This window comes from Meriones unguiculatus, chromosome 3 (genome assembly GCF_030254825.1).
Source record: "Meriones unguiculatus strain TT.TT164.6M chromosome 3, Bangor_MerUng_6.1, whole genome shotgun sequence".
NCBI lineage: Eukaryota > Metazoa > Chordata > Mammalia > Rodentia > Muridae > Meriones > Meriones unguiculatus.
The window spans coordinates 127617442-127689530 of NC_083351.1; the positions used below are offsets into that span (position 1 = coordinate 127617442).

The 72089-nt window shown below is 39.4% G+C and overlaps 1 pseudogene; it reads right to left on the minus strand.

The window, feature by feature from the left end:
• Positions 1-30020: 30020 nt before the first annotated feature.
• On the minus strand, positions 30021-30317 carry LOC110540722 (cystatin-B-like; annotated as a pseudogene).
• Positions 30318-72089: the final 41772 nt, after the last annotated feature.

Below are 72089 nucleotides of genomic sequence, written 5' to 3' on the forward strand. Positions count from 1 at the left end.
GTCACAGTAAATTCTACCGGAGTGGACGCAGGACTAGCCACAGGATTATCAACATGGATTGCTGCAGCCATGAATCATCTGAAGAAATGGGCGGGCATGGGAGTGTTAGCAGGCCTTCTGGTGTTGGTCTCCTTGGTTTGCCTGTGGTATATATGCAAGATTAGAGTCTCACAACAGTGTGATGCAGCCATGATCATTCAGGCCTTTACAGCCATTGAAGCAGGACATTCTCCCCAAGCATGGTTGGATACCATAAAAAGCTAAAATGATACGCTCAGGATGCGAGGCTAAGCACTGCAACTCAGGGTCAGCCGCTTTGGACCCAGAGAAGAGCATGTCTGATTGCATGCGGGTTGATGCCCCAGGTCCCGCCTCTGAGAAAAAGGTATCGGACGGGTCTGATGCTCTTTGGGTGGATGACAACTAAATGAACATTTGTACAAAGCCCCAATTTATTTCTAATATCAGAGATCAGACCTCTACTCTTGCCTGATGCATCTAAAACAAAAAGGGGGAACTGTAGAGAGCTGCGGAATGCTATGCCTTAAAGATGGAGCTGGTTTCCGCCTTCCACCTTCCCGATGGTGAGTGCTCTCTGTCACGAACAACTCCACATTTGGCTAAGGCCGAGGATCTGGCTTGCTTCCATGTATGTGGACCTATCTGCATTGCCCCCGTGGCACGCCTGGGTTGGCTACCCAGAGGCTATTTAAGCTGTGGGCTGGCTTTCCCCAGGGTCCGAGGATTGTTCAATGTTCCTGAATAAACTGCATTGAAAAAAAAAAAAAAAAAAAAGAAAAAAGAAGCCAGCCCAGTTCTAGCCAGCCAATCTGATCGGACATTTTCTTGGTTGAGATTCTCTCTTCCCATGTGACTAGCTTGTATGAAGTTGACATAAAACTAGCCAGCACAGTAACTTGATACATATTTTATTCCTCCAAATTCTGCTGTTAAAAATTTAAAAAAGAACAAGGGAATATCATTTGGGGCATTATTACCTCATGTTGCCTAAGGGAGTTTGGCAAGGCCGTGAAGCATCTTCCAGAAATTTCTGAAAACAGAGCTTTTTGATGTTTACCAGGAATTTTCTATGCCTGAACTTTAGACAGTATAAATCCTATAAATAGCTAACTGCTTTCAACATCAAATTGCAACTAGAAAACAATGTTATCCGTATAGCAAAATATTATTTTTAATGGATTTTTCTTATTTTTATTTTCTTAGATTTTTTTTCACTTTATATCCTGATTGTAGTCCCCCCCCCCATTCTTGCCTCCTGGTCCCGCCCTCCCAATCTCTTCCTCCTTTCAACCTCTCCCCTTTTCCTTAGAAAAGGAAACCCCCCACACCAACCCATCCTGGCATATCAAGTCACATTAGGACTAAACACATCCTCCTCCACTGAGGCCAAACAAGGCAACCCAGCTAGGTGATCCAAAGCAGGCAACAAGAGTCCATGTCAGAGACAGCCCCTGCTGCACTTGCTCGGAGACCCACATGAAGACTAAGCTACCCATCAGTTACATACGGGTTGGGGGCCTAGGTCCAGTTCATGAATGCTCTTTGGTTAGTGTTTCAGTCTCTGTAAACCTGAATAAGCCTAGGTTAGTTGACTCTGTTGGTCTTATTGTGGAGTCCTTGTCCCCTCTGGGTCTTTCTATTCTTCCCCGTACTCTTCCATTAATATTTGAACAAATATTTAATATTTGAACAAGAGGCCTGGGAAAGAAAAGAGAAACCGGGTGGGAGGCACGGGGCGGGCATCTCTGGGACAAGATGCAGACCTGCAGACCTGACACTGGGTAGGCTCCTAGGAGGATATGGGGTGATTCTAGCTGAAACTCCTAGCAATGGGAAACATGGAGATACAATTAATCACCTTCTACCAGCAGTAAAGAAGGAGCAGAGACTGACAGAATGGTCAACCAATGACTGGGCCAAACTGAGAGCCACACTATGGGAGAGAGCCAACCCCTGTCACTATTAATGATACTCTGCTGTGCTTACAGAGAAGAGCCTATCATAACTGTGCTCTGAGAGGCTCTACCCAGCATCACATTGAAATAGTAAAATAATATTATTAGAAAGGATATTTTGTCATTTCTTAAATTCAACATGACCACTAGCATGAGTGCACCATGTCAACAACATAGACACATGTGTGTCCTTACAGTCAAGAATTATTAAATAACAGTAGATTAAACAAGATGTATTGACCTTGTTCACAAAATTTACCAGTCAAAACAAAATTTCCCTTAAAGTGTATGTGTGTGTGCTTGTGTGTGTGCATGAGTGTGTGTGTGTGTGTGTGTGTGTGTGTGTGTGTGTAGCAGAATGAATACAGGGGAGTTAAAGATGCCATAGCAGTGTTTAAAGAGCCCAAAGAAGCCTCCCTAGAAACAGAAGCATAGAGTCATAGCAATGATTAGATAAGATATGGACAAAAGCTAGAAGGCTGTTAGGAAACAAAGCATAACTGCAAGGTATCCAAAGCTAAACTGCTCCTGAGAGTTGCATCAAGGTGCAGGACCATATTTCGATGAACTTAGAGATATAGCAAAGTGTAATTTGAGTGGACCATGTCTGCAGTAAATGTCAAATTGAACTGGGTACCTTGGGACATTCGGGAGCTCTTTGGTAGTCAGTCTTTTGAGGCACATATTGGGTGGTCAGTTGGTAGGGTGATAAGGGCCATTGCCATCACAGTGTTCATGTCCTTCTCCATATGGTATTTAGGTGAGTCTGTTTCATGCTTTTTAGTTTTGATATGCTCAATAAGTCCTCAGGTTTGTTTTTCTCATACAGTTTTAACATGCTCATGTAGTCCTCTTCCAATCTACTTTCAAAGTTTTTAGGTAGTATCTTTTTTACTTTCAAGAATGAGATTCTCTAGCACATGCTCACAGGTAGTGCTGAGCCAATGGTGGTGTCCTTGTGTGTAACAAGGTGCAGAGTCATAGTCCTTCTGCATTGCCACTCAGTGGGGAGCCAACTGCTGCTTGTAAAATGGAGTCAACTCAAACAGCCAACACAGCCTGAAACCCATCATTTTATACAGGATAGAGCCACTTACTGCAGGGCACAGCCTCATTCCAATACCCACCAAAAAGTAACATCTTACTACAAATTCTACTAAATCCAAGCACTGCTTTTTTTTCCTTTCAGTTTAGCTCATTCCCTCACCCCCACCTTGCTTTACAGAGAAAAAAACAAAAACTAAAACTAAAAAACACCCTTATAGAGGTGAAGACTTTGGCAAAAATACCTACAGTTAGAAGGAGTCATAGACAAGTTTCACATCCAACTCACTGAACAACAAACCTCCCTTTTTGGCTGTGCCTCTCCCCTTAGACGCCCACTGCAGTAATATTTTTCCCCTCTACCATAGTAACACTTTGAATTGCACATCATTTTCTGGTGCTGCTGATCCAGGTCCTATATGATCTGTTTATCTTTCTTGATTAACATTTTCTTTTTGGTTCTTTGACATGGATTTTAATTTTAAATATCTATGAAACCACAGACTGTATGACATGAAGCTTGAGGATTTGGCTTCCTTCCTCTTCTGAGTTTGTAACAAAAATCTTTAAACCTTTGCCTAGTTTATTCTCCAACAACAATAGAGTAACAATAATAGTAAAGACAATCACAATTCCTGGGAGTAAGGTGAAGCCTGAGGAAAAGGATCACTGTCCCCTTGAAGTGAGATGTACAGACCATATCATCTTCTGGGATTCTTCAGAGGAACCTCCATATTCTTCCAGCATCAGTGCACACTTTGAAAGTTTGTGGATGCAGTTTGGGTGCATCAACAAGCCATGTCTCAGCCTCCTCCACTATCCATAGCATCCAGAAAGAACCCTGAGGCTCAAGTCATCTAGATAAATTGCCCTCGCCAATGTCTCAGAGCATTTCCAAGTGTTGTGTGCACCTGGTTGCAGTTCTTAGCTATTACCCTGTAAATTATTCCTCTGTTAAGTGGTTAATAGCTTGTATTGGCATGACTTCTTTTTTCTTCCAAGAGGAAAAATGCCTTTGACATGAAACTCACAAAAAACAACAATCTGTTACTTCAGTGCTAAGAGTAGCCTTAAGGAGAGGATCTCAACAAGGATAGCAACAGACCCAAAAAATCTGGGCTCAGGGGTCTCTTCTGAGACTGATACTCCAACCAAGGACCATGCATGTAGATAACCTAGAACCCCTGCACAGATGTAGCCTATGGAAGCTCAGTTTCCAAGTGGTTTTCCTAGTAAGGGGAACAGGGGCTGTCTCTGCTGTCTCTGACATGAACTCAGTGGCTGTCTCTTTGATCATCTCCCCCTGAGGAGGGAGGACCCTTACCAGGCCACAGAGGAAGACATTGCAGCCAGTCCTGATGAGACCTGATAGGCCACGGTCAAATGGAAGGGGAGGAGGGCCTCTCTTATCAGTGGACTTGGGGAGGAGCATGGGAAGAGATGAGGGAAAGAGGGTGGGATTGGGAGAGGATGGGCTGCAGCTGGGATACAAAGTGAATAAATTGTAATAAATGAAAAAAATTTTAAAAAAAATTTAATCACAAAGACTGAAGAAATGTACTTCAAATGAGCTGGGATTCAGTCTAGCTGTCCTATTCAATGACTTTTAATGGACACATGCAATTTTGTTAAATCTCCCCACATTATGCCAAATTAATAGGTGTTTATTCCTACCTTCACTCTGACAGTTTCAATAATTACTCAAATAGCAGGAAAATAGCACTTTCCATCATTGTCATCATTGTTATTTTTGTAATAATAATAAGCAACAAACGGGCCAATAAAACAATATTCTTCACTACAGCACAGCAAATGAATCAATTTCCACATTTGATATTAAATCCTGGGGCTGGAGTGATGGCTTAGTATGTAAGAGTACTTACTGCTCTTGCACAAGACTGGTCGGTTTCCAGGACAATTATGGTGGCTCACAATCACCTGTAACTCCAGTTCCACGAGATCTGATGTCCTCTTCTGACCTCCTCTGGCTCCTGCATTTAGTACATGTGGTACACATGCATACACTCAGATGCACACACACACATGCAAACACACACACATACAGAGAGAGGGGGCACAAACACAGAGAGAGAGACAGAAACCAAAAATATTCAAAGCCTATATAATTCTGTCTTCATCTTTCTTTCTGTTAAGATGGAAGGTTTGATGAATCTACATTAAGGCCAATTAACCCAGTAAAGTCTTCGTGAACCCAGAACATAAAGCTGCTTGTTCATTCTCTATTAATGCATCCCTATTCACCCGTGCTTTTAATCTTTCATCACATAGCTAGGAAAATGCTGAGTGAGAAATATGCTCTCTCTGCATTAGGCTTCTTGTTACACAATTTTCAAATGTACCTTCAAAGTTTCACCAAAGTGGTGACTACAACAAAGAAGAAAAGAAAAGGAAACTGAGATGGAAAGAAAAAAAAATCAATAAGATTCATAGAGTCTGAACTGAGGGCTGGAAAGGAGAGGTATAGAAATAAATATGAATGAAGAATCAGCAACTAGGAGGGAAAAAAAACACAAGGAGATGATGTAGACATCTGAGATTTTGTTGTTTATGTGACTAGTAAGGAAGCCTGATGGTACTCTTAAAAGTACCATCATAATTGACCGGCTGAGGGGGTGTGGGAGGGAAGTTTGGCACATGCAGCTGATTCTTGTCAGACTAGAAGAAACTTGCAGACTAATGTCTCCAATATTCTTATCTCCAACTCCTCCTTAGTTCAGTGTTAGATCAGAAGGTCTCGTCCAGCTGACACTGTCTCCCCTTTTTATCAGACTCACCAGAAAAGAGTTGGCTATTGAAGCCAGCCTAATCTCTGTGTACTGTCTGGAGAGTAGTGTCTAGCACTGGGTCAAGGAAAAAGGAGTGCTCTACTTTCATAATTTCTCCTGTATTCTTCCCTCTGTCCCCTGAAGCAATTGCTCAATCATTGAACTCATGGGTACTTATCAACTTGGGGAAGATTACGTTGTTCCCAGGAAAGCTCACTGAATAATCAACCACACTAAACTCCCCATAACTGGTGTTTCTTATCCTGATTTTCTCTTTATACAAGGTAAAAGAAAAGTGAGATTTAAAAGTTCTTGGATAAATCACTAAGGTTGACATTGCATTTGTCATATAATTTATTACAGTTATATTAATGCAAGTATGCACTGTGGGGATAAAACAAATAGTTATCATAAATTCATACAAGACATGAAAAGGTTACTGATAAAAATGTCATTGGTTTTGTTCCGAAGTGTGGACTAGATAAATAATCCAGTTCCTTATGCAGCTATTCCCAAAAAATTTGGAAAATAGAACTTTTGAGGAAAGCATCTCAGAATTCTGGAGACTTTCTGAGATTTTTCTCAATATCTCTTCCCACTTCTACTGTTATTTAAATAAGCTGCATGTGCTCAGAACCATTATGTGAAATGAATGATTTCAAAAATTGTGCTACCAGTGTGTGCTTGGATTTCAAACATATTGGACTCTAAGGAGAAAAGAGAAATTGACAATCATATATCCCTTTAAAATCTAATGATGCAGTTTCTGTATAAAAACAGAGTGAAAAAGGAGAGTAGCCAAAAGCTTGGAGATTGGAAAATATCCTTAAACCTCTAATGATGAATGAGTCTGATATTTACAGGACAATTCATTCAGTCCAACTCTTCACCTTGTTAATTATCCTGGAGTCAAATCAAAGGATGCTGACAAGAAAATATTATCTCTTTTTATAAATATAAATGTAAACTTATCTGTAGAACTATTTTACTAATTTAAAATAACAAATACCAAAATATAATGGTCTTTACTTTGTAATTTTAATGACTAAAAGCATATGACAACATATAATAATACCAAATTCAAATGAAGCAAATGCTATGTGCGCTCACAAAATTAATCTTGTGAAAACAGATTTAAGATCATACAAAAGACTAAAGAAATGTGGAAACAGGCGCCAAAAGCTACCCTTAAGACAAATCTATATATTAAAAATTAACAATTATTAAATTTGTTAACAATTTTTAATATGGTGATATCTCCAGAAACCTTCAAAAATCAAAATTTTCCCCTGAAAAGAAAAGAAAATGTACCCGTAGGAAGGTGTAGGGGTATCAAGTAACTAACTTATGAAAACTGTGCTGTGAACCCTCCACCCCTGAAAAAGTCCTGGCAGACAACAATGGCTAAGTAAGCACCCAGCTGTTTCATAAGTACTTTGGCCAAAGGTGAACTTTATCTATCAGTCCTCAAAGTATGGATGGCTCCTCTTATATGCTATGAACTACGGGACCTCTAGAAGATCATGCCTCAGTGGTTCTTACAAGACTGCAGTGGCTGGAAGGGCCCCCCAAAATTGGATTTTCTTCGGGTGCCTACGAAACTGACATTTGAAAGTTTCAGGCTGGTACTGAAGATTGTCCACTAAGCAGTGATCAGTCACCCTCTGTGTTCCAACCTCATCTAGGTATGTCAAAATGTAGATGTCCTGTGTGAGATTATGAAGCTTGCATAAATACTTTGAAGATGAACACAGGAGTAAAACCACACAGTGGGATAGAGAAAGTCTTCAAGAATACAGTCTTCACTCTAAGTATTTTATATCAATTATTGGAATAACATCTGAATTTTGCAGTAAGTGGGTGATAGATGAGAGAATTCGACTCTTCATCAGATGAGAAGAGATGCGACCTCAGATTCACGTGAGCAAGAAGCAGAAGTCATCAATGGAATTTCCTAGAGTGGGTCTCTTCAAAGCAGAGACATCCTTCAGTGAGACAAGAAGGATGGTTTATAGCAGAGCTAGAGCTTCAGGGACAGAGAAGGTACACAGCATCTCCTGAAGGAAGAGATAGAGAACAACATAGATAAAATACACAGGGAATACTGAATGGTTATCATAACAAAATACCACAGACTGGGTGAATTGGAGAGAAAAAATTAATTTTCTCTCATTTCTGGAACTTAGACTCCAAGTTCAGGGTACTATAGTTTTAGTTTCCCCCCGAAGCCTCTCTTCTTGGTGTTCAAATTTCAACCTTGTTTCTTTATTTGAGCACAATCTCCCTTAATGTCTCTATACATTCAAGTCCCCACTTATAAAGACGATAATACTAAGATTAAATTAAAGTCCGTCATATTGACCTCACATTAATTTTCTTGTCTATTTTCATGGCCCTACTCCAAATACACTCACATTGTTCAAAACTGGGGTTAGAACTGTAATGATGAATTGAGCAAGGAAATAAACTTTGGCCCAAACTAGGGGAAATACAACTTTTCCTACAACTGAGCACCACGTGTTACTCATGTCGCCCCTCCCCGATTTTCCCATTGGAGAACAGATTCTAAGGTTCCAAGCTGTTGGGTAAAATGAGCAATGAACACACACACACACACACACACACACACACACACACACACACACACTTACAGCTGTCCTTCCAAGACACCCTACCTGTTAAAAGAATATCATGACACAGATGTGACCATAGTCAACCATGGGAACAAAATGTAGGTACATCTCGAAGCAAGAAGCCCTCTGCACAGGCATCAAGTGCTTTCTGGAGTCTTTAGAACCACAGAGAAAAACAAATGGAAAGAAACTTAACCAGTATGAAGGTAAGATAAAGGAACCCTCCAGGACTCTTGTGGTGGCTCTCTAAAGCACAATAGAAAACAAGGTAATCCACCACAATGGTACTGGGAGATAGAATGATGTCATCAAACATAAAATGAAGAGGTGAGCAACAAACCTTTAAAAAAAAGTAAATGTCCTTCTGGGTTCGTATAGAACATTTGTTTTTATTATGCTTATCTAAATTACATTTATGGGAAATCCCCTGATTAGTTGTCTGTTCCTAGAACTTTCTATTTTTAGTCACATTAGCTCTGTATACAGTAGGTCAGAGTCACGAGGTTTGCTCATGACCTACCACACCGATCTGCCTTGTGGCTGATGAAGTCACTTCAGCCGCATGAATTTTTTTGCTTCATCATCAGAAGTTGTGGGATTGCATGCACCAGACAGTGCTACAACTTTCATCTGTTACGCAGGAAACACCAACCCAAATCAAGCAATAAACAGTCTCAATTCTGGGAAAACAATCCTTGAAATCCCACCCCATTCCCACACAGGAAGTCACAACATAGAATTCAGTAGTTCCCACCACTACTGGTGCTGCCATCACATAAGTAATTTTTCAGTGAAAATGTTTGCCACGGGGCATTATGTACAGCCGTTCATGCATTCGTTTTAAGACTTGTTCACTTCGTTTTATGAGATATAAGTCACACCGTTAGTATTTCTGACAGAGTACAAGAAGAAATCTGATCTTTTATTGCTGACCAGGCACTATATGGTTGTCGACACAATCTGAAGAACTTATAAATGCTTCTTCCTTCACTATCTCCTTTCAGAGTGTACAAGGTCTGTTTACTACAGTAGTTATAATAGTAGTAATTGTTAGTGTTAGCATGTAGGCAGCCTACGTCTAAGTTAGCAACTGTGACATCATCATTGGTCAGGCAGCCAGAGGCCCAGGATAAAAGGACCCTCATCTTTTTGGCTCTGTTGGTCTCCTTTTGGAGCTCCTGTCCCTTCCAGGTCTTTCTGTCTCCTTTCTTTCCTAAAATTACCTGCATTTTGCCTAAAGTTTGGCTATGAGTCTCAGCCTCTGCTTCCATACCTTGATCAGTAGAGCAGAGGCCTTCTCTGGTAGGCTCCTGTCATGTTCCCTGTCTTCTCCTGCTTCCAATGTCTATCGCATTTGTCCTTCTGAATGAGGATTGAGCATCTTTCCTAGGGTCTTCCTTGTTGTTTAGCTTCTTTATGAGTATGAATTTTACTATTTTTATCCTATATTATATGGCTAATATCCACTGATAAGTGAGTATATGCTCCAACCAAGGACAATACATGGAGAAGACCTAAAATCCCAGGCTCAGATGTAGCCCGTAGACTCAGTCTCCAAGTGAGGTCTCTAGTAAGGGGAGCAGGAGCTTTCCCTGGCATGAACTTAGTGACAGGCTCTCTGATCACCTCCCCCTTAGGGGTGCAGCCTTGCCAGGCCACAGAGGAAGACAATGCAACCAGTCCTGATGAGACCTGATAGGCTAGGGACAAATAAAAGGAGAGGAATATCTCGCCTATCACTGGACTAGAGGAGAGGTACAGGGGAAGAAAAAGGGGAAGGGGTGATTGGGAGGAGATGAGAGAGGGGGACACAGGATACAAATTGAATAAATTGTAATAAATGATAATGATATAAAAATAATAAAAGGACCCTCATCCTTCACTTCTCTCTTTCTCCTTCTCTCTGTACCTTGATTTCTTTCTACTTCCCTGCTCTCTGTCTTTCTTGGAGGGTCACCATTCTACCTTTTTTCTTCTCCCCTTGTACCGCTCTATGTCTCTGTCTGTCTCTCTCTCTCCCCACACTCACACAATAAATCTCTTAATTTCAGATCTGTTGTGTGTGGCATTTTAAGATATATTATTACAGTAAGAATAATCATAATAAACTTAGGGTGCATTATTGGTTTTATTTTTCCTTTATTTATTGAATAAATGCTTGTGCAATTTATTCTGATTATGATTTCTCCTCTCCCAACTTCTAGATCTTACCCATTTCCCTTCCCGCCCAATTTTATGTTCTCTCTCTTTCTCTCTCACCCCTAATAAAAAAAAACAAGAAACACAAAGAATACACAAAAATTTTAAAATGCGATAAAACAAAAATTGCCAAAATAAAAAAAGTGAAACAAAAAGCCCAAGATAATATTGACTTCATTTTTGTTAGCCTTTTGCTCCTGAGCATGAGGCTTGCCCTGGTGTGTGGTTGATGACACTCCATTGGATAAAACCAATTTTCCCTTTGCCACCAGGTACCAAATTCAGATAGCTTCTTAGCAGTGGGACCTTGTATCCAATTCCCTCCCTCAGTATTAGGACCCCTGTCTATCTTGTTCAGGTCTTGTGCATGTTGCCACAGTTGTAGGTTCACGTGTATACCAGTTCTTTCGTGCCTGAAAGACAGCTTTCTTATCTAACTCCTCTAGCTTTTACAATCTTTCCGCTTCCTCTTCACCATAGATTTCTGGGGCTTGAGGGGAGGGCTTTAATGAAGAAATCCCATTTAGAATTGAGTACTCCAAAAGCTCTCGCTCTCTGCAAGTTATCCGGTTGTGGGTCACTATGTTAATTCTCATTTAGTGCAAGAAGAAGCCTCTCTAGTGAAAACTGAGCAATGCTCTGCTCTGTGTATATAGCAGTATGTCGTTAGGAATTATATTATTGATATGCTTCTTTAACAGAATAATAGTACTGAGTTTTCCCCTAGACACATGACGTACCCAGTCTCATGTTTTTGGCCATTTTGTCAGTCACATGAACCCTGAACCAACCAGAAAGTGGTTGGTGGCTCTTATAACATTTGTGTCACTATTGCACTCATGTGTCTTGCAGGCAAGTAACTATTGTGAGTTGTAGGTTTATGTCTTGGTGATATTGATGATTACCTTTCTCCTCTGCTATCCTATGAGCACCTTCAAGTACTGCAACACTAGTCAGTGGGGGTGAAGCTACTAGTTAGGCAGCAGCTCAGCTATAAGAAATTTTTTTTAAAAAATATATACTTGATACATTTTCACTTTCATTCATGGTTGAATGCAGACTAAAACTAGAAACCACTACTCTGATTTGGGGAATTGAAAAAGACCCACAGATGTCATCACAGTGATGAAAATAGACTTTTATCTTCTAAAAGTGGAACATTCACAGTGAATTACTAGAGTTCATAGTGTGACAAGTTAAAAGATAAACTCTAAGTTCCTCTGTGGGTGGACTAGGGGAGGGGTGTAGGGAGAGGAGGGTGAGATTGGAAGGAGACAAGGTAGGGGGCCACAACCAGGATATAAACTGTAATAAATGATAATAATATTTTTAAATATAAAAAGATAAATTATAAAAGGAATAAATGGTGAAAATCAGAAATAAAATTGCAAAAATATACAGATAACATGATTTTACCTGTAGAAAATCCAAAAATGTAGTAATATACAGATTAAATTTAATTATAAAAAACTTCAAGGATGAAGAGATACAGAGTAAACCAGTAGGGTTTATTTTGTTTTGCTTTGTTTTTAATATTCTAATAACAGTTAGAAAACAAAAATCTAACTATTGTATTTAAAAGTCCCTAAAATAGGGCTGAGGCTTTAGCTCGCTTAGATAAGGGTTTACCTAGCATGCCAAATGTCCATGTTTTGATTCTCAGTACCACCTCAATAAGATATGGTGGCACACAGCTGCAATGCAACTACCTAGGAAATGGAGACCAAAAAAATTAGCTTATGCTCACCTTCAGGTGCATAGAGACTTTAAGTCTATCCTGGGTTATGTGAAACCCAGCCTCAAAAATAAAATTTAACCAACCATCTTGAAAACTTCCTATAAGGAAAAGAACTAGCGAAATGTATCAAATCTTGCCTTAATATAAAATATTTTCAAATCAATCTCATTGTTAAAACCTATAAATTCTTACCTCCTGATGAGTCTTACTGGTATAGAAATGTCACGAGATAACCAAATGTCACCAGCAACGCAAAAAGCGTAGAGACATCTCATGTGGCCACCTAAGCTCTTCCTTCCTGCATGAGACAGGACTCTTCTGTTCCTGGTAATAGATGGAGTCTAATGAGATTTGTTCATACAGTGGGGAAATTCCAAGTCATAAAACATCTAATTTTATAATACAGAGTGTTTTATTGCTTATGTGACATTCTCTAAGGAGCCGTGTCTCATAAATCAATACATTTTAGGTTTATGTACAGTGGACAATAGTAAACTTGGAACATCCTGCTCAAATCATCCCATAGATAATGACTCCTCTCCTAGCAACTATCATTAGCCTGTTTGTCTGGAGGTCCAAAAGTTAGAGTTATAAGAAAAACAGGCTGGCAATCAAAGGGAAATAAGTGGATCACAGATCAGATGCTGTAAGTTCTACTTCCTCCAATTTTTTAAACAGAAAACTACAAAAATCACAAGACAAATAAGCACTAAACCAAGAGATATATGCTATTTTAAAGTAAAATTCCCCAATAGTCAAAGACATAAGTTCCTTTAATTAAACAAATAAGCCCGTTACAATGTCAGCTAAACTCTAGCAGCTCTTTTTTTTTTTTTTCCTGCAAAATTTGACAAGGTACTACTAAAATTTATATGGAAAATTCAGTAGACAAAAGCTGTCCAGAAAGCCCAGTCAAATATCTGTGGGTCATTTTTAAAACAGCAAGTGGGATTAGAGGGTGCTTCAGTGGATTCATTGCTGGTCTCACAGGCTTAAGGACTTGTTGAGGTCCCCATCATCCGTGTAAAAACCTAGCATGTAGCTGTCATGCATCTGTGACCTCAGCATTAGAGGCCCATTTTCTAGGCAGGCTAGATGAAACAGTGAGGTCTAGGCTTAGTGAGAGACACTTTCACAAAAAACCCAAAAAAGTCAAATTAGTAAAGAAATGGTTGTAGGTTCTCCTCCAAGATCCATGAATCTACTGGCCCTGGGTAATAGGCAAGGTTTCCAGTACCAGGAATGAGTTCCCTCTTGTTGAGTGGGTATTAAGTCCAATTACATAGCTGTTGGTTACCACCGAAGTATGCATTCCACTAAGATAGCCTTAGGGTTATTGTGCAGACAGGTCATAGTTGTGGTATGTAGGCACTGTAGCTGGGTAGAACTGTTGCTTGCTTCTCTTCTTTGGAAACTCGCCTGATGTCTTCTGATATGAAAGCTAGCACTCAGGAGGAGGATTTCAGGCCAGTTTCAGCTCAGGTGGCTCCGAGCCCTGTGTCTGAAGTGCATGGTGTCTTCAACAATAAGAACAAACATGCCTGGTGTAGGAAATTTTGTCAGATGTTCTTTGGCTCTTGGAGGAACATTCTCATCCAGATAAGGAAATTTTATTTAAACTTTATATGTGTATTTGTAGGCAGACATGCATATTATGATCGCAAAAATAAAAGAAATGCTTTTTTGAAAGAAGTGGAACATGATAAAACTCCAAAATCAACCTGTGATCTTGACACATGAACACACAGATGAGCACATCTGTATACACAAACACACATACACATAAACACACACATGCACCACAGACACACATTCAATATCCACAAAAAAATAGCTTTCAAAATATTGGATAAAAACTATGATTATAATAAATACTAAAGCAGTGAAATGTTGAAAAAACAAAAACATTTCTAAGAAGATTTGGAAAGTATCGTTCAGTTTTCAGTCTTTCTTTTTGTATGTATTCATTTCTTTTTTATTAATTACACTTTATTCACTTTGTATTCCCCCCTGTAGCTCCCTCCCTCCTCCTTTTCCAATTCCTTCCTTCCCCCTCCCCCATGCTCCACACATACCCCTGCCCAAGTCCACTGATAGGGGAGGTCTTCTTTTCCTTCCTTCTGATCCGAGTCTATCAGGTCTCATCAGGAGTGGCTGCATTGACTTCCTCTGTGGCCTCGTAAGGCTGCTCCCCCCTCAGGGGGAGGTGATCAAAGAGCAGAGAGAACAATTCTGCAACGATCAGGATTCTGAAGGTAGGTCTTCATTTGCCCTACAAGTGCAATCTTGGATTAGTTAGATGGCCCGGGGGCACTTAAGTAAGTAAGAAAGGTGTTACAAAAACAATATCAGGGAACAGTTGAGCAGCCAGCACACAAGATTACCATGTGTGTATGGCTAATCCAGTAGTGGTTTTGTTCCGTTCTGTGGTGTTCCGCTGTCCTACAGGCAGGAAAGCAAGACTTAGACAGACCGTACGTTTCCAGGAAGACGGGCACTGACACCACTCAGACTCAAGATGAACAGGAAACTGTTCCAATAAATATTAGAAAGAGATGGAGAGGTGGCTTAGTGCTTCAGAACATTGGTGGCTTTTCCAGGGGACCCAGATTCTATTCCCAGACCCCAAGTGGTCCCACAGGATCTGATGTCCTCTTCCGGCCTCCACAGGCACTGCATGCATGTAGTTCACAGATACACATGCAGGTATACATGAAAAAAAATCATAAATTGCATTCAGCTTCATGGAACCTTTATACTATTTAAACTGTGACATATAAAGAGTCCCCAGCATTTGGCAAAATGATTGGAGCATGGAGAAATCTGTGATGTGTTTGTCAGCGTAGGACTGTGATTGCAGCTGCGTAAGTGATAGTGCTGCCATGGTCGAGTCTTCCTCTGCTGACATTCTCCTACTTTCACCGAAGGGCTTGGCATCTCTGGAGCTCTGTAGTATGATATTGAGGGAAATGACTTTAATCTGCATTGACATCTGTTTGGGTTTCCTGTTATTTAAAACTTAATTGGTCTGCCCATGGTCAGATAAACTCTACTGACTTTTGGCAGCTGAAATTACAGAGTATGAAGTAAGTTCTTAGAAATGACATTGAGGTTTGATACACTTCATACCTGGGAGAGCCAGGGTAGTTTTTTTTTCTTTTTTTAATTTTAATTTTTTATATTAATTGCAGTTCATTTATTCTGTATCCAAGCTGTAGCCCCTTCCCTCATTCCTTCCCAACCCCATCCTCCCTTTCTCATCTCCTCCCATGTCCCTCCCCCAGTCCACTGATAGGGGAGGTCCTCCTTCCCTTCCCTCTGACCCTAGCCTAACAGGTCTCATCAGGGGTGGCTGCATTGTCTTCCTCTGTGGCCTGGTAAGGCTGCCCCCACCTCAGGGGGGCAGTGATCAAAGAGCCAGCCACTGAGTTCATGTCAGAGACAGACCCTGTTCCCCTTACTAGGGTATCCACATGGAATCTGAGCTGCCATGGGTTACATCTGAGCAGGGGTTCTAGGTTATTTCCATGAATGGTCCTTGGTTGAAGTATCAGTCTCAGAAAAGACCCCTGTGCCCATATTTTTTTGGTTCTGTTGCTCTCCTTGTGGAGCTCCTGTCCCCTCCTGGTCTTTTCTAGCAGCCCTCTGAACTCCAGTGACTCCAGAAATTTATCTTATTCCATCCTATATCTTCAAAGGGGAAACAACATCAATAACATGCCTTAACCCCCTTCTTTGCAGCCTTCTAAAAGCTTGGTAGAAATTTTTCATCTGCAAGTATGGTGATGGGAAAAGGTTTTCTGGTCAGAGGAACAAATTTTAAATCACAGCGACAGGTATCAAAAATATAACCTCACATAGATGTTGGCTTTGCGGTTCTTCTAATTGATTAAATATAAAATAAAAAAAAATAATTCTATGATTACAGAAAACTATAAAGATTAAATATTTATATTCATGTATTTAAATGATAAAGGTCACCTGAAATTGCTGTAGACATGTTATTATACTCATAGTTTCTATCATATAAGCATACATTATCTGTGAGATTATGGGTATGTATAAAATTCCCAACACAGAATCTTAAATCACTTAACTTCAAATTTAAATTTCTTCCTCATGGTTGACTCAATGGTTTTCATATTTTCATTTAATAAATAAAAATGGATGTCAGTATTTTCTTAGTCTGCTTTCTCTGTCTTTGATAGATTGTTATTTTCACTTGCAGTTCATCCTTGGTTTATTCATCCATAATTTAAAAGTGAATGAAACTCATTAATGAAATTTTAAGACCCCTTGGGGAATAGGCTTTCCTTATTAATTGAATTTTCTAGTTACTAAGAGAGTAAATCAGGAATTCTTGCTTCATCCTTTACATGCATATTGTTATCTATCATAAATATAATTAAATCAGAATTCATTGAAGAGGTTAGCTCAGGGCTACCATTTTAAATTTAAGTTCATTTCTTCTAAGAGTCAGAGCAATTGTAGAATTTGAGTGTGTGTGTGTGATTGTTTGTGTTTGTGTATCTCTATGTCTGTGTGTCTGTGTGTGAGTATGTTTCTGTGACTGTGTGTGAGTGTTTGTGAGTGTGTTTATGAGTGTGTCTGTGTGTGTGTTTGTTTAGGTGTGTGTCTCTGTTTGTGAGAGTGTGTTTATGAGTGTGTGTCTCTGTTTGTGAGAGTGTGTTTATGAGTGTGTGTCTCTGTTTGTGAGAGTGTGTTTATGAGTGTGTGTCTCTGTTTGTGAGAGTGTGTTTATGAGTGTGTGTGTCTGTGTGTGAGTGTGTGCCTGTGTATTGTGATGAGGTGTGTTTTGCTGGAGGGTGAACTGAAGGCCTTCAGCATGGGAGACAGGTGCTCTCCCGCAGTACCACAGTCTCAGCCCCTTTCAGAGAGAGACTATAATCAACCACTGACTATGAAGACATAAGTTCTCATGTGATGTTTCACTCATTGAATGCTAACCTACAGATTAAGTAAAGTTTCCTATATTTTCTTTGAATTTGTTTCTTTATAGCTTGGTATAACTTGATTTTATTTTCTTCTACTTTCTGAATGTGACATGTCAAAAACTCTCTGGTAATTTAGGTTAGATTCTCCTTCTGTCTTAGATCCAGTCACAAAAAGAATTCATCAAACATTATTCCCTGCCTACAGAAAACAAGGTAATTAACATGAGAGTCTAATTCCATATTAATTGACCTGACAAAGTATTTTGTGAACTTTAGGCACTGCTCTCTTTTCATCACCTTTAGCCTTTCTTAAAACTATAGGACTCTAATGAAGACAGAGAGTATTAGAAACAAAAACACTCCACTTAATTGCTTCTCCAATGGGAAGCTCCATGGCTTCCATTCTGAATGGCTGCTGTCACTATATAGAAGTTAGCTGAGTTGTTTAGTCTTTGAGCCTGGTTAATTTCATTGTGCAATTTTTTTTCAACTTTTTCAAAATAACATTTAAAAATAAAAGATAACAAGTTTAAAAAAAAAAAAAACTATAGGATTCAGTTAGCAAAAGTACCATTGCTATGAAATAATAGCACTGCTTTAAAAGAAGAAAACAGCTGATTCTGAGCCATTCATGAGTGATCACAGCTCAGGAACAGGATTCAAGTTACCCTAAATGATATGTTCCACCAACGAAGAGATGACGTCAACATTTATAGCCACAGAACACAAGGAAGTCACAAATCAATATATTTTCCAATTATATCAGCATTATCTACAGAACATCAGGAAAGCATTGCTGTAGAGTTGAAATGTTCTCTTGTGGCATTCTTGGCTTAAGGATCATTAGAGATTAGACACCTGCTTAGCAATACATCATAGTTACAAGCACATTAAGCCAGATACTGAAAAGGTAAATGGATATGAAAATGCCTAAAATATCCCAGTTAATGTGAATCCCTGTCTTAGGCCATCACATCTCTCTGCAATCACAATGCTCTAGCTAGTCAGACAAAACAGTATCTTTAATACTGTTCTGCTTCTTTGGAGAAGGTCAGCTCACCATAGCCAAAATAAATATGCTCATTTACTATAAATAATAAATAGACAAAGAAAACTGGAAATGTGGGAAGTATAAATTTTTAACTCTACATCCAGAGCCAGCTACATGCCACAGCATTTCAGGATAGGCACTGATGAGTCCCAACATATTGGTAGATGACAAATACTGGTCAATGTCAAAAGTTTGAATACCTTGGTCCAAATTCACTAACCAAAGCATCCAAAAGGCAATGCCAGGTAGAATATGACTAGCGGGAACCACTTACAACACTGTGGCCATCGCCAACAGCAAACTGCAACAAAGCTGAAGGAATTTCTCACTTTCGCACCTGTCTAGAGTATCTTGATTGGCAAGAAAACCCACTCTAACCTTTGCCCTCCATGTGTTTGGTGTAATTAGAGATATTTATTACTTTTCTGTCCCTGTGATAAAACACCATGACCAAGGCAACTTTTAGAGAAAAGATTTTATTTAGGTTTAGGGATTCAGAGTTTAGGTTTAGAGTCCATGATGGGAGAGAAATCATGGCAGTAGGCATAGTTCATGGAGCAAGCTGAGAGCTAGTTTCATCAAACCAAAACATACAATAGAAAAAATTGGAAACAGCATGCATCTTTAAACTCTAAAAACCCACCTCCAGTTACATTCTAAACATTCCCAAACTAAGAACCAACTAAAAACCAAGTGTTCAAACACTTCATACTTGAAGAACATTTATTATTCCATCCTTCACAGGCAAATCCCCAGCTTTAATAAAGTACAAAGGCACAGTGCCTGTTCTCTCTGTTCTTCATACTTTCTAGTCTTCCTCAAGGGCACTCTTAGAAGCTCTGATGCCGTTTAGTATTGGTCTCCTAACACTAAAGTGCTTTTTTTTTAATTTCTATATTGTGATAAATATGACACATGCCCAGGATCTTCATCTTCCAGGGAGCAGAAACCCAGTCTGCCTCAGTTAGCTCTCTTCATCAGATAACTGGAATTTCCATACCTGGTGGTTGAGCTTGAATATGGGGTTGATTCATTTTTGTTAATATTGCTTCGTAGCAGATTCTGTTTTGAGTAGTGAGATTCATTTAGAGCCAGATAAGTTTAGGGGATTCTGTTAAGCATCGTAACAGATGTTACTAAGGACCCACTCTATGCATGAGCCATACCTCATCAATGTAGACCAGCCCAACTCCAGCTGCCAACACCTACCTCTTTCTAGAGAAAGACTGGGTCCCTTAGGAGTTCAAAAAGTCCCCTTTCTCTTGCCAGAGCAGATAGAGTTCTTGGGCTTCCTGCTCCTAAGGAAGTCACCAAATGTTAATAAAAATTAGAATATCTTGTTTCCTTGTGATGGCAAACAGAAGATCCCTGAGGTTATATGCAGTCTCCCAGAGATTTCTGGTACGATTAAGCTCTGCCTCCCTACCCCACAACAGCCATGTTTTCTTAAGAACGCTTGTTTTCTTATGCTTCCTCTTCTCCCCTTTTTGTTTTTTTCTTTTCTCTTCTACCCCTCTTTTTCCTTCACCTGCCAAGCTTAGTTTCTCAAGTCAAAGGCTATCTGGAAGATCTCAAGTTATAGTCATTATCTGTTTCTTTCCAGGTAGAGAAAAATAAGAAATTACATGTGCCTCAGGGCACACATGAGCTTCTCGTGAAGTGGAATAGATGAGTCAGATACCAACAGGCCCCAACCCATACTTCAGTACATATGGAATCAGCTTCTTGGAATCCTGACTCTTCTCCATGACTCAAGAGTTAGATGCCCGGCTAGTCAGACAGTCTCAGTATGACTGTTTAGAGATGACCTCCTAGGAACAACACAAATTTACTAGGTAAAGTCTGAAGGTTGGCTCATACTTCACAGAGGAGTACTGTACAATCATTATTCAATAGTAATTTGTTGTCATGTTGAAAGTGTATATTGCTTTCCATTCTTCTGTAAAACAGATTGATGTTTATATAATTTATTTATTGTTTTTTTTCCGTGAGTGCTTTGCCTGAATCTATGTATATGTCATATCCTCTTTATGCCTGCAGAGAACAAAAGAGGGTACCAGATTCCCTGGAACCAGAGTTAAGGACTATTGTTGGCCACCATGTGGGTGCGAGGAACCAATTCCCAACCCCCTTTAAGAACAGCAAATATTCTTAACTGTTAAGTCATTTATTCAGCCCACAGGCTGGTGTGTTAAAAATATTTTCCTATATGTAGCACAGTCCAACATTAGAATAGATGATTTATTGGAAAATACTTTTCAGTTACTAGGAAAAAGATAAGTATTTGTATGCCAGGTAATAATCAGACTCTGTTCTAGAAATTAAAGTATGACATAATGATTAGCATTATTAAAGTGACTTTTGATTGTCACCTTTTATGTTCTTGGTGTGTCCTTGATCAAGACTGTTGTTATACATGGAATTAAGCTGTTCGTAACAAATATTTCTTCAGAAGTATATTACTAAATGTACCACATGAAACTACCATTCATCACAGCAATGAAAAAAGAGAAGACTCATAAGTCAAAGTTATAGAATTATACAAATCTTGATCAAAATATACAATTAGTCAAAAATAATTCCTATGAGCCAGATAAAGCTTACACTATTTCAGTAGCTTGATTTCACAGGTTTCCAAGAGCCATGGTAATACTGTTTGGTGAAAAATAAACAGAGTTATCTGGACACAGTCCAGTTATAAAGATAGAAAGTTCATGGTCACAAAAATGTTGATTACATCATTTATGTAAGGAAATATATAACCTTATAACTAGAAACATTTAATAAAGACATTATACTCATTTTGATTCAGAGGCTGGAAGTGCAACTGCAAATGTTTGAAAAGGAACCATCCTAGCTCAGTGTGGAAAAAGGGGCTATGTCACTGCACTGAGACTTGTTACAAGTTTTGCTGGCATGTCTCTAATTGAAAGCCTGGAAAGTCAGCTTCATTTTCTTCATCTATAATAGCATAGAATTAATGAAAGAAGATTTTTTTAAAACACTGTTACAGGTCTCATGCAAGATATGTCTCTGAAAATAAAAATGATTTTTTAAAAATGGGTTATAGAATTTGGATTTCGGGTGGGCAGAGCCAAGATGGCGACTAGTATGCACAGTTTCTGAGCTGTGGAAGGACTCAATGCCTGAGTTGGTGAGTGGAAGGATTTCTGAAGCCAAGGAAATGACAGTGAGACATTCTAAATGACAGGGAACATTGCACGAAGTGAGAACTTTGGTCTTGGCTCACCCATGGGTGGACTTGTTTGGGGAAGGAGGGTCGCAGGTCTGCTAGCCGCCATACTGGCTCCACAGGGTTGCTCAGCCCCTGACTGTACGGCCCACCCAAACCCTCAGTGACAGATAATACACTATATACCCACCAAAGCTCAGCAGAGCCTCCATACAAACTAGAGACACAAGGTGCTGGGCCTCCCAGGCCTGGAGAGCACAGTGGAGGAAACTCAGGATTTTCCAGAAGGCATCTGGACCAGCATCTCAGTCTCCAGCTGCAGCTGGACTTCCTAACCTGGTGGCCGCAGCAGCACTGGGCTGGCAGACCATGTCAGTCCTCCTGCATAAGACCAAGCAGGGCCAAACCAGAGAGCAAAGAGCCTGATTACTCCGATCCCTGCAGATGTGACCTGCTTGAGAGTGAGTGCGCCCTTGAGTGTCTGCAGAGCCCCAGATCCAGAGTCCTTCTAAAATGGAAGCCAGGTATTGGACCCCCCCCTCAACCACATACCCACTGTGGGAAACAGAGGGTCACTTGGGACATTGAAGCCCCTGCTCTACATGTCCAACTGAGGAATTAAGGCAGATAATGCCGGAAATTGTCCCATGACCATCACCAGCCCCTCCCACACACTCAAGGGTTCAACATTCTCTATCACTCTGTCCCTCGAGAAATACTTACACACACACACACACACACACATACATGCATGCCTGCATTTGCCCTTTTGTGCCTGTGTACTTTCCTCCCACAGATATAGCTAACAGGCCAACACGCACACTGAGGCCACAGGACCTCTCTCAGCTTCCTGAAGAACTCTACAGATGCCAAAGAGAGACAGTACCAGTCTGAAATGCAGAGTCCAGAAACAAACAGGGAAGGTTTCAGATAAGCCAATGGCCACGAGTAGGCGAAAGAACACATCCAACATAAATCAGGACATCATGACTTCACAAGCAATGCCCAAAATTGTTGATACTCCAATTCATCAGAAGCACAGGAAAATTACTTTAAAGCTATGCTTACCCAATTATTTGAGGCTCATAAAGAGGAAATAAACAATTCTCTCAGAGCAATAGCCATGCAAATACAGACAGTTAAAGAAGAAATGAACAAATCTATCAAAGATTTAACCAGTCAATTGGAGGTAAAGAAAGAGGAAATGGACAAAATTTTTAAAGAAACACAGGCAAACATAGCCAAACAAATAGAGGCACAAGGAGAGATACAATTAGTGGCATAAAGAAGAAATAAAAAAAAAATAGAGATCATTGTAAGAGACAGGAATCCACATTCAAACAGATGAAGGATATGGTGCAAGGCATAAAAACAAAATTAGAATCAATAAAGAAAACTGAGAAAACTCTGGAGTTGAAGAACTTGGAGAAAAGATCAGGAACAACAAAGGTAAGCATCACCAACAGAATACAAGAGATGGAAGAGAGAATCTCTAGAGCTGAAGATACTCTCACAGAAATTGATACTTCTCTCAAAGAAAAAGTAAAATCAGAAAAGTCCCAAACACAAAATATCCAAGAAATCAAGGACATCATGAAAAGATGAAATCTAAGAATAATAGGAATAGAGGAAAAAGAGGATTTAAGGCTCCAAGGTCCAAAAATATTTTCAAGAAAATCATAGAAGAAAATTTTCCCAACTTAAAGAAAGAGATGTCCATAAATATACAAGAGGCCTACAGAACAACAAATAGACTAGACCAGAGAAGAAACACATCACGTCACATCATAGTCAAAACACTAAACCTACAGAACAAAGAAAAGATATTAAAAGCAGCAAGAGAAAAAGGCCAAGTAACATATGAAGGTAGACCTACAGAATCACACCAAACTTCTCATCAGAAAATATGAAAGCCATAAGAGCCTGGGCAGGTGTCATGTAGACTCTAAGAGACCACAGATGCCAACCCATACTATTATACCCTGCAAAGCCTTCAAACAACATAGATAGAGAAAAACAAAACATTCCATGACAAAACTAAATTTATGTAATATCTACACAGCAAACCAGCCCCACAGAAGGTACTAGAAGGAAAACTCCAATTCACTGAAAACAACTTCACCCAAGAAAACATAGCTTTCAGATAATATCACAACAAAAATTAAAAGAAAACAAGCAATGAAACACAGTAAGACCACCTACTCCAATAAAGGAACTAATGTTTCATTGGTCACTATTATCTATCAACATCAATGGACTCAACTCGCCAATAAAAAGACACAGACCAACAGAATGGGTGGGGAAACAGGATCCAACATTCTGCTGTATCCAAGAAACACACCTTTGCAACAAAGATAAACACTACCTCAGAGTAAAGGGCTAGGAAAATGTCTTTCAAGCAAACGGACCCAGAAAACAAGCTGGGGTAACTATCCTAATATCTAATAAAATAGACTTTCAACCAAAATTAATCAAAAAAGATGAAGAGGGACACAACATTCTCATCAAAGGAAAAATCCACCAAGAGCACATCACAATTCTGAGCATCAATTAAGCTAATAAAAAATCTCCCTCATCTGTTTTTTCAAATTCCCCTTTCATAAAAAACTGTGTTTTGGATGGGAAAAGATTTTCACCAACCCTATATCTGACAGAGGGCTGATATCCAGAATATATAAAGAACTAAAGAAGTTAAAAAGCAATAAATCAAGTAATCCAATTAAAAAATGAGGTACAGAGCTAAACACAGATTTCTTTGTAGAGGAATATAGAATGACAGAGAAACACTGAAAGAGATGATCAACATTCTTAACCATCAGTGAGATGCAAATCAAAATGACTCTGAGATTTCACCTTACACCCATCAAAATGGCTAAAATAAAAACTCAAATGACAACATATGCTGGAGAGGTTGTAGAGAAAGGGGAACCCTCCTCCATTGCTGGTGGGAATGTAATCTTGTACAACCACTCTGGAAATCAATCTGGTGCTTTCTCAGACAATTAGGAATGGTGCTTCCTCAAGATCCAGCTATACCACTCCTAGGCATATATCCAAAAGATGCTCAAGTACACAATAAGAACATTTGCTCAACCATGTTTGTAGAAGCTTTATTTGTAATAGCCAGAACCTGGAAACAATACAGATGTCCATCAATGGAGGAATTGATGCAGAAATTGCAGTATTATTACACAATGGAATACTACTCAGCAATCAAAAACAAGGAAATCATGAAATTTGTAGGCAGATGGGGGATCAAGAAAAGATCATTCTGAGTGAGGTATCCCAGAAGGAGAAAGACACACATGGTATATACTCACTTATATATACTTATAAGATATGATAAACATAATGAAATCTATACACCTAAAGAAGATAAACAAGAAAGAGGACCCGGGGTAAGATGACCAATCCTCACTTAGAAAGACAAATGAGATGTGCATTGGATTTAGGAGAAAACAAGTAACAGGACAGGAGCCTACCACAGAGGTTCTCTGAAAAACTCTACCTAGCAGTGTATCAAAGCAGATACTAAGAATCATAACCAAACCTTCGGCAGAGTACAGGGAATCATATGAAAGAAGGCGGAATTAGTATGATGTGGAAAGGATAGGAGCTCCACAAGGACCAAATATATGTGGGCACAGGTGTCTTTCTGAGACTGATACTCCACCAAGAACCAGGTATGGATATAACCTAGAACCTCTGCTCGGATGAAGCCCATGGTAGCTCAGTAACCAATTGGTTTCCCATAGTAAGGGGAACAGGAACTATTTCTGACATGAACTCTATGGCAGGCTCTTTGACCTCCCCACCCCCCAAGGGAGGAGCAGTCCTGCTAGGCCACACAGGATGACTTTGCAGCTACTCCTGAAGATACCTGATAAAACAGGGTCAGATGAAAGGGGAGAAGGTCCTCCCCAATCAGTGGACTTGGAAAGGGGCAAGGAGGAAATAAGGGAGGGAGGGTAGGATTGGGAGGGAATGAGGGAGCGGGATACAGCTGGGATACAGAGTTAATAAAATGTAACTAATAATAAAAATTAAAAAAATAAAAAGAACAGTAAAAAAAAGAATTTGGATTTCATAACCCATTTAGGCAATTCCAACTGGTATAACAGAATTCTCCACTGTAAAGAACAAATAGGATATATATGTATTTGTGTATTTGTATTTGAGATATATATATATATATATATATATTATGTGTAAAATATATATATTCACATATATGGAGAGAGAGGAATGGTAAGAAAGAATAAGGAAGGTTTTTTTTGCAGGAAATGGCTTATGTGATTATCAAGACCAAGGAGTTCTTAGACACAGCCTTCTACAGGTTGGAAAACAAGAAAATACCAATGGGGCAGGTTACACTTGATTCTAAAAGCCCAAAACAAAAGCTAACCATATCTGAGGACAGGATGAAGTAAGTGCTCCAATTTTAAAAAATTTAAATCCTTTCCCTTCTGTCTTTTTCCAATCTTTGGGTGGCAGGTTAGATGCTGCTCATTAGATTGGTGAAGGAAGATCTCTTTAGTCAGTTACGCGGCCTCTCTTGGTATTCCGCAGACCCAGTCATCACATTTAAACTTTCTGAGAAATAATATAAAGAAATAGAAATTAAGATTACCATCCAAATTCTTAGAAAGCTAAAATTTAACTCTTCCAAAGATATGTGTGCAGACTCTATAGATTGTCTCACACGACAGAAACACTGGTATAAGTCCCACATGGAGAGACACTGAGAGAAGTCTCATTCAAGCTGTGTTGCTCAGAGATCTTTCATCTTCAACTGAACTGACCATAAATAAACCATTATGTTTCTATAAGAGCCAAAGCATTTGTACTGCAAAAATTCCCTGTTGTTCAGACATAGCATTCAATAGTCTTGAACTTGAACTCAGGGTTTGTAGGCAGCATTCACTGGCACTGGGTGCCATGACCTCTGCAGTACCTCGTACATATCTCATTGCTGAAAACTAATTCAGTGTAGTTGCTCATTGAGACATGGCCTATTACTGTCCGAAACACACCAGACTCATCACATCATTGACTTTGAGCTATACTTTAAGTTAATCTTGGTCATCACGTGTTCATGATTCTTTACTGTGACCAGATTTTTCACAAGTCCCACATCCAGTTCCATAACCCTACATGGTGTCACAACCCATCCTTTAAGGGGCTGTGCTCTGAAATATCTTTGACTTTACTGAATCTGTGTTTCTTCTTCCTTTCTAGTTTTCTGATAACAAGCACAATAAGATTTTCAAAGAAATTAGCTGGTCTTTGCTTCACTACAGTGATGAAGCCCCCAATAGCTTTTCAGAGTTGGTAAGAAAAGAGGGAAATGTTTAATGCACAGTCTTGCACTTGCTAGCCTAGTCTCTGACAGCAGTTTTACCACCCTGTGAACCAAGTACCTCAACATTTTAAATGATATCTCCTACAATCTCAGAGTCATTGAAGATGTTGGACTCTCTTCCCAGAAACTGTTCTTTGCCTAGTTAACTACTGGTTTCATGCTCAACTTAATTAGCTTTTTCCTGGGAAACCCCTTCTTATAGCACCCTTGTTTCCTTCCCACAAAGAATCGATTTCCTTTTAGATTCTCTCACTGAATATTAAAATGGTCCTACTTACTACTTATTCCAGCTTGATTTCATTTTGTATTTTTATAATTATTTGATTAATGAGTCTCTTGTCTCTAAATAAACAAGCTCTAACAACAGCAAAATGACTATTGTTTTTGTATGACATTTTATCCTTAATCTATAGGCTTCTGTCTCATGTTTCATGATTATTGATTAAATCTTATTGGGAAAATATTTAATTGATAAGCAGATATCTTTGGAAATGTGATGTGAGAAAACAATGTTTGTTTCAGAGTCAAATTGTCATGGCCTAAGATTTGCTATCTGTACAACTGTAAGAAAATCCTGTGATAGCATTCAATTTCCTTTTCTTCTCCTGGGATAGAGAAGACAAGAGCACCTGTCCACCCTGATACATGTCATAAAGCATTCCTGCTGTCCCAGCATTCAAGAGGTTGAAGCAGGAGAATTAAGAGTTAAATTCACAGGTAGATGATACAGTTAAATGGGATCGTGCATATGCCCCAGTAAACCCTGTGTCTAACACATAATAAGTACACTATGAGCTTTGCCATTATTGTTATTATTCTCATTTTGGAGTTCTTAGCCTCAAGTTGGCATCTGCTGTATGTTTTCAGCAGCAGCAGGTTGGTGATAAGAGTGAATGAAAATGGATGGATAAAGAATAGAATTCTTAAAAGCCCAAAATAGAGAAAAATGAGTCAGATAAAAGAGTTAGATCCAGCTATACCACTCTTAGGCATATATCCAAAAGAAGCCCAAGTATACAATAAGAACATCTGCTCAACCATGTTTGCAGCTTTATTTGTAATATCTAGGAGCTGGAAACAATCCAGATGCCCCTCAACTGAGGAATGCATACAGAAATTGTGTTACATCTACACAATGGAATATTACTCAGCAATAAAAAACAAGGATATCATGAAATTTGCTGGTAAATGGTGGGAACTGGAAAAGATCATCCTGAGTGAGCTAACGCAGAAGCAGAAAGACACAGATGGTATATGCTCACTCATATAGTCATATAATAAAGGATAAACCTATTAAATCTGTACACCTAAAAAAAAATAATCAAAAGGGAGGACTCTTGCTAAAATGCTCAATCCCTGTCCAGAAAGGCAAAAAGGATGGACATCAGAAGAAGGAGAAAACAGGGAACTAGTCAGGAGCCTGCCACAGAGGTCCTCTGAAAGGTGCTGCCCTGCAGACTATCAAAGCAGATGCTGAGACTTATGGCCAAACCTTGGGAATCTTATGAAAGAAGTGGGAAATAGTAGGATCTGGAGAGGACAGGAACTCCACAAGGAGAGTAACAGAACCAAAAAAATCTGAACACAGATATCTTTCCTGACTCATACTCCAACTAAGGGTCATTCATGGATTTAACCTAAGACCCCTGCACAGGTGTAGCCCATGGAAGTTCAGTGTCCAAGTGGGTTCCATAGTAATGGGAACAGGGACTCTCTCTGACATGAACTGATTGTCCTACCCTTTAATCACCTGTCCTTGAGAAGGGAGCAGCCTTACCAGGCCACAGAGGAAGACAATGCAGCCACTATTGATGAGACCTAACAGACTAGGATCAGAAGAAAAGAAAAGAAGACCTCCCCTACCAGTGGACTTTGGGAGGGGCATGTGTGGAGAAGGGAGAGGAAGAAAGGGATTGGGAGGGGAGGAGGGTGGGAGCTACAGGGGGAATACCAAGTGAACAAAGTGTAATTAATAATTAAAAAACTAAAAAAATATAGAAAAAAAAGAGAAGTGGAGAAATTTCTTACAGTGTTGATACAAGAAATGCTGACCAAGGTTAGCATCAAAGAAGAGATATTTTATGTGTTCCTATTAATGTATTAATTCAAAACAAATCTGTCCTAGTTGCTTGGTCTTAAGATGTCTAAGAGACAGCATCATCATTAAAAAGGGAAACTACTTACCAACTTCTGGAGAAGTTATCTCCTTTGATTTCAGAAAATTCTTACCAAGAGTTTAATGTTCCTTTCCTTTCTATTAAGCCAGAGAATGGCTTTCTTGGTCTTTTCTTGTTCCAAGAAGGGATTATGATGATAAAAAAGGATTTTGTTGATGGAAGAAAATGGTTTGATTTTCCACTAAATATTGAGAGCCCTAGATCAACCCCAAGGTGCCCTATTCATCAAGGAATTAACTGCAGATCATCAAATAGCTTTGAGTGCATTTCTTATGATTAGAGCAAACACACCCAGGAGCAGACGGCTGCATCTGCTTCATACCCTGTCCAGCATTTTCATACTTAACTGTTCTCCATTAGCTCTGACGTTTCCAAATTCAGTGGAACAGGGGAATAAATGATAGTTTTAAAAATTTATCCCTTAAAGCTACCCTTTATGAGTAAACACGCCATCTAACAACCACAGCACACAAGGATGGCCTCACCCGAACATACAAAACACAGAGCTTGTGTCCAGTTACTTCTCAGCATCACATAATCTTTAATTAGATGCAAAATGACAGTCAGATTCAGATTGTTATGGCATTTGCAATAAAGAAATTATACCTCTGATGACTTTATAAATAGTGAATATGGCAAAAACAAGAACCGACATGCTTGCTTGTATCTACAACTTTAAAATTGTTACATATGAGTTCCTTTTCATGTTTCACCATATATATATATGGAGAGAGAGAGAGAGAGAGAGATTATATACAGCTATCTGAAAATAATTATCTGGAAGAAAATTTGGGAATCACAAAAGAAGCTGTTTAACTCCTCCGTCTCAATCACAGAGAGATATTTAACTTCGTGATCCCAAACACAGATTAAAAAGATGAAGTATTTGGCAAAGAGGCTGCAGAATCAGAAGTAGGTCAGCTCATCGTTTTGTTTTTTTTTTCTTTGTTGGTCTGGTAGGAAGACAAGGTCAAAGGCTTGTTTTCATGAGGCAGTGCTTCAAATACCCTCAAGTGCACGTACTTATTACCAACATCAACCTTGATGAAGAAGCTGATGCAGCCCACCACCTGTTTCTTGATGGATATGGCTTTAAGGACATCAAACTTCTGATTTTCGTTCTCTTCAAGCTGGAGCTTTACTTTGGCGATTTCCTGCGTCTCTGGCAGTGACCAGCATCATGGCGGTTGGCGAGCCACACATTATCTTGACTGCAGCGCGCGCGCGCGCGACACACACACACACACACACACACACACGGGGGATAGGGGGAGAGAGCTATGAGTATATGTCATCCTGATTCAAAATTTAAAGTTGCTAACCAAGACTTGCACAAACTATTTCCTTGGCTGATTATGCTAGAATTTGTGTCTTTGTATATTCAAATTCCAGAAAGGATGCAAGCAATAGGGGAACAGCAGCCATTCCTGAGATCTTTCGGTTTCGCTAGAGAATCTGTGTCAACAGCAACAGGGCATGAAGAGCATGAGTGCTCAGTCAATGTTTTCTTTCTATTTTTATACTGTTTGTCATTGATACGAGTATCTGTGCAATGCCATCTGTTAAATATCATTAGTGAAAAAGTCTTGGTTTTGAGCTGACTTGCATTTCATGGCACTATTACAAAAATAACAATTGTTCTGAAAATATTTTTTCAAATCACATGACCAGAAATATGCTGCAAATTTAGAAATTTTAGAAACTACACCTTTGATTTCCCTGCATTCTAATTTATTGCAATTTGTAAGCACCTTCATTATTTAAATTCATTTCACCCGATCCATATTCAATTCAATTCAATCAAATCCATTCATATTATGGTAACATAAATAATCTCGAGTAATTTATCAGGATCAAAAGTTATTTATACTTCAGCATTCAACAAGTCTGCCTAACAAAGTGTGACCCATAACTCTGATTACTTAATGATATCCTCTGAAAGAGAGAGATCTGGGATTTGCCTCTGTGGTTAAAACAGAGTACCTAGGTACAAGTAGATTGTTTCCCAACATTGTATTCTGAGAACAGAGTGGGAATTCAGAGAAGCCATAAAGGGAAAATAACTTACTTCAGAATTTGTATTTCACACAGTAAGTAAACTGAGAGCCTGCTATAGTCAAGGTGCCTGAGTTAAGGGCCCCCTGTGCCTCCCAGAGCTGATGGTCCAGACAAGTAGAACCCAATATAGACAAAGCTCCTAAAAGCCATCTTTCTCACCTTAACATAACTGAAGGTTGGAACAGGGGTGAAGAAATGGCTTAGCCATAGCACCATGTCACCACAGTGACGTTGTATGCCTTTGCTGTTCCACCCAGCTACCTGAAAGTCTGCAGCTGGGGGCAGACATTCAGCTGGATTTACAGAGTCTTACCTGCTACTGAGGGTCTCCTAGGAATCTCAAGCTGTATAAATATTTGGGTAGGATGTTTCTCCTCCTTCTCTTCAAAAGCAGTATTAAACCCCCAGCTGCTGGGAAAGGCTGTTTTCCCCTATTATTGGAATCAGTGACTCAAGGCATATGTCTTTAATGGAGGTTTTGGCAAGCATGGCATTGGAGTTATTATTAGAATCGACAGAAGTAAACTGCATAGTTTATTTTCTGTGCTGCAAATGCAAATCAATGGTTTAAATGAAATGCTGCAGTTTATAATGTGGTAGAAACATTGAGATAAACAAAAGCACTAGTTGAAACACAGCATTTTTTTAAATGTAAGTTTTCAAAAATGTAAGACTACCAAACTCAAGCAAGGTTAAATAAAGAAAAGAAAAGAAAAAAACCCTTCCATAAACCTATGTATGCTAGAAAATATGCTTAACTCTCAAGGAATCTGGTTCCTTTTGCAAACTCTGGTTGTGAAGAAGATAAAGCTCACTTCAGTTGTATCACAGAACACTGCGGATGGCAAATTGTGCACCATTTATATACAAATGCACTGAACCTAAGGAAAGGTAAAACACCCTAGAGCCAAATCCTCAGGAAAGCCAGACCATAGCCTCTCCACCTTGAGGCAGAACGCCGAGTCTGCAAACGTGCTCGGCCACACGATGAATTATCAGTAATGCAGCCTCATACAGGATAAAGTTCGTTTTCTTTGTTTGCAGACTTCGCAGCTCTCCTATAGTGGCAAATCACCCATATCTCTTGTTCTTGAGTCTTTTCCAGAGTCAAATCCTTACATCTTCTTTTTTCAGCTTCATATATTTTCTTGAACATTTATCTTTCATGATTCTACACTTTCTTTTAACTGTAGCTCACTCCTGACTTCTAACTTTATCCAACTATTGTACATTTTCTCTGATGTCTTTCTGCCTGAGGATTTGAGGGCCAGAGGTCAATATCAGGAATCTTCTCCACTTGCTCTTCACCTTATAGTGTGTGACAGATACTCTCGCTGAACCTAGAAGAAAATTTACCTTTGGGTTATAAGCATGCTGCATCACTCCCAGCTCTCATCTTGTGGTGCTGAGGACCCAAGATAAAATGCTCATGCCTGCGCGGTAAGTGCTTTCTCAACTGAGCCATCTTCTAGCCCTTTTCTCTAAGTCTTTTTATATGCTGCCACTTCTCTCCATGTTTTCTAGTTTGGGTAACAGGATATGCTGATGACATATCATAGTATGTTAGCTAACCTTGGGATGTGAATAGAGAAGACAAGAGCCCTTGTTTACCTGCTCTATAAGCTATAACAAGAATCTGTACTGATAAGGAACAGAGAACGTGGTGCCAGCATTGGCAAGGATATTTTGGCATATTTCCTTGTGGAATGACAATGGTGTTCAGCTGTTCTAGCATGATCTATTTAAGCTATTGGATTTCACTTTCAGAGTTTCAGGGAGATCTGGCTCATTCACTGTGCACTTCCGGTGTAAATACATATAGACTAATCAAAATACAATTCAATAAACTGAGATTATATATAAATATATATCTAACAAAAGCACTTTAAAGCTGAGATATATATGTAGAGAGAGAACACTTTAAAACTGTATAAAGAGAACACTATCACTATATAACACTATATATATATAACTTTAAAACATATATATATATATAAAACAAAAACACATTTTTCTTAAAAGTCTTGTATGCATCAAAATAAAAACAAATAAATTTCTAGTTCTTGGGTGTTGTTCTTTATTGTCGCCTTCCTTTGCTATAACTGATCACTTCGCAGGCTCACTACTCGACTTTGAACATCTATTGAAATGGATGGCATGTGCTTGCCTTATGTCTTCGGGAATCAAGTATTTATAAAGCAAATTATTGCTTCTTCAAAATATAAAAGTGATTAGCGTTATGTGTACTTGACAAAAATAAATTTAAAACATACATCTACTTTTAAAAATCAGTGAAAATGGAGTTGTGCATGTTCTCTTGTTCATCATACTTCCCCAAATATACATAACAGTTTATGCCTAATATATTGTTCAAAACAAATAATACATAAATAAATGAGCATCATAGCTACATACATACAATGTTTGAGCAATGAAATTATGAATATTAGCATCTGATAAGCACAACTTTTGGTAAAAATTTATAACTGGGTCTCAGAGTTACTAAATTACATAAACTAAGGATACAAAGCTTGAAATATAAGTCTGTTGATTAAAAATAAATCATTGATGAAATCAAAAGTAAGCCAAGATACCACAGGGACTCTGGCAAGAGAGCAGCAGGATTTAATTAATCTAATAGAGGTGCTCTAGTTTGATTTCTGTTGCTATAATAAAACTATTCTGATCAAAAGCATCTCATGGAAAAACATGTTTTATTTCATTATGCATCCAGGTCTCAGCTGAGAGAAGTTGGGGCTGAAACCTGTGAACAGGAAACAGAGAGGAATGCTGCTAGCTGGATTGCTCACAAATTCATGTGTAGCTAGCTTTCTTACACAGTCCAGAACTAGCTGCTCAGTAAATAGTCCTGGCCACAGCAGACTGGAACCTCCTTCATCAGTTAAGACAGTTCTTTACAAACAATAGCATAGACAGATCTGAAAAAGACAATTATTCAGTTGAGAATCCTCTTCAAGTGATTCTACACTTTGTCAAGCTGACAGCTAATGCTAACTAGCACAATAAGCCTAAAAATATACTTAAATTGTATACATTAACATATAATGATATGTCATATTGGATATAAATACTCAAAGCTCGATATTTACTGAAGAGTGTCAAATGGCCAGATCTGGGAAAAGGATTCCTTGACTCTTTCCTAATGAGACAATTTCTTTTATTTCATCATCAAGGTTTATTTGATGATGAAATAAACCTAAAGGATACTGATTTTGTATAACACTTCCTTGCTGTAGTATAAGCACACAGAGTACTCTAGGCTCTTTCTTATTTACAACTAATTGTGCTTAATACCTGTTTTAGTCAGTGTCATATTGCTGTGAAGAGGCCATGATGAGGACAACTCATAAAATAAAGCATTTAACTGGGGCTGGCTTAAGTTTCAGAAGTTTACTAGGTCATCTCCATGCATGGTCCTTGTTTGGAGTATCAGTCTCACAAAAGACCCCTGTGCCCACATTTTTTATTAATGTATAATATTTCTGTGCCTGGAGAGATGGCTCAATGGTAAGGAGTACATACTACTCTCACAGAGAACTCACGTTTGTTTCCAAGTACCTATGTCAAGCGGGTCACAACTGCCTCATTGTAACTAATGCCTCTGGTTCCAGGGGTACCTGAACGGCTGTGCACATAATCACACACATATATACACAAGTACACATAATCAAAATAATAAAAATAAATCTTCGAAAAAAACGTAAGACTGAAATGGGGGGCTGGAGAAATGGCTCAGAAGTTAAGAGCAATGGCTGTTTTTCCAAAGGTCCTGAGTTCAGTTCCCAGCAACCCCATGGTGGCTGATAAGTATCTATAATGAGATCTTGTGCCCTCTTCTTGCCTGCAGGCAGAAATGCAGCCAGAACATTGTATAAAAAATAAATAAATAAATCTTTAAAAAGGAAAAAAAAAAGTTTCAGAAGTTTAGTCCATTATCATCATGGTGAGAAGCATGGCCATGTGCAGACAGACATGGTTCTAGAAAAGCAGCTTGGAGTTGTGTAACTTCAAGACCCACCCCTAGTGTCACACATCCTTCAACAAAGCCACACCTGTTCCAAAACTGCCACACCCCCTAATCCTTATCAAGTAGTGCCACTCACTAGAAATGACTAGTTTAACCTTTTCCAACTAAGCAACCAAATATAGAAGCCTTTGGGGACCAGTTTTAGTTAAACCACCACAACACCTATGATCCTTTCCTTTTCTCAGAAATCCATCAATGCCTATAGGTTATTTCAGCTCTAAAGGCATTGAAATCCACATTGTGCTTTATGTAAACATAGGCAATAGCTAGCAATAAAAGTAAAATATACGAAAACTGGTATGATTTGTCATTCTGCTTTGCAATGAGATCCCAAGAAATCAAGTGTGAATTTTTTTTAAAGCTGAGAAATGACTAGTTTAACCTTTACCAACTCAAAACTGACAATATTGCTCAGCAGTTAGGAGCACTTACTGTTCTTGCTAAAGAGCTGAGTTTGGTCCCCACCACCTACATGGTGGCTCACAACCATAGTAATTCCAGTTCTAAAGGGTTTTCTTACCTCCATGGTATCAGGCATGGACATGGTGCACAGATATACACATTAAAAAGATGGTATAGATAGATAGGTAGGTAGATAGATAGATAGATAGATAGATGATTGATAATAACTCTTCCAACTCATAAATGCTTAGAAGTTGAATTTATTACTTTTTTAAACATAAGACCATTAAGCCCTGTAAAAATAATATGAAAATGTCTGTAAAAATAAAGCACTGTAAACATGTATAAGTAGACTAATTATCTGAAAATAGAATTGTTCAACCACTTCTTCATTATGCTGTGACAGCCTGAAAAATAGTCAGAGTAAACCTCCTACAGTCAGTTTTGTTGCAGATCTCAACTTCTATGCTATCGTCAGCTATTTGGCCTTCAAAGCTTTCCTTGAGGATAAAGATGGCTGCAGGGGAGCCATTTTCCAGCTCCTAACATTTGCTTTATCTTTGCAAGGGACGTTTTTGCATTTGCATGGTTCTTTTTCATTGCTGTGCTCTTCCAGGCAAAGCAAGCCACAGATGGATCTAACTGAAATAAATGCAGTCATCCTTCAATCCAACCACACACTTACCCCCTCCCCCCCCCCACACACTCACCACACACACACAAAGTAAACTGCAAATGGACAGAGACCACCTGACTGGTTGGCCCAGAAGCTACTCTCTTAACAGCTGGGCTGTGCAAAGGGCTTCTTAAGAAACAAGACACTACGGCCCACATTTTCCAGGTCTGTGTACCAATACCCTATAATCTGGGCTCCTCACCACACACCTAACCCACATGCCTGTTAATTGGTTCCACTCTGTGTATACTTCATCCACACAGAATGGTCTTGTTCCTTCTCAGTTTGCAGCTTTAATTCCCACTGAAGGGAATGCTCCAGCTACTGCAGCTAAATTCATCATATTCTGTCTGGATACTTTTACCAAATGAGATGAATATAGTTGGCAAAAAGCTGGAACAGCATCTCATTATCTTTGCTCAGATAGGAAACTTCTTGGACAGGACAATGATGAAACTTCCATTGCTCTCAGGTAGGCACCATCTTTCAGCAGGCATTATCAGAGATGGGTTTATTTAAAAAATCTCCAGTCTCTGGGTTTATTAAAAAAAAATCTCCAGGCTCTGAGCTTGCTCTCATCTTGCTTCATCACCAAAGGGTAATTAGATTTCTGAGTTCATGTAGTCTCTACAAGCAGGAAGAACAAAAGACAGAAATGTCACAAAATTGTACGTGTTGACTCATTTGTAACTTTGTGTGGATAACTCATCAGCCCTTGATAAGGACAAACGTCCAATTCTTCCACTGACAGAGAACATTACAAGAACATCGTCATGCACTTGAGCACCTTGATGAGCGATGGATGCTGGAAACACTGGCTGCTTTCCTCCTCGGGCCTGCTGTCCTCAACAGAGATTGTGGAAAGGGGCTGATTCATCAAACTGAGTCACTCCCATACTGACTAACACTCTAGAAGCATGTGTCCCAAGGGCCAGGATGTGGATTCTTTGTCCTTCTGATATGGGTGACTGTTCTCAGACCAATTGTTAAGGTTTTCTCTTTTTAATTTTTTAACTTGAAAAATGAATATTTCAGTTTTGTTTCTTCTCAACAAACTGCCTTTGATAATGAAAAATATTAATTTATTTTTTAACCAGTGGAGTATGAACTTCCCCAGGATTAAGAGCTAAAGAGAAACAGGCTATTCCCTGTTATATGTGTTTAATAATGTCATAAATAATGCATTTTCTTTATGTATTTCACTTCTTAAATATTTTACATTAATTCATTTATAGGTTTATTCATTCCTATATTTATTCATTCGTTCATTTTGTCCATATGAACAAGTCCATGTGTACATGCGTGTGTGCGCGTGTGTGTGTGTGTGTGTGTGTGTGTGTGTGTACATATCAGGGCAATCATGTGGAAGTCAGGAGACAGCTTGGAGGAATTTGTTTTCTTCTTACACCATGTAGGTCCCAGTGATTGAACCTCAAGCTTGACTTATTCAACTTCTGAGGCATCTTGCTGATTCAAAATGCATTTTTTAAATTCATATGTCTCTGACAAATACGAAATTTCTCATTTGAAAGATGAATTGAGAGGACTAAAAATGACAGAACTTTAATTGATTTATTGTTCTACCTAAGACTTCAAAAACAATATTGAAGAGAGAATGGAGAGAGTGTGCAACCTTGCCTTGTCCCTGATTTCAGTGGGGTTGATTTAAGTTTCTTTCCATTTAGTTTGATTTCATCTATAGGTTTGCTGTATATTGCCTTTACTATGTTTAGGTAAGTGACTTGTATCCTTCCACGGATGTTTACCAACCCTATATCTGACCAAGGGCTAATATCCACAATATGTAAAGAAATCAAGAAGTTAAACAGCAACAAATCAAGTAACTCAATTAAAAAAATGGGGTACAAAGCTAAACAGAGAATTCTCAACAGAAGAATATTGAATGGCAAAGAAACACTTAAAAAAAAAAGAAATGCTCAACATCCTTAGTCATCAGGGAAATGCAAATCAAAACGACCCTGAGATTTCACTTTACACCCATGAGAATGGCTAAGAACAAAAACTCAAGTGACAACACATGATGGAGAGGGTGTGGATAAAGAGGAACCCACCTCCACTGCTGGTGAGAATGTAAACTTGTACAACCACTTTGGAAATCAATCTGGCGCTTTCTCAGACGATTTGGATTGGCGCTTCCTCGAGATCCAGCTATACCACTCCTAGGCATATATCCAAAATATGCTCAAGTATATAACAAGGACATTTGCTCCACCATGTTCATAGCAGTTTTATAGCCAGAATCTGGAAACAACCCAGATGTCCCTCAAATGAGGAATGGATACAGAAATTGTGGTGCACTTACTACTCAGCAATTAAAAATTAGGAAATCATGAAATCTGCAGGCAAATGATGGGAACTAGAAAAGATCATCCTGAGTGATGTATCCCAGAAGCAGAAAGACACACATGGTACATACTTACTTATAAGCGGATATTAGACATATAATATAGGATAAACATACTAAAATCTGTACACCTAAAGAAGCTACTCAAGAAGGAGGAGCCTGGGTAAGATGCTCGATCTTCTCTCAGGAAGGGAAATGGGACTGACATCTGAAGAGGGAGAAAACAGAGAACAAGACAGGAACCTACCACAGAGGGCCTTTGAAAGACTCTACCTAGCAGGGTATCTAAGGAGATGCTGAGACTCATAGCCAAACTTTGGGCAGAGTGCAGGGAATCATATAAAAGAAAGCAGAGATAGAAAGACCTGGAGGGGATAGGAGCTCCACAAAGAGAGCAACAGATCCAAAAAAAAAAAAAAATCTGGACTCAGGGTGTTTTCTGAGACTGATACTCCAATCAAGGACCATGCATGGAAATAACCTTCGCACAGATGTAGCCCACGGCAGCTTAGTGTCCAAGTGGGTTCCCTAGTAAGGGGAACGTGGGCTGTCTCTGGTATGAACTCAGTGGCTGGCTCTTTGATCACTACCCCCTGAGGGGGGAGCAGCCTTACCAGGCCACAGAGGAAGGCAATGCAGCCAGTCCTGATGAGACCTGGTAGGCTAGAGTCAGAGGGAAGGCAAGGAGGACCTCCCCTATCAGTGGACTTGGGGAAGGGCATGGGAGGAGATGAGGAAGGGAGGATAGAAATGGGAGAGGAAGAGGGAGAGAACTACAGCTGGGATACAAAGTTAATAAACTGTAATTAATAATAAATAAATAAATTTTAAGAAAAAATAAAATAATTAAAAACAATATTTTAATAAAATAAATAAAACAAAATTTTAAAAATGATAAACCAAGGCAATAGGCAATGAGCCTTGATGTAAGAGGTGGTATTCTTTAATTCTAGCTCTGCCTGTGGTCCCAATTAGCTAACTGGGACCTCACAAAATCACTTTGCTGTGCACAGCCTGATTCCTCTGCTATGATAATAAGACATCAGTGGGTGAAACATAAACCATGCACATGAACATCCACACTCTGTAGTTAATATACACGCCCTTACATATGTTCATATTTCAGCAAGAGAAACACATATCTTTTAAAATTTAGTTTGACAGAGACTTACAATGACCAGAAAGTACATAACTCTATATTTCATAAAAACCTCTTCAATCCAACATTCCACTGCTCCATATTTACTTCACATTGACTCTAAAACACTCTTCAATGGCTTTATTGTTCATAATATTATGCTATTTTTATGTTAATGATAGACATGAAATATAGCATACATTAATATAAAACAATTTTTCTGTGTAATCATATTCATATGAATTCTAATATATGATATTTATTTACATATACACACAAAATTTTCACTGGTCAATATTAGCATTTTCTACATTGTTTTCTGTGAAATATGCAACTGGGCACTGCTACTAAGCATGGCGTGAGAAATTACTTGAATATTTATAGAACTTTTCCATCCATAATTCAGAATTATGTGCACCTTCAAGGCTCTGAGGAAGACTTCAATGGGAAAGCTATTTGATTTCACTTGAGCCAGAGTTCTCCAAACTTATTTGACTGTGATTCTTTGTGACTGATTCCTGTGGAGATTGCATGAAAGTGTGTTCTTTTTGTTGTTCTTTTTTTACAATATATTAATTACATATCCCGATTGAAGCCCCCTCCCTCAACTCCTCCCACTTCCACTCTCCCTCCCTTCCCCCCACCCCATCTCCTGAAAGGGGGAGTTCTCCTCTGCCATCTTCCCATAGCTTATCAAGTCTGCCTCTGTCATGAACTCAATTGCCTGCTCTTTGATCACTTGCCCCTGGTGATGCGGACTTACCAGGCCACAGAGGAAGAGGATCCAGGCAGTCCTGATGAACTGGGTTCTAAAGCAAACTGGGAAACTGGACTGACTGCAGTATGTAGTATTTTAGACTGAAGGTTTGTCATCCCATTCATCATATGTGGATTGAAAACTCAACCCCAAAAAAATTATATTTGAGAGGAGAACTCTGAGAAATAATAAGGCTTACATGAGACTGTGGGCAAGAGCCACAATAGGAAAATGAACTAGTGTCCTCATAATAAGAGGAACCAGCATAGAAACACTCTCTTCTCCCATCCCCCCTTAGCCTTCCCTTCTATCTCCTTTTCCCTCCCTCTCTGAGCAAAAAGGAAAGACTGAGCACATACAACATGAATGAGGTGATGGCCATTTGCAAGCCAGCAAGAGGAGCTCTACCCAGAAAAAAAAAAAATCTTCTAGTTTCCATTCAGACATACAAGCACCTAGAGCTGAGAGAAATAAATGTCTGCTCCTTAAGCCACACATGGAGATTTATTGCCACTACCAAAGGAGACTTTAGAACATGGAAGAAAATTGCAGTTTAGCCAGTGAGTTACTTTGGCCTGTTACAAAGCCCACTGAGACAAACAGCACTAAAATTTCTTCCAATAAATCTATTTGGAATTTTTGTGGTTTTGCTGAAACTAGCTGACAAAACAATACTAATTGACAAAAGGTACCTTGGCAAACTGATTGTTTGAAGATAGAAAATCATAGATGTGCAGTTTATATAAAAGAAGAATTGATAAACTTGGAGTTTAGATATTTCACAATCATTTTGACATGGTCATGTTCCAGGAAATGAGTTTTTAACATAATTAAAATACAGCTTTAAAATTATCAAAGAATCGATAAAATACTACCATTTTTTCAAAAAGTAATGTTTCATTTTTAGGCATTTAAAATGTTATTTTACAGCAAAGAATACCGTCATCAAAACAAAACGACTGCCTACAGATTGGGAAAGAATCTTCACTAACCCTTTATCTGACAGAGGACTAATATCCAGTATATACAAAGAACTAAAGAAGCTGAAAAGCAGCAATCCAAGTAATCCAATTAAAAAATGGGGAACAGAGCTAAACAGAATTCTCGACAAAGGAATATCGAATGGCAGAAAAACACTTAAAGAAATGCTCATCCTCATTAGCCATCAGGGAAATGCAAATCAAAACGACCCTGAGATATTACCTTACACCCATCAAAATGGCCAAGATAAAAAACTCAAGCGATAACACATGCTGGAGAGGTTGTGGAGAAAGGGGAACCCTCCTCCACTGCTGGTGGGAATGTAAACTGGTACAACCACTCTGGAAAGCTATCTGGCGCTTTCTAAGACAAATAGGAATAGTGCTTCCTCCAGACCCAGCTATACCACTGCTAGGTATATACCCAAAGTTTGTTCAAGTACACAAAAAGGACACTTGCTCAACCATGTTTATAGCAGCTCTATTTGTAATAGCCAGAACCTGGAAACAACCCAGATGTCCATCAACGGTGGAATGGGTACAGAAATTGTGGTATTTTTATATAATGGAATACTACTCAGCAATCAAAAAGGAGGAAATCATGAAATTTGCAGGCAAATGGTGGGATCTAGAAAAGATCATTCTGAGTGAAAAAATCCCAGAAGGAGAAAGACAAACATGGGATATACTCACTTATATAGACCTATAAGATATGATAAACATAATGAAATCTATACACCTAAAAAAGATAATCAATTGAGCGGACATGGGGTAAGATGATCAATCCTCGTTTAGAAAGACAGATGGGATGTGCATTGAATGTATGACAGGAGTCTACTGAGCGCATCTGAAAGACTCTAACTAGCAGTGTTTTCAAAGCAAAGACTCATGACCAAACCTTTGGCAGAGTACAGGGAATCATAAGAAAGAAGGGGAGTTAGTCTGATGGGGAAAGGATAGGAGCTCCACAAGGACCAAATATATCTGGGCACAGGGTCTTTTCTGAGACTGACATTCAACCAAGGACCATGTATGGATATAACCTAGAACCTCCGCTCAGATGTAGCCTGTGGTAGCTCAGTAACCAATTGGTTTCCCAAAGTGAGGGGAACAGGGACTATTTCTAACAGGAACTCAAGGGAGGAGCAGTCCTGTTAGGCCACAGAGGAGGGCTTTGCAGCCAGTCCTGAAGATACCTGATAAAACAGGATCAGATGAATGGGGAGGAGGCCCCCCCTATCAGTGGACTTGGAAAGGGGCACGGTGGAGATGAGGGAGGGAGGGAGGGACTGGGAGGGAATGAGGGATCGGGACACGGCTGGGATACAGAGTTAATAAAATGTAACTGATAAAAAAAAAAATAAAAAAAAAAGAAAAAAAGAAAAAAAAAGAAAAAGCAAAAAAAAAATGTTATTTTACCCTCCTCTCTCCATCTCCTTCTGTATTGACCTCACTTCCTCCTCTCTAATTAAAGCCTTCCCCCTTTTTTTTCATCTTTCCCTTCAGATCACTTGTACGCTGCTTTTTTTACTCACCCTGGTCCCTTTTTGCCTTCCTGGTTAACCTTGCTGTTACTCCAGGTTATGTACACACATCTGAAGATTTGGGGTTAGGAGCTACAGATGACTAAGAAATGTAGGGCTCAATTGGTTATATACTAAAACTATCCCTGAAGCCATATATGTATATGTATATATGACTTTGTGTGTGTGTGTGTGTGTGTGTGTGTGTGTGTGTGTGTGTGTGTGCAACATTTTAAAGACGTAGCAGATTGTGCTTGTAGCTCAGGAATATAAAAATAAAAATATCTAGCAACATTGAAAGAAAAAGAAACCATGAATTTCAGAGCAAGCAAAGAGAATATATGGGATAGGTTAGATAGAAAAAAAATTGTAATGATGTCGTTATATAATAATTTTTAATTTTTTTTCTCATATGATATATTTTGATCATGGCTTCTTTTTCCTGAAATCCCTCCCAAATCCTCCCCATCTCCATAATCACACAACTTTTTGTTCTTTCTCTCTCTTTCAAAAATAAAGGACTACCAAAGTGAAAATTAAAACAAACCAATAATACCAAAAAAAAAAAAATCCCAAATCATAACAAATTAAATTAAAAGCCTACAAGGAAAAGAAAAAAAAATGAGTCTGCTTTGTGTTGGCCAACTATTCCTGGGTATAGAGCCTTCCCTAAAGTGTGGTTGGTATACCCAGTATATCAACTGGGGAAAACTGATTTTCTCTTCTTCAGCAGGTATCCATCGCAAATGGCTTCTTGGGAATGAGCAGGAGCCCATGTCCACTTCCTGCTCTCAGTGCTGAACCTCATTTAGCCTGAACTTGTGCATGTGATGACACAGCCTCTGTGCGTTCATAGATGCATCAGTCCTGTTGTGGCTGGATGACAGTTTCCTTGAAGTCATCTATCACCTCTGGTTCTTACAATCTTTCTGCACCTCTCTGGAATAGATCCCAAAGTCTCTCTATCTCTGCACATTATACAGTCCTGAGTCTCTAAGTTCCTATCTAGTTCAAGATGTTTCTCTGATAGGCATTGAGTGATTCCCTGGTCTATGAGGATAGCAACGTATCATTAGGAGTCATTTTGTTGCTGTTCCCTTAGCAGATTAATAATGGTAGATGTCCCCCTAGATCCATGATCTATCTAGCACCAGGCTCTTGGTGCTTGGACACTTTAGCAGTTTGTGGTATGGCTTCCATTTAATCCAACCATAGAGTGGCTGATTACTTCCATATTTGTTTCACTGATGCACCAACATATCTTTCAGGCAAGTCGTTGATGGAGGGTTATATCTGGGTAATATTTATGATTTATCTTTCTCCTCTGGAATCATGCACAGTATCTTCTAGCACCATGAATAATGATCAGGAAAGGTGAAGCATAATGTAAAATGTTTGTGGCCACTTTTTCTATACTTGTTTTTACATGTAAAATGTGTAATATATTACATTTAAATATATGTATACATTCCTAAATATATAAATAAAACCTTCTTAGTCAGTATAATGTTACTTGTATGTTTATTTTCAGAGATTACCATTGGGTATTGGATATCCATTTCCCTGAAGAAGACTGTTTCTCCAGCTCTCAGCCTTCCTTAGTTTCCTGTAGTTCTTTTTCTAGAGTTGAGGCCTGCTCAACTCTAGAATAGAATTAGAATAGTGCTACAACAAGATCCAGCTATGCCACTCCTAGGCATATATCCAAAAGAGGCCCAAGTATACAACAAGGACATTTGCTCAACCATGTTTGTAGCAGCTTTATTTGTAATAGCCAGAATCTGGAAACAACCCAGATGTCCCTCAATTGAAGAATGGATTCAGAAATTGTGGTACATTAACACACTGAAATACTACTCAGCAAGTAAAAATTAGGAAATCATGGAATTTTCAGCAAATGATAGGAACTTGAAAAGATCATCCTCAGTGAGGTAACCCAGAAGCAGAAAGACACACATGGTATATATTCACTTATAAGTGGATATTTGACATATAAGATAAACATACTAAAATCTATACATCTAAAGAAACTAAACAAGAAGGAGGACCCTGGCTAAGATGATCAATCCTCATTCAGAAAGCAAACAGGAGAGGCATAGGAAGAGGGAGAAAACAGGGAACAGAACAGGAGCCTACCACAGAGGGCCTTTGAAAGACTCTACCCAGCAAGATATCAAAGCAGATGCTGAGACTCATAGCAAAACTTTGGACAGAATGCAGGGAATCTTATGAAATAAGAGGGAGATAGAAAAGCCTGGAGGGGATAGGAGCTCCACAAAGAGAGCAACAGATCTAAAAAATCTGGGCACAGGGGTCTTTTTTGAGACTGATATTCCAACCAAGGACCTAGATGGAGATAACCTAGTTCTAGTCAGATAGAAGAGAAGGAGGACCTCCCCTATCAGTGGCCTTTGGGAGGGGTATGGGAGGAGATGAGGAAGAGAGGGTAAAATTGGGAGGGAGTGGGGGAAGGGGCTACAGTTGGGATACAAAGTGAATAAACTTTAATTAATATAAAAAATTAAAATTAAATAATTTTTTAAATTAAAAAAATAGTATCACTTCTGTCTGAAAAAGAAAAAAGAAAAGAATTTTGTTGTACATATATCAGGTGGGACTGGACTTCACAACTCTGCACTTTGATCCATTGTGGTTTTCTGTAGTGGTTTCCATATATTGCAAGAGAAAAGATTTTCTTGATTGGGGTTGAGAACTACATTTATCTGTAGATATGTAGGTAAATATTCAGAATGTTGTAGTAGTTTGAATTAAAATTATTCCCATAGGACCATGTGTTTGAAAAACTGTTGGCCAGTTGGTGGAGCTTTTTAGGAAGGATGAAGTGGTATAATCTTATTGGAAGAGTTTCATCATTGGGCTTTTCATGTTTCAAAAGCCCACAACATTCCCAGTCAGATCTCTCTACTTTGTGATTTTATCTAAATATGTGATAGCTCAGCACTGTTCTCAAGCCATGCCTGTCTACCCGTCTCCATGCTTCCTACCATGATAGTTATGGACTCTAACTCTGAAACTGTAAGCCCCAAATAAACTTTTTTTTTCTATAGTTTGCCCTTATCTATGGTATTTTAGTACAGCGATAGAAAAGTAACTAAGACAGAAATTGGTAGCAGGGAGTGGGCTATTGCTGTAAAAAGCTTGACCATGGTTGTTTGTATGTTTGTTTGTTTGTTTGTTCCAGAGGAGTGTGGAAGATTTGGGACTTTGGACTTGGAAGATGATTGAACATTATAAGCAAGACCTAATGGGCCATCCTAGCAGGAGCTTGAAAAACAATAAGGTTGAAAGCTCAAAAGTTTTCAGAGGGAAACAAAATTAGCAAACAGGCTAGAGACCTGTTTCTTTTCTTTTCTTTTCTTTTCTTTTCTTTTCTTTTCTTTTCTTTTATTTTATTTTATTTTATTTTATTTTATTTTCTCACACAGTACATCCCAAACACAACCTTCCCCTCCCTCTACTCCATGATCACCCCCACACCTCCCCTCCCCCTGGGTCCACTGCTCCATTTCCCTTCATAAAAGAGCAGGCATCCCAGGAATGTCAAGTGAACATGGCATAGCAAGATGCAATAAGACTAGACATAATGCTCATCTCAAGGCTGGACATGGCAACCTAGGAAAAGGAAAAGGGTCCCAGGAAAAGGTAAAAGAGTTAGAGATAGGGGGAGGGGCAAGATGGCGGCGCCGGGAGGACTCTCATTCTGAGCAGCAGCACAGCAGGATCAGCACAGTGAACAGCAATCAGAACTCTCGGCCATAAAACACAGTCATTGTGTTTCCCAGGTGAGAGGATACCCCACGGTGGGGGATTCAATCAGCTTTTAACTCACCCGGCTAAACCGCGGAAGAGATCCCGGTTCCGCCAGACACTTGGCTGCCAGCCGCCAGCCCCAGCCCCAGCCCAGAGCCACAAGCCAGTGTCTCTGGTCACGGTCCCAGACTGAACCGTGGGCACCACACTATCAGAGACTGGAATTTTCAGTCGAGAGATAACCCCAGGGTACAGGAAACGATTGGGACCGGCCTTAGGTCACCCAGACATCCCCTGGAAAAGACTCGGGCGGGTTCCACGGGCACCCCAGGAGCCAGCCCGGAGCCAGAGCCGGGGACCCAGGTTCCGGCACAGAGCCCTGCCTGCCTGCGCGCCTGATTCGCCGCCAGAGATAGAAACGGCGGGTCTGATCTCAGAGCACTCAGCTCACCCCCAACCTGAAAAGGTCCCCGGAAAATTACCCAGCTTAGGGAGCCACTCAGACTCCCAAAAGCCACAAAGGCAGACACAGGCAGTTTCTGCGCACCAGACAGCTGGCAGAGACTGAGCCGCCATCACACAGCTGTGCTCCAGGCACAGGCAAATTTCTGTGGCCAGCCAGCTGGCGGACACTGAGCAGTGTGCACCAGGGCAAAAAAAGACACTAGGAGTCCGTGTCTCCAGAAAATCCACGGGGAAGGAAGGAAACTGTACTGATCTAAATCACCCAATCCTTCCCTAGAAAAAGTCTAGTAGTCTAGTGGGGCCGAGGCGCCAGCACTCAGCTGTGCTCCAGACACAAGCACAAACAGTTGAGGCGCGCCTGATGTCCAACTGGGTCACAGCAGCTGATCATTAAATTTGCAACAAGAAACCCAGAAACAGGGCAGCTGCCCTCAGGACTTCTCTGGGTGAGAGGAGAACCCTCTCGACTAACAAAGACCACAGTTACCACTCAGGTCTATATCCCTGAGGTGAGCAACTCCTGAAAAAACACCAGCCATCCAGGGACTATACCCAAAAAGCTGAGAAGACATCCTTCAGGAAAATCCAGCTTTCTGCAAAGGGGATTCTCTCCACCACAGGATCCCCAGGAACCACCAGAAAATAACCCCAAACTCCTAAGATAACACAATGGGTAGAGGCCAGCGTAAAAGCTCAAGCAACAAAAGACAGAGCAATATGGCATCTCCAGAACCCAGTTACCCAGGGGCAAGTAGCCCTGGACACCCCACCATAACTGAAATCCAAGAAGATGACCTAACAAGTATGCTCATGAAGATGATAACAGAGGAAACAAATAAGATTCGTAAAGACATAGAGGAAGATAAACTCAAACAGAATATTGCCATCCATAAAGAAATAGAGGAAGCTGCAGCCAAACAGTTTATGGCCTTTAGAAAGGAAATGCTTAAAACACTGAATGAAATGAAAGAAACAGAGTTGAAGGAACTAAAAGAAAAACAGGAAAGTACAATCAGACAGGTGAAGGAAGTAAACAGAACAACTCAAGACCTGAAGATAGAATTGGAAAAATTAAAGAAAACACAAATGGAAGAAATAATGGAAAGGAAGAATCTAGGGAAGAAAACAGGAACTACAGAGGTAAGCATAACCAACAGACTACAAGAGATGGAAGAAAGAATATCAGGTGTAGAAGATACAATGGAAGAAATCGATGTATCTGTCAAAGAAAATGTTAAATCTGAAAAATTCCTGACACAGACCGTCCAAGAAATGCAAGACAATATGAAAAGACAAAACCTAAGAATAATAGGTATAGAGGAAAAAGAAGACTCCCTTCTCCAAGGCCCAGAAAATATTTTCAACAAAATCATTGAAGAAAATTTCCCCAAGCTAAAGGAGAGGCCAATTAGAATACATGAGGCCTACAGAACACCCAGCAAATTTGACCAGAAAAGAAAATCCTCCCGCCACATAATAATCAAAACAGTAAGTATACAGAACAAAGAAAAAATACTAAAAGCTGCAAGGGAAAAAGGCCAAGTAACATATAATGGCAAACCCATTAGAATCACACCTGACTTTTCAACAGAGACTATGAAAGCCAGAAGGGCCTGGACAGATATCATGCAGACCCTAAGAGAACACAGATGTCAGCCCAGGCTACTATACCCAGCAAAACTCTCAGTCCTCATAGATGGAGAAAACAAGATATTCAATGACAAAAACAAATTTCAACAATACCTACAAACAAATCCAGCATTACAGAAGACACTGGAAGGGAAAATACAACCCAAGAAAGCTAGCTACATTCAAGAAAACACAGGAAATAAATAACCTCACTTCAGTAAAACAAAAAGCAACCAAGCACACAACCTGATGACCACAGCCAACATCAAAATCAAGAGATCTAACAGCCACTGGTCATTAATCTCTCTCAACATCAATGGACTCAACTCTCCAATAAAAAGACACAGATTAACAGAATGGATATGTAAACAAAACCCAGCAATCTGTTGCATACAAGAAACACACCTAAGACACAAAGATAGACATTACCTGAGGGTAAAGGGTTGGAAGACGACTTTCCAAGCAAACGGACCCAAGAAGCAAGCAGGAGTAGCCATTCTAATATCTGATAAAATAGACTTTCAACCAAAATTAATCAAAAGAGATGGGGAAGGACACTTCATACTCATCAAGGGAAAATTCCACCAGGAAGACATCACAATCCTGAACATATATGCCCCAAATACAAGGGCACCCACATTTGTGAAAGAAACATTGATAAAATTTAAAGCACATATAGATCCACACACATTAATAGTGGGAGACTTCAACACCCCACTCTCAACAAAGGACAGGTCAACCAAACAGAAATTAAACAAAGAAACAATGTCTCTGACAGAGGTCATGAATCAAATGGACCTAACAGACATTTACAGAACTTTACACCCAAACACAAAAGAATTTACCTTCTTCTCAGCACCTCATGGAACCTTCTCCAAAATAGACCACATAGTGGGTCACAAAGCAAGCCTCAACAAATACAAGAAGATTGAAATAATCCCATGTATCTTGTCTGATCACCATGGAATAAAGCTGGACCTCAACAATAACAGAAATAACAAAAAGCCTACACACACATGGAAACTGAACAACTTGTTACTAAATGACAGCTGGGTCAGGGAAGAAATAAAGAAAGAAATTAAAGTCTTTCTAGAAATCAATGAAAATGAAGACACAACATACCCGAACTTGTGGGACACAATGAAAGCAGTGCTAAGAGGAAAGTTCATAGCACTAAGTGCCTTCAAAAAGAAATTCGAGACAGCTCATTCAAGCACCCTAATGGCTCACTTAAAAACCCTAGAAAAAGAAGAAGCAGACACACCAAGAAGGAGTAGACGGCTGGAAATAATCAAACTCAGGGCTGAAATCAATCAATTGGAAACAAATAAAACAATTCAAAGACTCAATGAAACCAAGAGCTGGTTCTTTGAGAAAATCAACAAGATCGACAAACCCTTAGCCAGGCTAACTAAAAGGCAGAGAGACACCACCCAAATCAACAAAATCAGAAATGAAAAGGGGGATATAACTACAGACACTGAGGAAATCCAAACAATCATTAGGACTTACTTCAAAAGTCTATATGCCACAAAATTTGAAAATCTAAATGAAATGGACAATTTTCTTGATCGATTTGACTTACCAAAGCTGAACCAGGACCAGGTAAATCAACTAAATAGACCTATATCCCCCAAAGAAATAGAAGCGGTCATCAAAAGTCTCCCATCCAAAAAAAGCCCAGGACCAGATGGCTTCAGCGCAGAATTCTACCAGACCTTCAAAGAAGAGCTAACACCAATTCTCTTCAAACTATTCCACAAAATAGAAACAGAAGGAATATTACCAAATTCATTCTATGAAGCCACAGTCACCTTGGTACCTAAACCTCACAAAGACTCAACAAAGAAAGAGAATTTCAGGCCAATCTCCCTTATGAACATTGATGCAAAAATACTTAATAAAATACTTGCAAACCGAATCCAAGAACACATCAAAGATATTATCCACTATGACCAAGTAGGCTTCATCCCAGGTATGCAGGGGTGGTTCAATATACGGAAATCCATCAATGTGATCCACCATATTAACAAACTGAAAGAAAAAAACCACATGATAATCTCTCTAGATGCTGAAAAAGCCTTTGACAAAATCCAACATCCATTCATGTTCAAAGTATTGGAGAGATCAGGGATACAAGGCACATATCTAAACATAGTAAAGGCGATATACAGCAAGCCTATAGCCAACATCAAACTGAATGGAGAGAAACTTAAAGCAATCCCACTGAAATCAGGGACAAGACAAGGCTGCCCACTCTCTCCATATCTCTTCAACATAGTGTTGGAAGTCCTTGCTAGAGCAATAAGACAGTTGAAGGAGATCAAGGGGATACAAATTGGAAAGGAAGAAGTCAAATTATCACTATTTGCAGATGATATGATAGTGTACGTGAGTGACCCCAAAAACTCTACCAGGGAACTCCTACAGCTGATAAACACCTTCAGCAAAGTGGCAGGATACAAAATTAACTCAAAAAAATCAGTAGCCCTCCTGTATACAAAAGACAAAAGGGCTGAGAAAGAAATTAAGGAAACAACACCCTTCACAATAGCCACAAATGACATAAGGTACCTCGGAGTAACCCTAACCAAGGAAGTCAAAGACTTGTATGAAAAAAATTTCAAATCTCTGAAGAAAGAATTAGAAGAAGATATGAGAAGATGGAAAGATCTCCCATGCTCATGGCTTGGTAGGATTAACATAGTAAAAATGGCCATTCTACCAAAAGCAATCTACAGATTCAATGCAATGCCCATCAAATTACCAACACAATTCTTTACAGACCTGGAAAGGAAAATTCTCAACTTCATATGGAATAACAAGAAACCCAGAATTGCTAAAACAATCCTCTACAATAAAAGATCTTCTGGAGGTATCTCCATTCCTGATCTTAAGTTGTACTATAGAGCAACAGTTTTAAAAACTGCATGGTACTGGCATAGAAACAGAATGGTGGATCAATGGAACCGAACAGAGGACCCAGAAATAAACCCACACACTTATGGACACCTGATCTTTGACAAAGACGCCAAAACCATATAATGGAAAAAAGATAGCATCTTCAACAAATGGTGCTGGTCTAACTGGATGTCTACATGTAGAAAAATGAAAATAGATCCATACTTGTCACCCTGCACAAAACTGAAGTCCAAGTGGATCAAAGACCTCAACATAAAACCAGACACATTAAATCGGCTTGAAAAAAAAGTGGGAAATACCCTAGAACTCATTGGTACAGGGGGAAACTTCCTGAACAGAACACCAACAGCACAGGCTCTAAGAGCAACAACCAATAAATGGACCTCATGAAACTGAAAAGCTTCTGTAAAGCAAAGGACACCGTCATCAAAACAAAGCGACCACCTACAGATTGGGAAAGAATCTTCACCAGCCCTTTATCTGACAGAGGACTCATATCCAGTATATATAAAGAACTAAAGAAGCTGAAAAGCAGCAAACCAAGTAATCCACTTAAAAAATGGGGAACAGAGCTAAACAGAGAATTCTCTGTAGAGGAATACCGAATGGCAGAGAAGCACTTAAAGAAATGCTCAACCTCATTAGCCATTAGGGAAATGCAAATCAAAACAACCCTGAGATTTCACCTTACACCCATGAGAATGGCCAAGATCAAAAACTCAAGTGACAACACATGCTGGAGAGGTTGTGGAGAAAGGGGAACCCTTCTCCACTGCTGGTGGGAATGGAAACTTGTACAACCACTCTGGAAATCAATCTGGCGCTTTCTCAGACAACTAGGAATAGCACTTCCTCAAGATCCAGCCATACCACTACTGGGCATATATCCAAAAGAGGCTCAAGTATACAAAAAGGACATTTGCTCAACCATGTTTGTAGCAGCTTTATTTGTAATAGCCAGAAGCTGGAAACAACCCAGATGCCCCTCAACTGAAGAATGGATGCAGAAATTGTGGTACATCTACACAATGGAATATTACTCAGCAATGAAAAATAAGGAAATCATGAAATTTGCAGGTAAATGGTGGGATCTGGAAAGGATCATCCTGAGTGAGTTGTCTCAGAAGCAAAAAGACACACATGGTATACACTCACTCATATAGACATACAACATAGGACAAACCCACTAAAACCTGTGCATCTAAAGAAACTAAGCAAGAGAGAGGACCCTAACTAAAACGTCCAAACCCCATCCAGAAAGGCAAAGAGGATGGACATCAGAAGAAGAAGAAAACAGGAAACAACCTAGGAACCTACCACAGAGGGCCTCTGAAAACCTCTGCCCTTCAGACTATCAAAGCAGATGCTGAGCCTGATGGGCAACTGTTGGGCAGAGTGAACGGAATTTTAGGTAAGAACTGGGAAATAGTAAGAGCTGGAGAGGACAGGGTCTCCACAAGGAGAGCAACAGAACAAGAAAATTTGAACATAGGGAACTTCCCAGAGACTCATACTCCAACCAAGGACTATTCATGGAGATAACCTAGAACCCCTGCACAGATGTAGCCCAGGGCAGTTCAGAGTCCAATTGGGTTACATAGTAATGTGAAGAGGGACTGCCTCTGACATAATCTGATTGGCCTGCTCTTTGATCACCTCCCTCTGGGGGGGGGGGGGAGCAGCCTTACCAGGCCACAGTAGAGGACAATACAGCCACTTTTGATGTGAACTGACAGACTAAGATCAGAAAGGAGAGGAGAACCTCCCCTATTAGTGGACTTGGGGAGTGGCATGCAAGCAGAGGGAGGAGGGAGGGTGGGATTGGGATGGGAGGAGGGAGGGGCTTATGGGGGGATGCAGAATGAATAAAGTGTAATTGATGAAAAATTTAAGAAAAAAGGGAAAAAAATAATTTAAGAACCTTAAATGACTTTCAAAATTGGAGGAAAACATGGAGTTAGTCAATTGGCATGGAGCACATCTCGCCCCTGGGGGCAATGGTCTCCTGAACCTACTCAGACCTCAGACACCACCACTGCTAGTTCTAGAACTGACGCAGGATGTTCCAACGAGGGGTTAAGGCTTCTCATAATATTTCCTATAAGCCCACACCTGTTTGTCTATATCCCCCATTTTTATTCATTATTAGCCAGATAGAGCCAAGTAATTGTGGTAATCATACTTGCTTTTTTGCCCAATGCTGGAATGCTAGTAAAGTTAGGTATGCCCTGGTTACTCGCATGCCTCACTGGGTGCCTATGCCCATTGATGCCCCACACTATGACTCTCTTCAGACAGAAAAGGGATCTTGGAACTACAGCCACCATTGTTACTACCATCTCATTGACGGCTGTTGGAGCTACCACCAGGGCATTAGCCATGAGTCATACTGGACAGACTGCTCAGACCCTGAATAATCATTTAGCCAATGTAGCTCATGCCTTAGTTGTACATAAAGGAATTAATGCTCAACTAAAAGGAAGCTTGACGGTGTTCAATCAGAGGATTGACCTCTTGCAGGAGCAAATTGATACCCTATGGCAAATCGCTCAACCTGGCTGTCAATGAAAGTATGCTGGACTTTGTGTCACTAGCATACAACATGAGAATTTTTCCTGTGCTGCAAATCTGTCTAAACAATTGTCGAGCTATATTTTAGGTAATTGGACTGGAGAATTCGATACTACGATGGAGCAGCTGAGAGTGGCCATTGTCACAGTAAATTCTACCGGAGTGGACGCAGGACTAGCCACAGGATTATCAACATGGATTGCTGCAGCCATGAATCATCTGAAGGAATGGGCGGGCATGGGAGTGTTAGCAGGCCTTCTGGTGTTGGTCTCCTTGGTTTGCCTGTGGTATATATGCAAGATTAGAGTCTCACAACAGTGTGATGCAGCCATGATCATTCAGGCCTTTACAGCCATTGAAGCAGGACATTCTCCCCAAGCATGGTTGGATACCATAAAAAGCTAAAATGATACGCTCAGGATGCGAGGCTAAGCACTGCACTCAGGGTCAGCCGCTTTGGACCCAGAGAAGAGCATGTCTGATTGCATGCGGGTTGATGCCCCAGGTCCCGCCCCTGAGAAAAAGGTATCGGGCGGTCTGATGCTCTTTGGGTGGATGACACCTAAATGAACATCTGTACAAAGTCCCAATTTATTTCTAATATCAGAGATCAGACCTCTACTCTTGCCTGATGCGTCTAAAACAAAAAGGGGGAACTGTAGAGAGCTGCGGAATGCTATGCCTTAAAGATGGAGCTGGTTTCTGCCTTCCACCTTCCCGATGGTGAGTGCTCTCTGTCACGAACAACTCCACATTTGGCTAAGGCCGAGGATCTGGCTTGCTTCCATGTATGTGGACCTATCTGCATTGCCCCCGTGGCACGCCTGGGTTGGCTACCCAGAGGCTATTTAAGCTGTGGGCTGGCTTTCCCCGGGGTCCGAGGATTGTTCAATGTTCCTGAATAAACTGCATTGAAAAAAAAAAAAAAGAGTTAGAGATACTCCCACTGTTTGGAGTCCCCCCTCACAAAAAAAAAAAAAAACTAAACAATCATAGCATATATAAAGACCCAGCACAGACCCATGCAGGCCCAAAGATCACTGCTTCAGTGGAAATTATTTTTATTATTACTCTTTTGGTTAAGAACATGGCTGCCTTCTGCCCTTGTCCTTGGAGTTTTATAGTACTAACATTGAAGAGTTTTGAACTAATTTTCTTAGCAGAAGAGATTTCACAATAGTAATATTGACTCTATCATGTGGTTATCAGAAATTGCTCTTATGTGGGTCTATAATTTTTTTAAAAAAGCAAGCAGAGCAAAAACGAAAATATTATACACATGTAATTAAAGAATACCAGGCTTTATCCAAAAAGATAGATGAACATGGCAGAATTGGCCACATGCTCTGACTGTACAGTCAAGAAGGACACATATTGAAGAAGTTTTAGAATCTTCATTTTTGATAAAGGGTAGCCACTGAGGGCAGGAATGTGGCAGGGAAATTGCTGCATTGCTTAGTGGCCCCAAGAGGCCATTATGTCAAACTGTGAAAGTTATGTCTGGATTATATTGGAGACCCCAATGTTAGAAGGTCCAGAATCATGAAATGTCTACTGAGGAGAGCTGCAAACAAAGAGTGAAAAATAGCTTAAAAGAGAGAAGTCTGTTGCAATCAGCAAAGCTGGAAGGATGCAGCCATTAAAGCCCTTGACTCCAGACATGGAACTTCAGGATTTAAATAATGTCTACAGGACAGTCTGTTGCAGACAATTCCTCAATTGAGATTCTCTCTTGACAGGTATGTTTAGGTTTGTGTCAAGTTTACAAATATGACAGGAATTTGTCTCAAGATAGTCAGATTCATTGAAGGAAAGAGAAACACTTTTGAACATTGCTGACACTGGGCTCCCATGCTTATTGGCCTGGAAAAAGAACAAGAAAGTATGAAGGCAGCATTGAAAACAGAAAGAATTTTGGTTAGAACTAAAGATAGAACTGGTTTTTTTTATAAATAAATAGAAAAATAAATTTAAGAGCACAAATTGATCATTCAAAACATTGGATTTGCAACTAACAAAGGAACATAGCATTTTACACAAAGGAACATAATAATATAACGCAGAAAAGAATAACTGGCTCTTCTGTGCAAATTATTAACACAAACATAAATAACTACTACAGCTAAAATTTAGCAGATGTCAACTAAGATCTCTCTTTCCTGACTTCTGTGCTTCCATGGTCATAAGCATTACAACAGAAGGTACATTTTCACACTGTGTATTATGTCACACTGGACAAAAGGTAGGATGCTTTTGTCATCAGTTGGCGAGAGTGTCATGGAAGGAAAAATTGTAATCTCTTACACAATTGTTAGCACCAAGCTAGATGCTGTGAAATGATGTGAAGAATTAAGTTTCCACCAGTATAATACCTGATACATATTCATTATTAGGAATTCATACCTTTGGGGATGCTAGAAATTTCAGTTATTAGGGATATTTTAGTCATTTCTCAGAGCTGGAGTGTGCTCTGTGCTTCTTCTGAGAAGTTGATAAATTATGAAAACTTATTCTATGTGGTCTGATCACAACCTGGTAGAACAATGCTAAATAGAATTAATCTATTATAGGAAAAAAATGACTCACAAATTAAGCCAACCAAATCTCAGAGTACTTTCTGTATCAAGACAGCATGTCAAGGATCTTTGGATTTGAAAAGAATCTCTTTTGAACTCTTTTGCAGACACTAACTAACCGACTAACCTCTACTTTGTACTCATTGTGTGTTTGACTTTTTTGCTTCTGCTAAATTTTCATAGCGTGTATATCAGCCCTACCCTGTCTTTACAGCAAATTATTTAGGCAGCAAAAGCAGCTGAGTGACTCCACTAAAACAGAAAAAGAACATATCAATTGTTAATCAACTGTCTTTTAGAGGTTGAGTCACAATTTTAAATCCAATAATGTTTGGCAAAATATGTTTTGTTCTGAAGTAAATGCTGAGTTGTACTTTCAAGCGTAAAAAGTGACTTATTTATTTGGAACAAGCTTACAATAAAACTATCATCATAAAAATTTTCAAAGAATATAAAACTGAATAACAATGTGTCAGGCCCCTACTACAATCACAGACTTTGTCTCCTTAGTATTTATTAATCAGAAGCCTTTTCCAAGTAAAAATAGCACTAATTAGAAATAATCAAACAAAGCCCTCACAAAACACGGAAAGGCCAGACTAAGCTCACAGTAAATAAAAGGAAGACAAAGTGGCTAAGACTGCAAGGATGACCAGCAGGGGAAAGAAAATGTGCTCTCACTGCTTTCTGGCCACGTTTCTCATGTGAATGCTGAATGGCATCTGAGTTGGCTGAAAGTTCTTTTGGCTGAGTCTGCCATGGGTGAAGGCTAACAGTTACGTGACTGGCTCTAGAAAGAGCAGGTTCTCAGGGGAAACTCTTTACCAAAAGTACCACAATGAGGAAAGAGGTGCAAGGTGGTCAAAGCGGACTCTACTTGCACCAGACCTGGCGTTATGGGTTCTTATTCATATTAATTTCAATAAAGCACAATGTTTCCGGGTCACTGCTTGTAATCTGTGTGGACTAATTCTCACCTTGACCTCTCTGTCTGAACATTAAGAGGACTAGTGGCTCTGTATTTCAAAATTAAAATTTTCACATATTAATTTATTTGTAATACTAAAACAGCAAACAGGTCATGGTTGCTAGAAAATACTATAATTATAGCATTTTATAACAGGATAGTTTGTTTCCTAAACCACAGAGGAAAATGGGAAACAGTGGTGACTTACTAGGAGAGTAATGCTTGTACAGCCTCGGTGTATCTGCTCGGATGCTATAGATAGTCCCATAACATTTAAATCATGACTAATAGAAGCCTAGAGCAACAAGATATTATAAGGTTATCAGAAAATCACCTTTAAATTTTCTGAAATGGTTCCAAAAGCACCAATAGAATTTCTGGAGAATGACATTTAAAGCCCATATAAGAATTTCTTACAGATATAATCATCCTAAAATTTTGTTGTTTTAACAAAAGCTAACCATCTGCTCTCTTTGTGTCTATGGCTTTTTTTTTTCCTAGATAAAGGTGAAAATGGAAAAATAGTAAGTACTTTGCTGAAACAGTTTAGTAGGCAGATATTGTGTATACTGTTAGCTAGAAGACTGCCAAGAGTTAATATTTTTCTAATTCCATGTCATTCCCCTTTTTACCAGCCACATTCTCAACAGTCTCCTGAAATTTAGAACGCCTTCAAGTCAAATCCTGGTGTTCCCCAGCAGCATGGACTTGTTATTCACAACACTTCCTCTTAAAATTTTATTTCTGATTTACAAAATATTGTTTACTGTGGTGGTTTGATCGAAATGTCCACCATACACCATAGGCAGTGACACTATGAAGATGTATGATCTTGTCAAAGTACGTGCGATATTATTGGAGGAAGTGTGCCACCGGAGTTTGTAGCTTCAGGTGCTCAAGCCAGGCCCAGTGTCTCTCTCCTCCTGCTGCCTGCCGATCCAAATGTAGAACTATCAGCTACACCTCCAGCATCAAGTCTGCCTTCAGGCCACCATGCTTTCACACCATGATGATAAAAGACTGAGCCTCAATTATATGTTTCCTTATAAGGATCGCCATGGTTCTGATGACCTCTTCACAGCAACAGAAACCCTAAGACATTTACTAAACCAATGTTTTATTAAGTAGTAAATTCTTCTTAGTCACCGCTAAAAGAGGAGGCAATCACAGTATCACAGTATGTAACTTTGACCACATGACATTTTCGGTTATTTGTGGTAAGCCCCTACGTCTATGCCAGATTTTATTACAGCAGTAGTTTATTTTATGAGTCAAATTCAACCATCTCTCTGCTCTCAGGCAAAAGACTCCCAAAAAGAGGATGACAAAAAGTAGAAAAATGTTTTAGTCTATACTTAGTCGTAAAAATCTAAGACGCCCTAAATTAGATTTTATTTTTCACACCCTGAAGTGTATACAGAAATTTATGATAAGATGATTTTAAAAGCAAGAATTAAAATAAATGAAATAAAGAAAATGGTAAATTTACATGTTTAAATAAAAACAATCTCTAACTATCTAAAGTTAATAAAGAATAAAAGCATTTCTATTGTGGCAATTATATTGTTCATACATACACAAAATATTTGTTTGTTTTCTCTTGCATTCATTGAATTGCTGTTGAGTGATACTGTGGACAAAATACTAGAATCACAAGGCAGTAGAGACCCAAGGTTAAAAAAAGAGAAGAGTATATACCATGTGTGTCTTTCTCCTTTTGGGATAACTCACTCAGGATGATCTTTTCTAGTTCCCACTATTTTCCTGCAAATTTCTTGATTTTATTGTTTTTAATTGCTGAGTAGCATTCCATTGTGTAAATGTACCGCAATTTCTGTATCCATTCCTTCATTGATGGACATCTGGGTTGTTTCCAGGTTCTGGCTATTACAAATAAAGCTGCTATGAGCTTATTGTGTATTTGAGCATATTTTGGCTATATGCCTAGGAGTGGTATAGCTGGATCTGAGAAAGCACTATTCCTAATTGTCTGAGAAAGCACCAGATTGATTTCCAAAGTGGTTGTACAAGTTTACATCCCCACCAGCAACAGAGGAGGGTTCCCCTTTTTCCACATCCTCACCAACATGTGTTGTCACTTGAGTTTTTGTTCTTAGCCATTTTGATGGGTGTAAAGTGAAATCCAAGGGTCATTTTGATTTACATTTCCCTGATGACTAACAATGTTGAGCATTTCTTTAAGTGTTTCTCTACCATTCGATATTCCTCTATTGAGAATTCTGTTTAGCTTTGTACCCCATTTTTTAATTGGGTTACTTGATTTGTTGCTTTCTAATGTTTTGAGTTCTTTATATGTACTGGATATTAGATGTCAAATAGAGATTTGGTGAAGATACTTTCCCAGTCTGTAGGCAGTCTTTTTGTTATGATGACAGTGTTCATTGCTTTACAGAAGCTTTTCAATTTCATGAGGTCCCATTTATTAATTGTTGATCTTAGAGCCTATGCTGTTGGTGTTCTATTCAGGAAGTTGTCTTCTGTGCCAATGAGGTCAAGGCTCTTCCCCAGTTTTTCTTCTAACAGATTTAATATGTCTGGATTTGACAAAAATACAAACATGGTATATACTCACTTATAAGTGGAGATTAAACATATAGGATAAACATACTAAAATCTGTACACTTAAAGAAGCTAAGCAAGAAGGAGGACCCTGGGTAAAATGATCAATCCTCATTCAGAAAGGCAAATGGGATGGACATCAGAAGAGGGAGAAAACAGAGAATAGGACAGTAGCCTACACAGAGGGCCACTGAAAGACTCTAACCAGCAGGGTATCAAAGCAGATGCTGAGGCTCATAGCTAAATTTTGGGCAGAGTGCAGGGAATCATATGAAAGAAGGGGGAGAGAGAAAGACTTGGAGGGGACAGGTGGTCTACAAGGAGAACAACAGAACCAAGAAATCTGGGCACAGGGATCTTTACTGAGACTGATACTCCAACCAAGGACCATGCATGGAGATAACCTAGAACCCCTGCACAGATGTAGCCCATGGCAGCTCATTCTCCAAGTGGATACCCTAGTAAGGGGAACAGGGACTGTCTCTGACATGAACTCAGTGGCTGGCTCTTTGACCACCTCCTCCTGATGGGGGAGCAGCCTTACCAGATCACAGAGGAAGAAATGCAGCCAGTCCTGATAATTCCTGTTAGGATAGGGTCAGATGGAAAGGAAGAGGACCTCCCCTATCTTTGGTCTTGGGGAGGGGTATGGGAGGAGATGAGGGAGGGAGGGTGAGTTTGGGAGGGGATAAGGGAGGGGGCTACAGTTGGGACACAAAGTTAATAAAAATGTTATTAATATAAAAAATTAAAATTAAAAAAGAGAATAGGACTAGGGTTTCATTCTTAGCATCATCATGGTGTTTAACAAGTATTTCTAACTCCAGTTCCAAAAGATCTGATGCCTTCTTTGGCTTCTATGAGTTTTACACACACACAAAAAGTTTCAAAGAAAGTTTGCTAGTAAAAGACCCCTACACACAAAAGTAAAAAGTCATAAGTCTTAGAGAAGAGCCTACAACTGCCAGTTCACTACATCCACATAATCCCTAATTATATTCTAAATATCTGTCTTTATTAATTGTATTCCTCACCCTTCATTAAGGAAACTTCTCTTTGCAATAAATGGCAAACATTATAAAAACTAAAAACCCAAGACCAATCAAAATAAAGTGTTGTGGAGCCTCATCCCAAATGATGCATCTACAATCCAAGCTTAGTATTCAAGGCTCAAGGATAATTGTGGGAAGAGCAGAAAGACTGTAAGAGTCAGAGAACCCGGGAATTTGCTGTAAGACTGTCTCCTAGGAATGTTCGAAGCTACACTCATTAAGTATCACTATAAGAGCACCTAAACATGATTTGAGGAAGGACAATAGGTATGCTAAAACTGACTATGGAAAGCCCATGAGACCTCAGCCCTTAACAAACAAACAAAGTCAATTAAAGAATGCTGGGAGTCAAAGAAATAGTCTTCCCCAGGAAAGAACACACCGATTGGTTATTTAGTACCAAATGGCTAAGCCTGAAAATGTGCATGCAAGTAATATTATACAGACATTACTTACATATTTAGGAATAATGTGTATATATATATATATAATATACACATATATAACAACAATTAATTTTAAAAGGATACCGTGAATTTGAAAGAGAGCAAGGAGAGTTATATAGGAAGATCTATAGAGAGAAAAGAAAAGGAAAATTGCTGTAATTATATAATAATATCAACAAATAAAAGTTTAAATAAAATAAAAATAGATATTTTTAAAAAGCAATATATGGGCCCAATATTTTAGTTTTGTTGGTCTCCTTGTGGGGCTCCTGTCCCCTCCATGTCCCTCTAAACCCTGTCTTCCTCCATAAGACACCTTGTGCTCTGCCCAAAGTTTGGCCTTGTGTCTCAGCATCTGCTTCAATTCCCTGTTGGGTGAATCCTTTCAGAGGACCCTCTATAGTAGACTCCCATCCTGTTTCCTCTCTTCCACCACTTCTGGTGTTTATCGTGTTTACCATTCTGAATGAGATTTATTTATTTATTTATTTATTTATTTATTTATTTATTTTTAATTTTATTTTTCTTATTAGTTACATTTTGTTAACTCTGGGTCCCAGCTGTATCCCTCTCCCTCATTCCCTCCCCAACCCCACACTCCCTCCCTGGTCTCCTCCCTGCCCCTTTCCAAGTCCACTGATAGGGGAGGACCTCCTCCCCTTTCATTTGACCCTGTTTTATCAGGTATCTTCAGGGCTGGCTGCAAAGTCCTCCTCTGTGGCCTAACAGGACAGCTCCTCCCCTGGGGGTGTGGGGAGGTCAAAGAGCCAGCCATTGAGTTCCTGTTAGAAATAGTTCTTGTTCCCCTTACTTTGGGAAACTACTTGGTTACTGAGTTACCACGGGGCCACATCTGAGCAGAAGTTCTAGGTTATATCCATACATGGTCCTTGGTTGAGTGTCAGTCTCAGAAAAGACCCTGTGCCCGTATATATTTGGTTCTTGTAGAGCTCCTATCTTTTCCATATCATACTAACTCCCCTTCTTTCCTATGATTCCCTACACTCTGCCGAGGGTTTGGTTATGAGTCTTAGTGTCTGTTTTGAAACACTGCTAGGTAGAGTCTTTCAGATGCCTTCTGTGGTAGACTCCTGTCATACGTTCAATGCACATCCCATTTGTCTTTCTAAATGAGGATTGATCATCGCCCGTGTCTGCTTTCTTGATTATCTCTTTTAGGTGTGTAGATTTCATTATGTTTATCATATCTTGTAGGTCTATATAAGCGAGTATAAACCATATTTGTCTTTCTCCTTCTGGGATACTTCACTCAGAATGGTCTTTTCTAGATCCTCCCATTTGCCTGCAAATTTCATGATTTCCTCCTTTTTGATTGCTGAGTAGTATTACATTGCGTAAAAATACCACAATTTCTGCATCCATTTCTCCATTGATGGACATCTGTGTTGTTTCCAGGTTCTGGCTATTACAAATAAAACTGCTACAAACATGGTTGAACAAATGTCCTTGTTGTGTACTTGAGCAAATTTTGGGTATATACCTAGGAGTGGTATAGCTGGGTCTCGAGGTAGCACTACTCCTAATTGTCTGAGAAAGCGCCAGATTGAATTCCAAAGTGGTTGTACCAGTTTACATTCCCACCAGCAGTGGAGGAGGGTTCCCCTTTCTCCACAACCTCTCCAGCATGTGTTGTCACTTGAGTTTTTGATCTTGGCCATTCTGATGGGTATAAGGTGAAATCTCAGGGTCATTTTGATTTGCATTTCCCTAATGGCTAATGAGGTTGAGCATTTCTTTAAGTGTTTCTCTGCCATTCGATGTTCCTCTATTGAGAATTCTCTGTTTAGCTCTGTTCCCCATTTTTTAATTGGCTGAATGAGATTTAAACATCCTCCCTAGGGTCCTCCTTGATCCTGCAGAGACTGATGCACCAATGAAGGACAATGCATGGAGAGCAAATAGACCCCCTGCTCAGCTGTGGCCGATTGGCAGCTCAGTCTCCATGTGGAGCTCTGAGGGGGGGGATCAGGAGCTGCCTCTATCATGAACTCAGTTGACTGCTCTCTGATCACTCGCCCCTGATGATGCAGCCTTGCCAGGACAGGGAAGAAGAGGATCCAAGCAGCCCTGATGAGACTTAACAAGCTATGGGCAGATGACAATAGTGGAGAAACCTCCCCCTTTCAGTGAGCTAGGGGAAGGGGATGAGGGAAAGAGAGAGAGAGGATGAAACTGGGGAGTTCAGGGAGGGGGATTCAATCGGGATATAAAATGAATAAATTGTGAAGAAAAAATTTTTAAAAGAATATTTAAAAAGTCTGGGTCCTACAAATACAAAAAAAGAGCCATATATACTGTAAAGAAGAATTAAAGGTTGTTAATCACATGTACAGAAGATTAGGGAGGCAATCTTTAATACTGAAACCATTTCACAATAGAAAAATAAGAACCATGATGTACATTTGCATAAATGTTTTGGAAAACCACATCTAGGGATTTTGTTTCCCTTACTACAAAATAAAACAGTGCTAGATCATTGCTTTTATGTTCAATGATACAGTTTGTATGGATGACTCAAAAAAGTGCTAATATACAGATGCATGAAGAACAAAGACACATTAGCAAGGCCAAGCTGGGACTGAGGACACAGGGCTGAATATGAGCAAAGGATATTTCATGCAAGGAAATAGCATACATAGTAGATCTGAAACAGAAAGATGGCAAATTTAGCCATAATATACAGTCAGAATAAAATCATACACAAGATAACTGAACCATAAACAAAGGAAGCTCAACCCATACCCTTCATATCAAAGTAGATGCAAGTGTTGTGATAGAAGCAATGTAAATACACAGAACTGGGGAAGGCAAAGACATGACATGAGAACATACATGCATTTAAAAAAATCCACAGCAATGGACACAGTATAGATTAAAATGAATCATATGCAGAGGCTAAAGCAAGTCTGTAAATCACACAGACACCTACAAATACATGAATGTGACGTGGGCAAGTGTTGATTCTCATCTGAGGACAGTTTTGTCCTCTTATATATTTGTCACTGTCTAAGATCATGAAGATAGCGCGTTTACAGGGATAAAATAGGGAGAGACCACTGCACTGCTGAGCATCCCACATTTGGAACAGCCCCCACAGCAGAGCTTTATGCGCCAATATGGCCCTAGCACCAAGATGAGAACCTTGAATAAATGATGACCACAACAATGAAGAATGCAGACACAGAGAAAGTGTAACTGCCGTGCCTACAAGGATTGAGAACAGAAAAAAAAAAAAAAAAGTGGCGAAAGGAATTTAAAACATCAAGAATAAAGCTCTGATTTCTGCCTTCCGTAAGGGAGTTAAGTGTGAGCCATTCACTGAAAGCCCTTCATGTTTGGTATTGAAAGTTCCTTGTTTGTGCTTAGATGAACTAAGTATATGATTTCTTCGGGATATCAAATTGAACAGTTAATCACACAAATTCTGCAGGCAAAAAAGAAATGGGAATTCTACAATTTAGCAACGAAGCTCATCAGAGATAGAATGAGAGCAAACAGGGGAGTAAATGAAATATTAATAAAGGTAGGTAGTGTGACAGGTATTCTGGTTGTCAATTTGACTACATCTGGAATTAATGAAAACCCAAGCATCTCAGTACCCCTGTGAGGGATTTTTCTTTTCTTTTCTTTTTCTTTTTTTTTCATATTTTCTTACACACTTTACTTTTTTAATTTTTATTTTTTAATATTAGTTACAGTTTGTTAACTTTGTATCCCTGCTGTATCCCGCTCCCTCTTTCCCTCCCAATCCCACTCTCCCACCCTCATCTCCTACCTGCCACTTTCCAAGTCCACTGATAGAGGGAACCTCCTCCCCTATCATCTAATACTGGTTTATCAGGTGTCTTCAGGACTGGCTGAAAAGTCCTCCTCTGTGGCCTAGGAGGGCTGCTCCTCCCTCGAGGAGGAGCGGGCAGAAAAGGAGGTCAAAGAGCCCACCATTGAGTTCATGTCATAAACAATCCCTGTTCCCCCTTTAGGGTACCCACTTGGATACTGAGCTACCAAGGGCTACATCTGAGCAGAAGTTCTAGGTTGCATCCATACAAGGTCCTTGTTTGGAGAAACAGTCTCATAAAAGACCCCTGTGCCCAGATATATTTGGTCCTTGTGGAACTCCTGTCCTCACCAGGTCATACCATTTGAAGTGGGAAGACCTGCCTTTAATTCAGATTTTTTTGTACATTTTATTTTATTTATTTTTTTATTAATTGCAGTTTATTCACTTTGTATCCCAGCTGTAGCCATGCCCTCATCACCTCCCAATCCCACCCTGCCTCCCTCATCTCCTCCCATCCCCCTCCCCCAGTCCACTTTTAGGGGAGGTCCTCCTCCCTTCCATCTGACCTTAGCCTAACAGGAATTCTCAAGACTGGCTGCATTGTCCTCCTCTGTGGCCTGGTAAGGCTGCCCCAACTCAGGGGGAGGTGGTCAAAGAGCCAGCCACTGAGTTCATGTCAGAGACAGCCCCTGTTCCCCTCACTATAGAACCCACTTGGAAACTGAGCTGCCATGGGCTACATCTGTGCAGGGGTTCTAGCTTATCTCCATGCACGGTACTTGTTTGGAGTATCAGTGTCAGAAAAGACCCCTGTGCCCAGATTTTTTGTTCTGTTGCTCTCCTTGTGGAACTCCTGTCTCCTGCAGGTCTTTCTATCTCTCCCTTCTTTCATAAGATTCCCTGCACTCTGCCCAAAATTTGGCTGAGTCTCAGCATCTGCTTTGATACCCTGTTGGATAGAGTCTTTCAGAGGCCCTCTGTGGTAGGCTCCTGTCCTGTTCCCTGTTTTCTCCCTCTTCTTATGACCATTCTGTTTGCTTTTCTGAACGAGGATTGATCATCTTACCCAGGGTTCTCATTCTTGCTTAGCTTCTTTAGGTGTACAGATTTTAGTATGTTACCCTATATTATATGTCTAATATCCATTGCTGGTGGGAATGCAAACTTATACAACCACTTTGAAAATTAATCTGGTGTTTTCTCAGACAATTAGGAATACTGCTATTTCAGGAGCCAGCTATACCACTCCTAGGCACATATCCAAAAGATGCTCAAGTATACAACAAGGACATTTGCATAACCATGTTCATAGCAGCTTTATTCATATAGCCAGAATCTGGAAACAACTCAGATATCCCTCATCTGAGGAATGGATACAGAAATTGTGGTACATTTACACAATGGAATACTACTCAGCAATTAAAGACAAGGAAATCATGAAATTTGCAGGCAAATGGTGAGATCTAAAAAAGATCATCCTAAGTGAGGTATCCCAGAAGCAGAAAGATACACATGGTATATACTCACTTGTAAGCAGATATTAGACATGTAATATAGGATAAACATACTAATTCAGATCTTTTGAGATGGGAAGATCCACTTTTAATCTAGGCCACATCTTCTGGTGTTTAAAAGAGAATGAGAGTAGGAAGGTCTTGCTCTTTGCCTGCTTTCCCTTACTCTTGATAACAAGTTCATTCCTTCACTGGCTAGATCCTACCTCTTCTGCATTCCAATGTAAACTAGACAGCTAAGACATCCAGCCTCATGTATGAGAAACTACTGGAAACTACTGGATTCTTGAAGTTTCACTTGGTAGGCAACCGTTGTTAGACTAACTGTACCAAACCTGTCCTATAAGCCACTAAGTTAATAGTCTGTATATGTGTATATGTATATCTATATGTGTGCATGTACACATATACATATATATATACATATACATATATATATACATATACATATACATAGTTGATAGACTATGCATACATACACACACATGCTCCATGACATGCAAGCACAATAATAATAAAATACAATTAAAAATAAGCACCAAAGGAAAATATGATTAAGATAAGAAGAAAAAAACAATGTCTTCTCCAAAACCCCAAATTTCCCATATATATAGAAATATGTTCAACATATTTCAAATATATTCATTAAGGTCAAGCTCACATGCTATTTTCTTCCTTGCAACAGTTTCTTCTCTGAAAAGATAGCATCATCCAACCATTTATATAGCTCTGTCAGGCCCAAGCCCTTCATCTCAACAGAATCTTCATCCATTCCACCATAAAAATCACAGTTATTCTCTGTGTCCATAACCCCACAGCATCCCGGTCAAAGTGGCCACTTTCTCTCCTGGACTATACAAATGTCTCACGGTTTTCTTGTCTCACATAAGCTGCTTTTCTGATGAGTAGGTGTGAAATCGGATTATGATATATCTTAAAAACTGTTCTAGGAGTTTTCAGCACTGGAGTAACATTAATTAGCCACATGTTACTCTTCCATCATGACAGACCCATGCAACTTTATTTGCTGTTGTTTTGTTTCTGTCTTGTTGATAATAATAATCTAAATCATAAGGTTTGAAGTTAGTTGCATAAAAATAGCTGCCCACAGTATTGAAACAATTTTTGGATTCATCTCTGCCCAACCCTTAAACTCACCCATGCCTTTTCAACTCTGCCACAATGCCTCCTAAATTTGGTAAGTTTCTAATTGCATGCATAGATTAAATAACAGCCAAGGTTAACTCAAATTTTTTTAATTACATTATTATTTTTTTAATTTTATTTTATTTTATTAATTACACTTTATTCACTTTGTATGCCCCCATAGGTCCCTCCTTCCTCCCCTACTGGTCCCACCCTTCCTCCTCCTTCTTCACACATGTCCCTCCCCAAGTCCACTGATAAGGGAGGTCCTCCTCTCCTTCCTTCTGATCTTAGTCTATCAGATCACATCAGGAGTGGCTTCATTGTCATCTTCTGGGGCCTGGTAAGGCTGCTCCCCCCTCAGGGGGAGGTGATCAAAGAGCAGGCCAATCAGATTATGTCAGAGGAAGTCCCTCTTCCCATTACTATGTAACCCACTTGGACACTAAACTGCCATGGGCTACATCTGTGCAGGGGTTCTAGGTTATCTCCATGCCTAGTACTTGGTTGGAGTATGAGTCTCTGGGAAGACCCCTGTGTTCAAATTTTCTGGTTCTGTTGCTCTCCTTGTAGGGTTCCTGTCCTCTCCAGATCTTATTATTTCCCAGTTCTTACATAAGATTCCATGTATTGTGGTACATCTACACAATGGAGTATTACTCTGCAATGAAAAATAAGGAAATCATGAAATTTGCAGGTAAATGGTGGGACCTGGAAAGGATCATCCTGAGGGAGCTGTCCCAGAAGCAGAAAGACACACACGGTATATACTCACTCACATAGACATATAACATAGGATAAACATACTAAAATCTGTACATCTATAGAAACTAATCAAAAGAGAGGACCCTGACTAAAACTCTCATTTCCCGTCAAAAAAGCAAAGAGGATGGACATCAGAAGAAGAAAACAGGAAACAACCTAGGAACCTGCCACAGAGGGCCTCTGAAAGACTCTGCCCTGCAGACTATCAAAGCAGAAGCTGAGACTTATGGCCAACTGCTGGGAAGAGTGCATGGAATCTAACTCAAATTCTTAGTCTTTCTTTTTCACCATTGGTTCCTTTCTCCTTGGTCTTAGTTCAAATTTAATATCACGTATTTCAGTAAAGTAGTATGAAGGGCTTGTTTCAAAGCAAGGTAAAAATCAATTAAACCAGGAATGTCAGAACAAGCAGTCGGAACCTGACTGGGATGTGATAGTTTTTATAGTGACATGTGATTTAGCATTTCATGGAACTGACTATGAGAGGGAGAGTATGTTTTATAAAAAGTTTTATTATTAAGTATATTTTAGTCCTTTTAAAGGTGCTAGTTGGTGAATAGTGAATATAAAAAATATCTACCACAGTGCATGAAATTTTAGTACACTGTAAGTGCCTTGCATTGCTAATCAAGCAAGACAGAATATATTTATCAAAAGCAAAGTGCATTGTAATTGCTTTCTCAGAAGTTTCCTGTTAGGACCGTTTTATCTTTAGAGAGCATAGAACTTAATAGGTGAAATATTAAAGGAGAATGTGTTGTTTCACTAAATATAATCCTCTGCTAAAGTATTGACTCTCAAAAAGAATTTTCACCTATGAGACCTATATAGGTAGATTTTGTATCTTGATAATTAGGATATCATAAACAGTTAACTCAGCTATAAAAAAACACTCGCCTGCATTTCTATTGGAAAACACCAAGAGGAGAACCAGGGTTCTCATGGTAACCTGTTTTCTAAAAACAAACACATAAAAACAATAATGAAAATACAAGTACCATCTTCCTCTTTCTTTTCAAGCTTCCTAATGAATAGAAGTTAGAAATGTGACCCAAAGTTAGACTGGTGAAAAAGAAAGACTCAGAATTTGAATTCGCCTAGGCTGTTACTTGATCCATGTATGTGATTAGAAATTTGCCAAATGTAGGGGGCATTGTGGCAGAGTAGAAAAGGTGTGGGTGGATTCATTGGTTGGGTAGAAATGGATTTAAAAATTGTCCCAATACTGTGGGCAGTTATTTTTTTGTAAATAACTTCAATCCTTATGATTTAGATTATTATGATCACTAGGACACAGCAACTAAAGCCGCACGGGGCTGTCATAATGGAAGAGTAATATGTGGCTACTGAATGTCAAGAAGTAAGCTGGACATGAGCCGTAGACCATGGCAGAGTGAGTGCTTCATAGAGCCTGAGTGAGAGACAATCAGTCACTCAGATACACAAAGGGATCCCTTGAGCTCCTATTCAGCTGTAGGAATGTCATGATACTTCAAAACATATAGATTTATTTAATTCTCACAAGACTCCTGAGATATCCTAGTAAATGCAGGTTTGGGGTCCTTTTCTGACAAGGCCTTTGATTTACAGAACTCTTCCAACCCTGTGTGTATCACTGGGACATCATTTTAGGGCACACATCAGAAGCTGCAGTTCTTAAAGCTCTTACACAGTCCTGTCCAATCCAAAGGGCAGTTTGACCTTCTTAATAAGTTTTATGTTGTTTTCCAGAAAGACTCTCATTCCCTGTGAAAAGGAACAGAAAATATCAATCCTTTGATTTTTGTTTTCTTAAAAAAAATTTAAAAAGCATCATTTGACATGTTTCTATTCTTGTAAGGAGTCTGGCAACCTTTTTGTTCATAGTGAAGTCCTAACAAATGTCCATTTGCAAGTAAAAGTGGCCAATGTCTTTTTGAAGGGCCTTTTTAGGGATATGATTTAAACCACAGGCATAGGCGTCACAATAGACCAGAACTGGTCTGTCTATTGTTAACCTTTACATAATAAAATTAACTGGAACTATTAACTAAACCCGTGGAGGACTTGACCGTGATTGAGTGACTCTTGAGCTGTTAGCCTAGTTTAGCTCAGAAAGTTGGTAATTGTACTTGGCAAAATACCCTTATTGTATTTCTTTGTGTATTTTAGTTTGTTTTAAATGTATGATTCTTCTATGGAGCCAAACTAAATACACACTTTAGCTTAGCTTTATAGTAAATTAATACTCAAAGTTCACAAAGCGCCATGGTGTCTAGAATTAAGACATAATTTTCCTTTGCCATTCTTGAAAGGGAGGAAATAGGCTGCTTAAAATACCAGTGCACTCTGTCCCTGGGGGTCAGGCTGAAACCTGGAAAGGCTGCTGTAAATGTCTGTGTGTTTTCATTTAGTATTTTAGAGAGATTGTATTTCCTGATTTAATAATATATATGACAGCAATGAGAGTTATTTTAATATGTTGTGGATATGAATCTAACACATAGACTTATGGAAGAATGAGGAGGGAGGGAGGGAGGGAGGGAAGAAACAGAAAAGAAAGCAGACTACACCCATCATATGTATTGATAAAGTGCTATAAGTGTACCTCACAGAAATATAAGTTCCATAAGCTGTTACTCTTAGTCAGGCACCAATGATCCAACAGTGTCAGGGTCACTTCATTTACTTGCTGACTGTGATGGACCCTATCCATCATTACATCACCTGATCCCTGCACACCAATAGTGTGGTGAAGTGTGATTTTCACACGCCCTTTGCATAAAGAATCTGTTCTGTAAAGAGAGCTATGGAACTTGAGGAAGAAAGCAGAAGTTGGGCTG